At 37.5% G+C, this 72,089-nt stretch overlaps 1 protein-coding gene and 1 long non-coding RNA gene across 4 annotated transcripts; one reads left to right on the top strand and one right to left on the bottom strand.

Moving 5' to 3' along the window:
* Positions 1-45,806: 45,806 nt before the first annotated feature.
* On the bottom strand, positions 45,807-48,668 carry PPDPFL (pancreatic progenitor cell differentiation and proliferation factor like). The gene is made up of 4 exons (XM_054639301.2): positions 48,469-48,668; positions 47,389-47,478; positions 47,204-47,303; positions 45,807-46,764 (listed from the first exon to the last, which is right to left on the bottom strand). The coding sequence occupies exons 1-4, from the start codon at positions 48,521-48,523 to the stop codon at positions 46,752-46,754; spliced, it is 258 nt and encodes an 85-aa protein (XP_054495276.1). The 5' UTR covers positions 48,524-48,668; the 3' UTR covers positions 45,807-46,751.
* LOC143695156 (uncharacterized) lies at positions 48,665-66,339 on the top strand. Of its 3 annotated transcripts, none has more exons than XR_013184118.1 (4): positions 48,665-49,551; positions 53,766-55,924; positions 57,693-57,779; positions 61,349-66,339. It is a non-coding gene; the product is annotated as an uncharacterized LOC143695156 (long non-coding RNA). The 3 variants fall into 3 exon arrangements; XR_013184119.1 differs by adding an exon at positions 50,287-50,323 and having other exon boundaries at positions 57,693-66,339; XR_013184117.1 differs by lacking the exon at positions 57,693-57,779.
* Positions 66,340-72,089: the final 5,750 nt, after the last annotated feature.

Genomic DNA, 72,089 nt, shown 5'->3' with positions numbered 1-72,089 from the left:
CCTTCCCTGAACGTGTTCCCCAGGGATCCTGCAAGTATTGGTTTAGAAGAAACCAACACATTTCCACAGAGAGACTGACAATTGTGAAGACAGTCAGTGTCTGCAGAACGAGCCCTAGTACTAATTAAAAAAAAAACAAAAAGAAGAAAAAAGCAAGCCACCAAATAAAAACAACAAAACAACCAGAAAGAAGGTTTCAGAGATCAGACACAGACATCATCAGTGAATACAGCAATATGTGAACCACTACTGCCATATAAATATCTGCATTGCTATGTGACTTGCATTAACCTACTAAAATTAATTTTAAAATAAGAATCAAAGGTCAGTAAGATTAAACATATTACATAGGAATATTTTTGAAAGGATAAAATAGCAGAAATATGCTACAATTATAGTGGTAGAGACAGCTTGTTAGTCTTTGGATCCCAGATTTATTACGCAGAAATAATGAATTTTAAAATACTGAAAATGCTTTCTCATGGGGTGAAAAATAATCGCTCAAAATCTCATAATGGATCTATGAATATGGCTGAGAAAGATATATACTTAAGTTTTTAATATAGGCCTAGCAATCAGCAAATACTTCTAGGCTGAGAATTAGCAACTTGCTAGATAAGGAAGTTTCATGTTCACATTAAAAGAAATTTTATCATATATCTGCAGCAAGAAAATGTTTTACATTCCAAGTATTTCCTTTCTTTTAATTTTTGTTATGAATAAGCAATCTGAAGGTTGTGAAAGAGAATAGCAGTCTTTTAAACACATTTACCACTTATTGTGAGAAAGTGCAAATAGTGACACCAGAGGAGGTTTCATGTTGAACTGATTGCCCATAAATCCTGTCTGCAGGTTTGCAGGGGCAGGGGGAAGAGGAAGAAAGAGACTACCAAGTATAGCAAGTTCTGTTTTCTCCTTTCTATATAATTGTGCTTTGCCATTTTACAGAGATAAAAACCTCGTCTGTTAGTGTAGATAGATTAACTGTAAGACATTTTGTGGATTATTTTATCAGCAGAGCAAAGACAGCAAGAGTCAGTATTTCACTACTATATTTAAACCTAGAAATGTGACACAGTGTATTCTTTACCAACATAAGAGGAAAGGAAGCAATAAATATTTGAAGACAAAACGTCTGTTTTGGGCTACTGAAGTGATAATACTGGCTACATCTTCACCCAGACATCCTCATGCAGTTGAGGAGTGATGTAAGAAAAATCTGTGTCCAGATGTTACATTGCATTTTGTCCCTGTCCAGACATCTCATGATATTTTTGTGTTAAGAACACCTATGCCATCTCTCTTCTTTTCTATCTCAGCATAAACTGCTGATAAATCCAAGTAGATGCTTTTTACAAGTAGATGAGATTGAACCCAGTAAAATATTCAATAAAAATAAACAGGAAAACATTAGATGAAAGAAATATTTGCAAGGACTTTCACAGGCTTTCATAGACCGTGACATAACTCAGAACTCCTCAGAAGATATGCAGCAGGGGAATTCTGGTTTTTTGGAGCACATGAGCAGACTAAGCTGCCTGTAAAAAATGTTGGGAGTGAACTAATCAGTGGCATTGGTGAATGGCAGCTGAAACACTGCCCCTATTTTGTACTGTTTGATTTCATATAGATAATTTTCAAAAATATCTTCCTTGTTTTCATTCAAGAAAAAAGGAAATTTGTTTGCACAGCAGTGTGCATCCAAATAATATTCTGTGGCTCTTAGAGACTTTTGGCCCCATTTTTTACTTCATGAAGTTTATCCACTTGCATTCTCATAAAAAGAAAGGTTCCACTGAGCATAAAAAAACCCCACAAACCCGAATCCCACCACAGGCAACATAGGATGCACAGAAAATAGAAGTTTAGCTTTCTGGGAAAAAAAATACAATTTAGAGTTTTTTTGAGGTTATTAAGTAATATTTTTTATTTACCTACTGATGCAGAAATCACTGGAATAATATATAAAGCTATATGGCTCAGCTCTATAAAAGATGACAGAGATCCAAGTAGATAAAAATAACAGGGAAACTGACAGAAGTTTAAAAAAGCCTGGGTTTCCCTGAGAAATTGCAGTAGTTTTCCACAGAAAGGTCTACTAAGCCATGAAATGGGAAGACAGAAAAGAAGCAGCATTAGGAGAGATATTTCTGGCTGCTTTAGTCATCCTTCAGTGCTTGCAACAAGTTTAGAAGAGTAAATTTTATCAATAACAATTTGTAGTGATCTCTGCATCATCAAAAACATAACTTTTAAAATTTGTTTTAAATTAAAGCTAGTTTGGAATTCACTATCAGCTCTTGTGATTAAAATTTTCTAAAAAGTGTTATAATTTTATTTTGTAAAGTGGAAGAACATAACTTTGAGCCCAGGATACAATTGTTATGAAAAAAATTTCTCAAAGATCTTATGATGTATAATTACTGTCCTTTAAGAACTACATCATAAAAATCTAGCACAAAATTACTATAGTCATCAGTATCCCATTACAAGAAGTGGCAAGAACATTTGAATCTGCATGGAATAAAATTAAAATCTTAAGGCAGCAAGCTTGACAAATTGTTTAAGCATAAAAATGTCATAGTCTTAAAATTGAATTTGATACCGAAACATTGTAGGAATGTCTTGCGTAAAACAGAGATTTCAGTTCTCCTTGGCATTCCTGCTGACATGGTAACAAAGGCCCAGAGACCAAAAGAATTCTGCTGGAAAAGGAATATTCTTACTTGCTATATCACTACTATCCCTATTCCTGTGAACACAAAAGCATGCTGAGAGAAAGCTTTAAATTGCCCACTGCATGCACAAAATCAGGATTTAATTTCATTCTCCAAAACTGTAATTAATCTGATATGGACTTGAACAATACCTGTACAGCATATGAAACTTGGAATGCCAAACATCTCATAAAACCACAATGCTGTCAGCTCTTGCCTTACAAATTATACTCTATGTAGGATGGGAAAACTAAACAAGTTCCTGCTGTCTCTTTCACTGAAGGCATGAGCAGTTTTGCACAAGATTCCTTTTGCTGAGGTCCAAGTCTAACCCATTTTCAAACTACAGAGCCCTTTCTCTCACTGGACATCTGAGCTTTTTGGGGCAGGACCCTGAAAACCCTGCAGTTTTGGAGTGGCTATGGCTAGAATTATTTCTCTCTGTGATGTCCCCAAAAAGGTTCTTAAAGAGTGAAAAAAAAAGAGAGAAAAAAAAAAAAGAAAAAAAAAAAGAAAAAGAAAAAGCAAGCCTAATAGTGTTGAACAAAGGAACAAATCCTGGAAATTCTCAAAGAAAACCGGCTCAGAAAAAAACAAGACTTGTACTCAACTGCTCTTGTCACTGTGTGTTCAAAGGTGAGTTGCTGCTTCCAGGCATCTCAGCAATTTTTTGAGTCACAGTGAACTGCAGCAGCCTCTGGCCCCTGGGAAGATCTGAGTCACTGCTGAAAGCTCTCTCTCTGCTCCTGACTGCACTATTTGTTTAAGCCTGAGCTGCAGACTCCCAGGTCAGTACAGTGCTTCTTGCCTCTCTCACCTCTCTTTCCACCTCAGCCATCTTCTCCTCACAGGTCTTGATGCCTAAAAAAACCACTGAACACAAATTCAGAAAAGCAAGTAAAAGAGATGAAAATTCTATCACAAATCTTTATAAAAACTTCCATTATGGTCCTCCATGTATACAGGTGTTAAGAACAACATTGACCTGCATGCAAATTCCTGTCCAGAAGAAAAACAAGTCTCCTTGCAAAACCAAGATCTTGCCCAAATACCTTCCTAGAGCCCTTCTCTTAGGTCATGTTCAGACCTACAAACTATTCCAAATTGTGCAACAGAAGGAAACAGGGCAGCCTCAGGGAGTGCCCAGCTCTGTTGACCACAGCTCTACTGAAAGGACTGACAAGATCTCAGGCTTCTGGTAAGCAGTTGGACTGAAATAAGAGGAGCAGCTTTCTAGCTGCAGGCCACTTAGAAAAGCTATAGGAAAACAAAAAAGTGAATTTTTTAGAAAGCCATTTGTAGACCGGCTGTTTACTGCTCTTCTCTGCCTGGATGGAAAATCCTTTTTTGGAGTAGCTTAGAAAAAAAGATCAGTACAAGTGTAAAACTTCTTGTCAGAGTTATTGCAGCAAATTATAACTTCCCCATTTCATTCCTCACTTTTCATTTCAGGCTTTATTGATTTTTTTTCTTCTGGTTTTGTTGTTTCAAAATGTTCAGCAGCTACTGGTATCTCCTTAGCCAGCCTTCAGTCTCAAAGCACCTGAGTTATCTTTTGAGATACTGAACTCTTTTCTGAATATGACATAAATTGTTCTCCAGGGCCCAAATTCATGACCTGAGTAACTTTATTAATGCCAGTGTTATTATCCAAACAAAATCTTGTCATATGCATTTTTCTTCTATTTCCATTTAAAGGGAAGTACAGTATTCATCTGTTTGCACCATCTGTCCTTGGTACTCAATGAATCTAATTTTTCTAATGTCATACTCTGTGATGCAACTATTTGATGTATATGACAGTTCCTTGATGATCTTGATTTCAGCATTTTCTGTTCTACAATCTGCTCCATACCAATCCAAATGTTTAATTTGCCAAATAAGCTATTTGTCTAAGACTCTTTTTTTCCTCTCTGCCCTCTAGTCTTTCTTTTTCTCCTTTGTTGTCTTTCATTCTCTTTTCTTCTTTTTAAAAGGAGGCAACTAAAAATAAATTTAACTAGGTCCCTTTTCTTATGTGACAACAAACACTTGTGGTCAAGAGACAGTCAGTTATAATTGTCTTTTAATTTGCATTAAATTTATTGAAGAAGACTTTGTCTTATCAACCTGCTCTAAAATTACTATACTTAAAATATGTGTGAATTCACTCTTTATAAAACAAAGGATTAATACTGGAGCATAGGACCACATTGTCACTGAAGGCAGAGGGTGATTTATGACTAGTTTTCAAGAAAAAGTACCCCAACAGATCAAGAAGAGTTAATTCTTCAGGCATTAGGGAATAATTTAAACAAGTCACACAGATAAACAAGATGCAGGGAAAAGCCTTTGGATAATTGTCAGTGATTACACGTACACATTCACTTTATTTTTTATTTTTAACCTGATCCTTCCTTAAAAGACAGTGTTCTGCTAGATGTGCTAGATTGGACAAGAGGGAATGATTTTAAACAGAAAGAGTGTGGATTAAGATTCTATACTAGGAAAATATTCCTTATTGGCGAGGCACTGGAATTGGTTCTCCTGTGGAGCTGTGGATGCCATGTACCTGGAAGTGTTCAAGGCAGACTGGATGGGGCTTTGAGCAACCTGGTCTAGTGGAAGGTGTCCCTTCCCATGACAGGAGGCTGGAACTAGATGATATTTAGGGTCCCTCCCAATCCAAACCATTCTATGATTCTATAACACAGTTCACTTTGTTTTTCCTTATGGCATCAACCATTAGAACATAACTTCAAAACCCAAGCAAATATCCATTAAAAAAACTGTAGTAACCTTGCTCAGGAATGTTGTAGTGCTGTGCACTAAGGAGCCATAATGTCCGAGTCTGCCTTTTGCTTCACACACTAGCCAGTTTTATGATCTGAATCTACAAATGGTTTTCAGTACAAGTATATGAAGATATGTACAGGTACATAATGAATGATTTCTATGTACTTTGCACCATGTGAGAGACAAGCTATCCTCAATAAAAAACTCCATTTGTACTAATGACTGATCTAATGACATTTAAATCTTTTCAGTATTTTGACAGAGAAGTGAATGCTTCTTTTGTGGCTGCTGTTGTGAAGGAGCACAAAGGAAGCCTATAGGAAACTGAGCTTGAGCATTCTTTAGCCAAAAGTCAGGAGCAAGTTGACCTATAAAGCTATTTAGTCTTTATTTAGTCTTTCTTGGCACCCTACATATTGGGTTGTTTGAATCATAATATCTGAATGGTGTTTAAAACTGCTTGGCAGTAAGAAATTAGTCTTCTCAGACGACAGTACTTCATGATTTAAGCCAAATACGACCACAGAAGAATGAACAAGGATAAAGACGAAAAAAGGAACTCTACAAATACCACTTTACTGAAAAGTTGGCAATTTATTCACTGATTAGTAATCCTTCATTGTAATTCTGAGACCTTAAGAAAGTGACAGACCTGTTTTGAAAGATTTTTCCAGTTCTTTCCTTCCTGTGGTGTCTTCTGGCAGTTTTTAACTACTGCCTTTGCAACTTTCCTGGGTATACTGTTTGAAAAATAGGAAGCAAAAGATGCTGCACTGGGGAAATTAAAAATGAATGAGTTTTTATACTTCTCAAACCACCAGAATTTTGAACGTCTACTACTTAAACAGTTAAATGACTCAAAAGATTATACTGGTGTTTTTCACCAAGGGAGCATCATGACGTTTAAAACCACAAACCCTGCAAAGAAAAATGCAACAATTGTATATCTTGATTTTTTTTCAAATTCCTTGTATTTCATTGCATATGGTGATGTTTATGTTGATGTTTATATCAAACTCTTCATATTCAGAAAAGGAATCATGAGCTTATATGCCCCTTTTGTAGCTTGATGTCATTACTGCCATTCCTTAGTATTTTCATGGAACTCCATACTGCTAAAGTTGAATTAATGGTATTATATGCATACATAGTTGCATACAGAGTAGTGCACTAAGCAGATGACCTTGTAAAATCAAGATGATCCCCTAGAACACACAGAATTGCTATTTCCAATTGTGATGCCTTTCTTTCAAATTTAGATGTTTAAATCCATTGAAATTTATCAGAATAGTCATCAATGTCATACTGAATTATTTCTTGTTACCATCTAAATTTTAAAACTAAACCCAATTATTATAAACTTTACAAAATCTTTCCCTTAATAGGAAAGGCATTTGGAATTTAGATGGCCATTTATGCCTGTTCTTTTTTCTTTGCCATCTGTGCAGCCTCCATTTCTATTGACATATAGGGAAATTGTGTAAAATGACACCTTCTACCTTCAGTCTGTTAATTTGGCTAACACTAATAATACTGCTAAAGTTATGAGAGTGTCCTTCTGTACATTAAGTTTGGATCATTTGGTTGCACAAACAATGTAAAACATGTTAGAACTTTGCTGAAACATAGAACTATTTTCTTCAGGTCTATGGAACTGGATTTACTTTGTCTTCTTAGTAGAGTGATCATATGTAGTATTTCCTCGTTAAAGGTAATCTATTTCTGAACAGCTCTTGAAATCCTGAAATATCATTGATATGGAAAGGAGGATTCTAAGTTCAAAACAGAAGAAAGACTAGAAGGAAAGTCTCACTGCTGGGGAATTTTTGCTTCCTGAGTATTTACTAAAAAGTCCCTGTAGAGACGAGACTTCTTAGAACATGACCAGCAATAGCCTTTGATTTACAAACTGTTTCTGCTCAGGAAAACCAAGGACAGATGTTGGTGCTGGGTACCTCCATTGCATCTCAGGCACTATAACACATTGTTATAGTAGTGCCTTTGTAAAGAGGAGGAATTATCTGGCTGCTTAGAGAGGACAGAGAAAACTTTGATGCAGTAGGTAACCATTTAACTTGAAAATACTCCCCAACCTCCAGACTTGGAAATAAGCGCCAGATGAATCAAATTAAATTTTGGGATGAGACCCAGGAGGGTATTAGCTCTCCTCTGAGGTCCATTCACCTTTCTCCTGCTTTTCCATTGCCCTGTTCTCTTTTGGATGAAAACACAAGCATCCAGCAGCAAGTGTCCTCTGACAGGTCTTCCATCCTGAACAAGAGCATGGAACCAGAAGTCCAGGGAACAACCCAAAACTATCCTGTCCAACAGTTTGGATGCAGCACTTCTGTCAGCTACCAGTTCAGGAGCCAGGACCAATCATATAAAGTTTATCCAGAGCCCTTCTGCAGCGCAGATCTAGTTCTGAAATTTTACTGGTGGTGATTAATAGAAGATTATTGAATAACTCTGGCTCAAATCAGGAAAAACCCTTATGTGGAGTACTTTCAGACATCTCCTTATCACCTGTATATAACTGATCAATTCCTCAATTGTGGCTGAAAGTTTGACTAATGTTTTGTAAATGTGAGAAAATGGATGAGAGCAGAAAGAGTCCATTTGAGGAGGTTTGGGGTGATTTTTACACACCCATGCATTGCTGATTCCTTCTGTACTATGAGAATAGGAATTATGTGATTTTTTTGTTGTTGTCTCCTTGCAGTTTCTGTTTGCTTCTGCAAATATCTCTACCTACAAACAGTTGTGTTTTAGCAAGAGCTTTCTAATAAATGAATCCAATGTTCAGAGCAACTGCAGAAGTTTCCTCGAAAAAAAATTAGAATAATATCTCTGGAAAACATACAGCACAACATTAGTGATACTCAGGCAGAATTACAGCGATGAAAATGAAATGCTTTTGGTTTCAAACACAGTCATGTGGCTGTTCTCCAGTTCCAAAACCAATCCAATGTGTCCCCTTAGAGTGCAGTGGAGTCATCTGGGAATTATTCAGACAGTGAAACAGAGAGTATTGAGGAACAAAGTGTTCCTGTGTTTGTTTTACACTTCAGAAATGCCTATCACTGACAACAGCAGTACCCAGGGAGTAGGAAAGATAGTGAAATATAGCTCTCTGTAGGCATTAGAGAAGCATAATTTTTCTTATGCTGACAAGCTATAGGTTTTAATTTCAATTAAAAATATGGAATAATGTGCCCTTAATGGTGCATAGAAGGACTGTAATTCCATCAATGTCCTACATATAAACTGAAATATTTGAGTTAAACTTGGTTAATATTACTCTAATTCCAAAAGTAACATCTTCAACGCGCATTTTCATTACACACCACTTTTTTTGGTCAGATGGATCCAGCAAACACACAAATATTAAACACCCTCCAGAAATTAATATGATTTTATGCAAATGTTCCTTTATTGAAGATAATTCAGCAAATGCATTTTTTTCTGCCAGAAACATTACTCATCTCATAGGAGGTATTTTCCTCCTGTCATGAACACTTGACATTCTGCTGCTGCTTCTCATTGAGACTTCATAAATGGGATTTATTTCTATTATGTCCTTGGGAAAAATTAACTGAAAGACAGTCAGACTTCTCATTTTACCTGGCTAGGCTTTCTTCATTATTTTTGATTAATTTATTTACAGCCATTGACTAAGAGTAACATTTTGGAGTCTGGACAATCTAATAGGTTTTTGCAAATAGAAATGTCCACCTTCGTTTCCTCTTGCACAAACAAAGGTGAGCCATTGGTGAGTTTGACACATTACTCATTTAAAAAGAAATTACAGCTATTCACATTAGTTAGGTCAGACTCTCTAAAAAGAGCTCTCCCTTGATTATAGCACTTATAAATTATGCAAGAGGTTCAACAAATAGAATTTTTAAAATAATGTAATTTCAGTTGACTATTCGGTTTTAACTTGGAATCACATAGATACATATAAACTTTTAAGAAAATGTAGCTACAATGAATCTGAATCAAATACATGTTACAAAAATTTTGAAATAATGATTTTATTTGTTCTCAGATTGAATTTGTATTCCTATACCTAATGTCCAGATAACAGCAGAACAGGTTTAAACTGAAAGGGGAGGGACCTTTTTGTCGTGACCATTTTCAGAAATGTCTGAAAATGTCTACAGTTCTGCCACAGTCGCGAAAAACTCTTATTTTTTCCTTTCAGAGGGAGGGATGGGATTCTTACAGCTACTGAGCACAGCCCTGTGCAGTTTTCAATGCATGAACTGTAGTATTTTCTGTAAAGCCATCCTGATTTTTGCAGTGTATCTTAGTCCTATTATGGTGGATTGACCCTGGCTGAGCACCAGGTGCCCACCAAAGCACCCCCCTTCTTAGCTGGGCAGGGAAGAGAAAATAGAATGAAAAGTTCATGGATGGAGATAAGGGCAAGGAGAGATCACTGACTAATTACCACCATGGATAAAGCAGACGTGACTCACAGAAATTAGTTTGATTTTTTGCCAATCAAATTAGAATAGGGTAATGAGAAATAAAACCAAACCTTAAAACACATTCTCCCACCCCTACCTTCTTTCCAGGCTTAACTTCACAACTGATCTTCTTTACCTCCTCCCTTCTAGGGGTACAGGGGGATGGGAAATGGAGGCTGAGGTCAATTACTCACACAGTTAATTTCTACTGCTTCTTCTTTCCTCAGGGAAGGACTGTTCACACTCTTCCCTTGCTCCAGCATGGGATCTCTCCCACAGGAGACAATTCTCATGAGCTTCTCTAATGTGAGTCCTTCCCATGAGCTGTGGTTCCACATTAACTAGTCCAAGGTGGGTCCTTTCCATGAAGCGCTGTCCTTCAGGAACAAACTGCTCCAGTGTGGGTCCCCCTGGGGTCACAAGTCTGGCCATCAAAGCTGTCCAGCATGGGCTCTGCCAGAGCAGCTACTGCCAGAACTCTGTTCCAGTGTAGGCTTCCCATGGAGTCACAATTTCCTTCAGGCATTTACCTGCTCCAGCGTGGGGTCCTCCATGGACTGCCATGGGATCTCTGCTACCCCATGTCTGTCCATGAACTGCTGGGGGACAGCTGCCCTCAGAATGTTCTTCACCATGGGCTGCAGGGGAAGCTCAGCTCCAGAGTCTGGAGGACCTCCTCCCACTTCTCCTTGCTGTCTGTAGGGCTGTTTCTCACATGTTCTCACTCCTCTCCTGCTGTGGGTTTGGAGGCTTTTGCCCCTCCTTAAATCTGATATCCCAGGTAAGAACTGTTGCTGCTGGGTTTGTCCTTGGCCAGTGGCAAGTCTGTCCTGAAGTCTGTCCTGACTGGCATTGGCTCTGTCAGACATGGGGGAAGTTTCTGGCATCCCCCCACTACCAAAATCTGGCCAGGGAAACCCAATACACAGTGCAATATTGTACTCAACTCTGAATCCTGTAAAATAATCTCAATCTCATTAGAATAATACCAGGCTACTGACTTCACTGCCACTAGTCTTACCCAACAACAAAGTGTGACTCCAAATCTTTACCATTAATGTCCCCTCTCCAGATACTTCCTGTCTACACTAATACAAAATATAATTAGCTTCATTGCATTCTTTTCTCAAGTATTCCCCCTTCTCTATTAGAACCTCAAGCAGATATATTATGCTGATCAACTCATATGTAATTGTTTTCATAGCCTTGAATCACTGAAGCACACGACATGGAGGGAATACTAAGATAATTCTTGGTAGATAGAGCTCCACCCTGTCTTACACATTAACAAAATGCTAAGTATCTGCTGAGCATCCAGGACAATCACTGAACTGAGGCATATCTCAAAGAGACAGGTTTCTTACTTGTATATTTTTTTACCTTTTGTGTTACAATGCCTTTTATTTTTGTCCAATACAAGTCTTCGCTCATTTTGGTATTTCACATTCTTTTGCAAATTCATGAGCAAGTTTATATTTTGCTGCTTTTATATTTTGCAGAGTATTCTGCTTCTCTAGTTAGTTTTCCTTTGTCAGTTGTCATTGTTACAGACGTACTTTAATTTTTAAATTTTTTGTTTCATTATAAACATAAAGCCTCTGATGCCATCTTCTTTTCCAATTTCTATTTTATTCCACTTGTGCCTACTCTCATATAGAAATATTTTTCTTCTGGTTCATCCTCTGTAATTCTGAGAAATATGAGAAATTCTATACATATGAAAGTTCAATTTGTGTTTGTATTCCTTTCTTTCAGCCTGTTCCAGTGCCAATTCATACTGTAAATTCTCATGAGGTGTTTCTTTTTCTATGATTTAGGATTTACTTGCCAGATTGTAATGAAGCACCATTATAAAAGTTATTCAGTATCATCTGAAAATCTGTAGTATGCCATCTACACAGAGTAGGTGTCTAAAAAAAATCAAAATCTTTTTTTTCCTTACATTGGAATTTTCTATTACCCTCTGTAGAAACTAGGAAAATTGTGGTAGCCATGAAATCATGTAGGACTCCATCATAACCTGTTTTTCATTCAGTCTAACAGGAATTTGTCTTTTCTGACTTCAGTTATCTGCAGTGTAGTCATCCTTACCTGAGCTAGCCATCTGAACATCTATAGTTCATTGGGAAAATTGCCAAACCTCAGTTCATCTCTGCATGTCACTGCAATAACATGACATGAACTTCAGGTTTGAAGTATCTTTGTTGTGACTGGACAGGGGATCCCCTAGCCTACATTGTGGAGGTCTGCATTATGTCTGCAGAATTTCTTCTTTCTCACATCTGAGATATTCCACTGCTGTTCTTTTCATCTAGTTGAGCCTTGTGGCAGACTGCAGAATCCCACTTTGTGTTTCCTTTCACAGTGTGGAAATTACTGTTTGTGACACACGCCCCCATTTCAGTGGCATCTGCCCCTCAGGAAGTGAGATAGCTCCAGTCTTCTCCAGACTGCTCCCTCCTGCAGAGACCACACTGACCCTCAGTTGCTCTTGAGGAACAATGCATGGAAGCAACACAGATAAGGTTTTTTATATCTCCTCTCTATTCTATCCTCTCACTGCCTCTGCCCATTCTGGGAAGTAATCAAGTCCACAATAACAGTGGTAGCCTACTGAGGGATATGTAAAACAAGCCATTATACTTTTCTCATTTAAAACTAAGCAGACTTGCTAAACTAATTTCCATCTTGACTTCATTTCAGACAGAAAAGCAAGGATGGGTGAAATGTTTCAATTATCAGGCCCACTACGGATGCTGCAGTACCAGGTAACAGATGTAACTTCAGCTGATCAGTATGCTGTTCTGTGGTTTTCTTTACATTAGCATCCCAGCCTCCAACTACAATATAGACTGTCATCTTGAATGAACAGTTCAAATGATTCTCCAGGGACTCTTTTCAGAGGCAGAATAGAGTAGACAACAGCACAAAACACTGGTCTTTTTCAGATATTTTACCCTTTCTTTACATAATGCATTCAGTGAGGTCCAATAGTTATTGGCCAGGACCATTTATCTAGGAATATATTCCATAGCATTGATCTTTAGAGGATATAGAGCTAGTGGGTTAATTACACAGTTAAATCATGTACTAATTAAAGTGACTCTGAAGCACTGACCTACTACTGGAAAACAAACTAACAAACAAAAAATATAGAAGGCAGAGATTTAATATCAGACTGGTGGGAGAAGTAAATCGTCAAATGTTCTAGGAAGCCTCTCAGGCTGCAATAAAGGGAAAATTATTAGCATTTTTATATTTAAGTAGAGGGGGAAACTGAAATCAATAGATGTTTTGGCTTTTGAAAGCTAAGCCTAGTGAAATACATTTTGAAGAGGAACTGGTATACAAGTATAGAAGAGACAAAAAAATGCCCACAGTGTGAAGGAAGCTTGAGAATTCTTTGAAGCTTAAAATGGATCTTTTATGAAAGAGGAATAAAGCTAACAACAGATGTCTATCTTATAAAACTAATCTAAACAGAATAGAGATCCAAAATGAAAAGGAACATATCAGATCCTTCTCCTACAGAAAGGGTTTACATTTTCAGTAGATCATTCTAGAGCAGGGATCATACGCATCTGTAGGGACAGGTGACTGAGCTTGCGTTGCCTTTTTTGCATGCAGAAGTTCTGGGTAGTATTTATAGTAAAACACTATTTTGTTGGTATTTGAACCAATCATAGACCTTTACAGCTTGTGTTGACAGTTATTGCCATGTACAAGTGCACACTAAATAATCTGTAATTAGTAATTAACCTTTTCTTTCAAATTACAGTACTGCTCTGAAAAAATCATATCTAGAGGGTACAAATAACATTTCAGCCATCAACTCTATGTGCTGCATGCTGGACAGCTTTCTACAGCAACACTGACTTTCAGATGCAAAACAAAAACACTGGGTGGAGGAGAATCATGAATACAAGTAGTGTGGCAACTTCTGAGAAAGTGGCAGCAGGGAGTACAGCTTGACAGGTCACATTTAAGAACCAGTTTAATAGCCAGGAATCATAAGATTTTTAATATTATCTAAACCAGGCAAAACTGCCTCCAGCATAGTCCTGGAATAAACATGAGCTTAATTTCTGATATGTTGCAATACCATTTTCCTTCCAGACGTTCCTGTTGCAAGCTGGTAAATCTGACTGGCAACAAAACAGCATTTCTGATCCTGAAGGTATGCACAGTGCATGCAGATTTTTTTCCATATTACCCACAAAAGCAACCATTCTTTTAAAGTTCAGCATTAGATCTCCCATTTCGTGTGGGCTGCTTTGCAATTCATGCTATATTAGTTTTTGTGAAATCATTAAGGCTCTCATTAGTTAGAGAACAGTAATGGAAAGCAGTAATTATATTAATGGTAAAATAAGCGGAAATATCTTTTTTCAAAACAGCAATTGCAAGTTCCAGCATGTTTTAGCTCTTGGTGAGAACATGCTTTAAACCACCATGTCAAAGATGAGGACTTTAAGGAACTACCATCTTATATATTCCCTTCTACCACAAGTAAATAACTGCTCAAAACAAAACAAAATTTTTAATTTCTTCAAATTTTAGAGTGCCTGTTTTCTCATCCGGAAATATAGGACTAATATAAGTACTAATTTGAGACTTACTGCTTTATAATATATATTTTTTTATAAGACTAGAAGATAAAGGCAGTCTTCTTAGAAGTGCATGGGAATAGGACAATTCCCACAAGCTAGAGCATGGGAAATTCTAATCAAATATTAGGTTTGCTTGCTTTCTACTATAAATGTGGGATGGTCTTGATTTAATGAGACCTGTTTTGAGCAGGGAATTCAACTGGATGAACTCTGGAGTACTAACCTAAATTATGTTTCTGTAGTTCTAGCTCTGATTTAGGAAAAATTTAACCCTATATTTCCATCTGTCTCATAAGATAAAGATCTTTATCTTGAGATAAATATTAGCTGTTAATAAGGGTGGACTGAAATCAGTGGGAGGATGGGCATATATTTTAGTATTGTGAACAGGGACAGCTTCCTCCATCAAGGCTCAGATACACAGCAAATTAAACTACATTGTGATAAATTTTGCTTATAAAAACTGAGGAGTCAGCACAAGTTCTGTTGCTCTGTCTCCTTTTTCACACTTTTACAAAAAAAGCACAAATAAAATTTCTTTATGTGGATCCTCATGAAGTCTTACAATTGGAACAGTCCTATAGAAGGATACTTAAGTATATTCCCATATGGCTGCATTTCTTTCTTTCTTTTACTTATTTTTTCTCTTAACTTGTTGCCACTATTCAGATGTAACACCAAAATGCCTAATTAACCTTTTGCATAATTAATAATTTTCAATTATGTTACAACATCCTTGATGTCTTTCAGGCTTGCTTTTATTTTTTCCCTTTAAATTATTAAAACTGTTGTTCAGTTTCCTTATTCCTCTGCATTCCATCTCTCTTCTGATGGAGCCAACCCAGCAGAAAAAATGTTTCATTTCATAAATATGAAAATTTCTACATTCTAACAGAATAATAGGATTTGTTTTAGAGAAAAAGCACACCTTTTTCACAATGAAGCACATATTACCTTCATTGACATATTGAAATATATTTTTCCAGTTTTCCAGTTTCCATGTGTGTGTGTGCGTGTGTGTGTGTGTGTGTGTAGAGTGAGATAAACAGTGGTGGAAAGAAAGATAGAGAATCTGGTATAAGATACATAAAATTTATATTTTTATGTCTTCTTTTTTTTAACTATCATGTTTCCTCTGTAATATTTCTGTTACAGATGCCAAATGAACCCAAATATGGAAATGTCATTTATGGCACTAAACATCCGCTTGTAGACCTATTCTAATTTCCGTGTGTTCAAATTATTTCAAAATTACTAAGGAAAAACAAGCATGAGCTTATACTCACAGAGAATCAGTATTGTTTACTGTTACCCTGAAATGGGGAGTGTGAGTGACCAGAGAGGGGATGGAAACAAATCCCAGGAGGGGAGGGTCTTCACCCTCCAGGACCAGAAACCCTGAGGCAGAGCCAGATATGAAAGAGTCAAACATCATCCAGGAGACAGCAGGATCACAAAGGAGCTATGAAATCACATCATCTGCTTCCTAGATCGGGCCAGACTCTGCATCAAAGTCACAGCAGAACAAAGGGGTCATGCACAGATTCCTCTGATTTCCCTGGTAAAGTGAGTAGCTAAAGCAGCCATGCGGGTGGGCTAGTGGGGGAGGCAGGGGACGGCAGTGGGGGGGACTCCACCTAGCTAATAGTAGTGTTAAACAATGCTGAGGATAGTACTGCAGAATTATATACTTCCATTTGAAAGGAGTTTGCTCCTGCACTGATTTCCTACACGGTTGCTACTGAGTCATGAGTAAATTTTCAAATATTTTTAAATGTGAAAATTACTCAGCACAATTGCTAATGACTCCAAACTGAGACATGCAGTTGACACAACAGAAGGAAAGGAAGGCATCTAGGCATTTTCTTGGGAAACTATAAGTGCCATTTACAGTTGTTTAATGTTTTACACAATTTTGTGTGCTTGTAGTTATTCAACAGAACACACTTTTAGCAAATTATATTTTCTCAGTGGCACAATGAAAATAGTGCTATGTTGTGCTACAACAATGTTAACTTTTAGTGCATCTTCACCTCAGCAGGCATACTACCAACTCTTTCTCCAATTATTAAAACTACCAATTATTAAAAGCAGTGGCTGGTATTTTTGTGTATTTTCTATACCTTTGCACACAGGATTCAATTTTAAATCCAAAACACATAGCCACAAGACTCACTTATTTTCTCCCTGTAATTATATAGCAGGAATGTCTAGACTGTGATGTCTGCCTACTTAGATACCAGAGATTAGATCCTGGCCTGGAGATTCCAGAATCCATGGAGATACCGATAAAATGTCTTATTATTTCTGGAGGTAGTGAGCAGAGTACTGAATGTCAGGAGATTAGTCTAATTAGTACCAAGGATGGTAGGAAAGGATCATGGAACAAGCTGACAGCACACAGCTCAACCTTTAAGCCAGTCCAAGCAAGAGATTGGCTGTATCAGGGAAAACACACATGGGTGCACACACCTGCACCATCACCCAAGGACTTCTACATCCTGCTGTCAGTGCCAGGCACCTGTGAGAGGAGCCCCTAGACATAAGGAGGTGTATCTTTCCAGCAGTTTCTGGTATCACTCTCCATCCACTGCCAGTCAATGTTCTGTCTCTCCAGTGGTCAGAGAGCTGGCCAGAGAATGCTACTTAGCACCAGGACAAGGCAGACCATGCACTGATGTATCTCAGGTCCCCTGTGTTACAAAGATCTGAGGAACTGGGATTTCACTTTCTGCCCTTGGTGTTGTTTCTCCAACCCAGCTTTAAAGCTTCCAAGATTTATGATAAAAGGCTAAGAGTCCTCTCTCAATCCGTTGTTCTTTGCAGGTACCAAAGCCCCACAACATTGTGTTGAATGAAGGCCTAATTTCCAGTCCATTTTAGAAATCATTCATGTTATTTACAGTGTTTATTCTTCCCTGAAAGTATAACATACTCATTTTTATTCATTTTTAGTCTGTCTTCAATCTTGTATTATTTCCATCTTTTAAAATATTTCTATTGTTCTTTTTCAAGCACAAGCCCTCCATTCATAAAGAATCATTTAAAAACTTTTGCTTGTAGCTTTTCTCCCTGTATCTTCTCTATTTTCCTTAATAGAAATTGGTTATTGTTATTGTCTGAGCTCTGATGAGCACACAGTACCATTAGAATCAGCCTCCAAGTAATCTGTAGGGGTTTTTTGTAAGATCAATAAATAATTTCTAAAGATAAGTTAAATAAATTGTACTTGCCTAGCAAGATAAAAAATCAGACTATGTGAGTAGGTGTTTGTATGTTTTATTTAAAGCAGTTTGTGTCTGCTCCTAAATTTCAGATTTAATATTCCATTTTATGCTGTAGAACTCTTAACTAGAGTATTTATGTATTTGAAGCCTGTGTTATAATCCAAATTCATCAAAATGTCAATCATTCTTTATAACAGTCTGCTCCTTTTTCTTATCAGTTTTCTGTATTATTAGGTTGTAGATGCAATCCCACTTAATGCTGCTGGAGGTGTGTATGTGATCTGCCTTCCTTCCCCACAGATCTGACAGTTTCATGGTCACTGATAAAAAGCAGATGTAAGATTTGACTCTGATCTGCTGGCAAATCTGCACTGGCAAGCACTGACAGTCCAGGCAGTATCTGACATTCTCATGCAGGAAAAAATAACAGCTGCTTATCAATGATGTATTAGAGATGGGCACAAACCAACTGGTGTTCAAAGTCACATGAGAAAGGAGAAAACGTTCATTGGCAAAAGGATTGCTTGTGTCCTACCACGTATCTGGCCTACATCTCTACCTTCTGTGGTAACATCTTCTTTTCAGCCTCAAGGTCATAGAGGTGAGTGCCCAGAGTCAGCTACAGCCATACTGTCAGTAGGGACACAACTTGAATATGAGCTGGTTTGCCTAACCTGGAGAGTCAGCTGGCTTCCTCAAAGCTGGAACTGAGCTGCCAGCCAGCAGTTTGGTGGTGTGAGGCATCAGCTGGGCTCAGCTAAAGTGGTGGTATCATCTGGGTGGTTTTGTTATCTCCGTCCTCTTTGTTATATTGTACTGATTTCTAGGTTCTGCAAGCAGAACACCTGGATTTCTTACCAGATGTCATTCCTGTTTATTCACAGAATTCACAGAATTCATAGAATGACTAGATTGGAAGAGACCTTCAAGATCATCAAGTCCAACCCATGCGCTAACACCTCAACTAAACCATGGCATCAAGTGCCACATCCAGTCTTTTTTTAAACACACCCAGGGATGGTGACTCCACCACCTCCCTGGGCAGACCATTCCAGTACTTTATCAATCTTTCCATAAAGTACTTTTTCCTAATATCCAACCTGTATTTCCTTTGGCACAGCTTAAGACTGTGTCCTCTGGTTCTATCAGTTGCTGCTTGGAGAAAGAGACCAACCCCCCCTGAATACAACCACCTCTCAGGAAGTTGTAGGGAGCGATAAGGTCATCCCTGAGTCTCCTTTTCTCCAGGCTAAACAACTCTAGTTCCTTCAGTCGTTCTTCTTATGCCATGGCAACCTGGAAGATGAGAAATAAAATGTCCCCCCATGGAGCTAAATACTACCAAACACAACCCAAAATGCTGTCATAGCAAGGGGAGTGTTGAAATTCAAGACTGTGTCTGCTAAGTGCTTGCTAATTCAATAGTGGGTTAAAAACCTCTTGAAAATTAAATATCTGGCCAGATGCATTAAATTTACACATTTCTTAATCCCTGCTTTTCAGATTTGAAGAAATGTTAATTTATTTGGGATAAATATAGTCAGAGTAGCTCCATTTTTCTTAAAGAACAGGTGACAAGCTAACATCTGTCTCATCCTTCCCTTATCAACACCAAGATATAGAAAACCAGACTATTGGTTACTGTGGTTAGAGTACTGTACACAAACATATGTTAGGAAAATAAAAGAAAGATGTTCCATGTTTTGAGGGGATGTCTGCATAGAGGGGAACCAGAGGACCTGGCAGGGCATGAGGCTTTGTGGAAATGAACATTGCACAGGGCACTGCAGGGTGTACACAAGTACAGGTCAGATATCCTCAGGCAGGGTGCCCCAGCCAGCCTCCAGTGATGCTGGAGGGTGAGGTCAAAGATCAGGTCTTCCCTTGGGTTGCCAGCTAGATCACAGAGATGCATCTGAACATCAGCCCTATCTTAAAACACCTGAAACATTTTGCTACTCTTTTTCCATGTATAAACTATAAAAAGAGTGAGATACTCCATACAATAAGTAATGGAATACTTCAAGTAAAGTACTGCCTAAGTTAAATGTCTTATAAATATCATTGCTACATTCACCAGTTTCATTGGCCCTCCATCTTACCCTGCAAACTTGAAGAGAATAAATTATTTTATGCAGAAATGTAGATCACAATGCAGCACAATTAATTACTCCTCTGACCATCTTCCTCAGATGAAACCGAAGAAGCTTCTGTTTGTAAGATTTTGAGATTCATCTCAGCATTTCTGTGGTGTCATGCTTAGACTGTAATGGTAATCTAGTAGCACACTAGATATTTTCCAAGCAGAAGTCCATACTCCTGGGACATTTTAGTCATAATGTTTTAAATTTTTTCTGTTACAAACAAATGTGCAGTTACTGAGATTATTAGGCTCTGTCTGCTTCTTGAATGTTCATATTTGCTCAGTATTTGAGGCACTGCCGTAGAGCACAAGTGAAATGCTCAGTGCCAGTGTCAGTGTAGAGGTGTGTGCATCTCTTCAAAATGGGTAGATCAGAGGACATCATCTTGAAGAGCTCTCCTGCAAGAGTCCTAACTTAGCAGAGACACAGAGGTGGCAAAAGTGCTGAGAGCTCTCTAGGGGATCAAGATTTCCAGTATTTACCTGTGAATTCCAAGTTAGAAAATAGCTTTCAAGTTTGCAGAAGCCTGTGTATATTTGTAAGTGACTTTGTACATGTGTTTGTGTGTGGGAGTGTGGGTGAGAATGTGTGTGAAAGGGCCCACAAGCACTGAAGCAGTGAAAGGAACCATTTGTGATTAGGAAAACAGAAAAATGCTATGCTCTGCTCTGCTGCACGTTTCAGATATGCCAGAGATTCAAAAAGGTCATTGCCAAGAACAGTTTCCTCTGTTGCAGACACACAGGAAATGTGTGAAGCGGCCCCAAGGGCAAAGCTGATAGGACTTAGTACAAACATGTTTGATCTGGGGGGTTTCTTTCTTTTTTTCCCTATTTTTTGTTCAGTCCTGTAATAAAGCTGTTAGTCACAGCCATTCGCAGGCAAAACTGTGTTTTTAAAGGAGAAGATATGAGATCTTAAAACGAGGATAAGACCAGTGGAGGAAAGTTGCTTAAGGAAATGGATCTGTCAGCTGACACAGGGAAAAATCATGCAATAAGAGTTGAAGCTGAGCATTTCTGCTTTCTCAGGGAAAGGCAAGGGAAAAGTTGTGAACATCTGCAGGCAAAGCTTTATCCTTAATCTTTCTGTTGGGTGCTGGCAGGATCACAGAAAACATAAGCAGCATTAATAAATGGACATAAAACATAAAAGTGTTACAGTTTGATCACCATTTTAAACTTCCTTTAACCCCAGGTTCATTGCACATTTCTTTGTTTGTTTGTCTTGCTAGTTCACACAGAGAAAAAATGTTTCTGTGGTTTTGAACACCAAACCTGTATTTCAAAAATGAAAATCTGCACTTATAAGGAAAAACATAGCAAACCTTTCTATTTGAATGAGATAAAGATGTTGTGACATGCTATGTCATATCCCTGTACCATTCAAAAGATTGATCCTCACTATAGGTTTGCTCTCAGTATCCACATTTAAATTCTTCTGGTTAATTTTTTGAGATTTTGCTTTGTTTTGTTTTTTTTTTTTTAATCATTAATACTTCTCCAATGTCCAGAGATTGCCCGGTGGTCCTTTCATCTTTTCCTGGGGATTTTTTTTTATACTCGTCTCCAGGTAATCCAGTTACAGCTACCTAGGCAAAAAAATTGACCTCACTAAAAGTCACAATGATTCAGCTGCCCCCCCTTCCAACTATATTTTCAGCAAATAAAGTATGGGTTTTTCCTGATTTTTCTTCTGGATTTTTCCATTATTCCATTCAAGAAACTTAATGCATCATGCTATACCAAAGTCTTCAGAGAAGGTCAAATGATCTGGTAGGCGGGAAGTTGATAGTGGCTCCTTAAAGCCATATTTCTACCACTGGGTTAATTTCTCCTGACCAGCTGTCTGAGTGACTCTGTCTAGTTTCTGACTAGCTCTTCTGTGTCTCCCAAAGCTTGCTCTAGAAACTGTCCAAGTAGTGAGCTACTACATAGTTTCTTTCTTCCTGGGCTGGGCAGTTAATATATTATTCTGGTTGATAACACCTCAGTAGAACTGGCTGAAATTTATTGCAGATGCTGAGTTACACAGCAGACCTTTTTGGTTATCACCTTCTCAAGCATCAGCAGCTTCACTTTATCACAGAAGCACCACTTTTACTGGGATAAATATGCTTGCACAGCTACTCTGACCAGTAAGTGCTGGGGATATGGATAAAGCTCCTGGGAGTCATATACCTAAACCCAAATTTGACTAAAACAGCTCACAGACATGAAGGACAATTTTATTTCTTATCTGAGTAACGTTCTAGCCATCAGGTTCTGAAATTTCCAGCTTCTTAAAATGTGTTCTGCATGTCTCCTATGTTAGTTTTCAGAGAGTAACCTGTTGTGGTTCTTAAACCAGAGCTAGGTTAAGACCCCAAAGGAAAATTGCATGTAGGAGTGCAGTTCTTGTCAATGGAATTGTTGTGTACATATCTCTGCATGCAACACTTAACAACTTAGACAAGTATTTTAACAAACAATTCTCACACATTAGATTATAGTAAATCATATATTCAAAGGCAAGTGTAATTCTGTCATGATGATTTTGAACAATGAATGCTTTTAAGCAATCAAACATGTTAATAGCATTTTGCTTTTATTCATTTTACATCTGCTTATGGGATATATGCTATCATACTTCACAGAAGCTGTTATATTAATGTGCATTTAATGAATGTTTACTGCTGCACACAGCAGCTTTGAATTTTAGTTCCCATTATTTCTGGTAAGTGTTTGAAATAATTTTATACTATTGGGGAAGGCCTTGATCAGCAGACTTGTCCTTGAGAGGAAGCATGGAGGAACTTCAGGTGATGATACAAACCTACTAGGGTGAATCAAATCTTAGATTGTTTTTTTCTAGAGGACTTTAAAAGTAGCTTACAACAAGGCATTGTCAGGCAGTGTCTAGTTTAAAAACGTCCAGGAAAGCATCTTGCATAATCTCCTGAGAAGGGGTAGCCTATAGATTAGAAATAGAAATGTCTTCTAGATAGAGCACTTGAAGTTTTAGTTTCTTACAATCTGGAATATACTCCACCTAGAGCAGAGCTTTGCTTTCTTATACATTTGCATCTGAAAGGTAAGATTTTGCCCAAAGGTGTTAAATAAAAATATCCAATTTCCACTAAAAACCGAATTACAAGATGTAATAGAGAAGGCACATGTGAACAGACAGGTGTTGAAGGATAAATAAGAAAATATCTTCTTATGAACTGCTAATCACCCATACTTGACAAAAATCAGACTTAATATGGGAGGAAAATAAAGACACACATGTACTTATAAAAGACTGACTTTTCCATATCCAGATACCATGTGGGGCCAGGAGTTATGAATTATGAGATATATGCCCAAGCCTGCTCTCAGCATAATAAAACAAAATGGAAGAGGATGTGGGTTGGAGAGAAGAAGACAAAGGGACAGTAAGCCTGCACTGATGGCACCAGGCAGAGGCAGAGTTAACATCAGCAATTTCCAGTGAGTTACAGCAACCTCAACATGGAGTTCTTTGTGTAAAGGAAATAGCAGTACTAACAAAGGTGGTCCCCCTATGTCTGTATTACTATTTGGTGGAGCAAGCAGTAATGCAGACATAGGGGAGTAGATATGTGCATATTTATTGATGATCTGCATTAGTAGCCAATGGTCTCACACTTTGATTTTCAGCGTAGGTGAGTTCTATTATTCTAAAGAAAGTTTAGAAATAAATGGTTTATGAGATTTGTTTTAACACATTTTGTTATTCTAATGTGGTTTGACATTACTACTAGAAAGCAGCACCCTTAGCCTGTTGGTTTATGATCTCAGTATTTTGAAAGAGTCATTAAGCTCACATAATTATCTTTTTCAAGCAAGCTAAGGTAAAAAGTAAGTATCTGCAGCTGAAAGCAGTCACTTTTTATTTCAATCAAACTTTTTACTGCGCTTACTTAACTTAAGCATTTGCAATCCTTCCACAGTCCTCTGAGAGCCTGATTGATTGTGATGTGGCTCCTGGATCAATACCTCTGTAGCATACCAAAGAGTTGCCAGAGCAAGCTGTGCAAGTTCTTTATGGAAAGCAATCTGTCACTTCTCTCTGTCATGCAGATATGCTAATTCAGCTGTTTATCTGGATGCAAAGCATTTCCTCTAAGAGTGATATCTGTGTGTATGCAAAGTGCTTTCATTGACATATGTTTTCTGAATACCTGAATATTTACTGGACAAAGTGTATTCAATACCAAAATGGGAACCACAAGTAGTGTATTTTAATATAGCCTCCAGCTGATATAAAGAAGTTCCCCAGATTCAGGATACTATATTGCATTTTAGCTTGCACCTCAGATGCAGAATAACTATTTCAGCTATTAACCATATTAACCATTGCTTGAAGAAGTAGCCTTGCAGAACCACTCCTTGTGGTCTCCTGCTTTGTGTAAGAGAGGGTTTTGTCTTGTTACCTCATGATAAAACATGTTTTTAAAAGTTTCAGTAAATAATAGTATTTTGTTCTCAGAAAAAGGAGAGAGCTGAAGTTTTCCTTATTACCTGTGGGAATCCATTAGTCTTTTAGAAGCTTTACAAGGCATTGTAAGAAGAGCTAAGAGCAGAGAAAAAGTCTGAAGCCATCTTCTTCCCAGAGTAACTTACTATTACTAAGAAATGTTCTATTTCTATTTCTCTTAAGGCTTGATCTTTCACATCCACCTGAACCATCTCATAATCAAACCCAAGAAGGAGCAAATTAATGCAAATATTAGAGATTTGATCTGCATTGTGCAGGGTGGAATGTACCTCCTGCTAATCCTAAAGAAAACAGAATGATTTATTAAAGGTCAACACCACATGCAAGTTAAAAAATGTTTACTGTGGGGTAACTTAGCAATGGGACTTCACAACAGAAGGTAAAGCTGAACAGGGAAGATGTGTTGCAACAGCAGCCATGCCTACCAATTTTGTCTCAGTTTTTAACTACAATGCAATGCAAGGTTGTTATGTTACTGGCATTTTTAAAGCCTTTCTCTTTTGGGCCACTGTGTATACTGAAGCAGAAATCTGAAACACATTTTTAAATAAAAGTATATATGGCTATGGCAATTTTTTTTTGGTACCCATTTCTTTGGTGTGGTAAAGCAAAAAATTAAAAGTGCTAGTTTTAAATTCTGATGGACTAAATGTCTCTTTTGCAATGATGCCTACATGTTATAATTATGTGTATTCAAGACAAAAATTTTTTTTTGGCTCATCAGTATTATTACAGAACAAACTAATCATCTTTTTTTCTTGCAAGACACAGTTTCAGAGAAAAGCTTCTAGTTGCCTAATGGCTAACAGGTGTTTAAATCAGATATTAAAGCTTCCTACATAAAACTGGAACATAAAATTTCTTTATGAAAGCAATACTGTAGCATAAATCAAATTTAAGTTTAGACACACAAGAATAAAGACCTTTTTAGAGCACCCACATACAATATTCAGGTCAACATATTAAAATGTGTTTTACACATTTTGTGGTTACAGCAAGAGTAAATTTAAATCATTCCTGTAGCAGCATCAGCAATAGCAGCAGCAAATGCTTTCAACCAGAGGAAAAGCAAATACTCTCAACTGATGTTCAAATAGTGAATACAAGATCAAGATAATTCTCAGGAATATACAAACCTGTTTGAGCACCTGCATAAACACTTGTAAGGTTCAATTCAATTATAGTTTCTTTCGGAACTGGGGGCAAGGTTTTGTGCTTGTATCGCTAACTGCACTTAACAGTCATGCAAAATAACTTGAAAATTAGATTATTTAGAAAAACTCCATTCCAGTAACTGCTTAAAAAGGGTTCTATATAAAATGAACACATGCAAAAACAGCAGTTCATAGGGTTTTAATTTAATGAGACTTATAAGAGCACTTGTATTTTATTGTCTCTGTATCATCAGTTCAACAGTTCAAACAGAAGGCAAAGGTAGAGCTTAAAATTAGAATATAAAGCTTGGTAATAAAAAAACCTTGATACAGTATGTTTATTTCTTTAAACACTGACCCCTCAAATAATATAGTAGCCTTTTACCAGTCCAGATCTACACTGGCAAAGCTAAATTTAGGCTCTTAGAGTTTGATCATGACATGATTGTTTAGAGCTACCTTGTTACTGAATCCTTCCTTTTTTTTTGCCCTTAGTAAATGTTTCATTTAGAGAACACTTTCTTTTTTGACAGTATTTATCTTTCTAACTCTCATAAGGGGAAAAAAATGAAGTATCTTCCCTGCTTTGGGTAATAATAGATTCAAGAAGATTGCTGCTGCCAAGGATAGTTTTGGAATTAAAATCAATAACTTAATAATTAAGATTGGGTTATTTGTAAGCAGACACTATAACGGAACATGAGCATGTGAAAATATGTATAAAGCAGAAACCACTTTCATTAACTGTATCCTACATCACATCAAGTCCTGCTTACCAGTGAAAAGAGAGACATAGGCAGATAATGAGAAAGAGAAGTGTCCATTTTCCACCTGAAGGTCTAGGGGTTTTGGCTTTCATGACAGAAAACTACATTGATGGGTTAAGATAAATTTAAGGCAAATTCAGTTCCTAATAGCTGATACTCCAGTGCTCCCAAAGCTCATTTAAGGAGCTAAGCATTTCTTCTCTACACTTCATTACAATGCCTGAGTACTCTGCAGAAACAATTTCTCATTCATTTATAGAATTAGATGTTATTGACATTACTTTTATTTAATCTTCAATAGTACTTTAATTGTGCTTTTCAGTTGCAAAGGTAGACTGCAAGAAAGAAGGAACAGAACACTAGAAAATCTTCAGGAGACCTCCAATTTGGCAAATCAGTGACCAGCATGTATTTTTAGATGTGTAGTTTTATGTATTCAGGACTGAAAATGTGGACCTATGATTTATGGCTCTCTCAGAAGAGGTCTATCTGAAATTAGGGTAAATAATGTCCTGGAAAAAATGTGAAATACTTTGTGAAAGGACCTAAATTCAGCCAAAGCCTTGAGATGAACGTGCCTGCTATTTTTCTTAAGGAGAATATGTCAAAAGGAACACAAGATAGAAAAGCTTTCTGAGCACAGCAAGTTTCTGATCAATTGGCAGATCAAAATAAAATGCTTTGGGAACACATACATCCCTCACAGCCAGTGTGACCTTGCAGGTTGCTCCAAACTTAATCTCTGTCCAGCAAATACCAGTGGCATTTGGTGTTGCAGGAGGAAATAACATCCCCACAGTGTCCATAGGAAGCATCTGTCTTTTCTAATCCTTGAATCATGATGGAGTGTTCTCCACTCCCATCTACAGTTTCCTTTCCTTGTCCTCTCTTGCTTCTTCCTACCCAGCAACCTAGATTTTCTGGCATGCACTTTGCCATGGCTAATTCATTCACCTGTGGAGGAATTATGCTGAATATAAACCCAATAATACTGGTTGCTTCTTCTGGAGAGATTTCTAATAAAGGCTGCTGATCATCACACACATGATTGGCTAGATGAATAAAGACATACATAGTCATCACAGTATATTTAAATTTCCTTTAATTCAGTAATTTCATAGCTCAGTAATGAGGCTGCTGAGTTAAAAAAGCCAACAGTTCTATTTAATCCTCTAAAGCTTTTACTTGTGTGTGGCAGTGAGATGTTTCTTTTCAGAAAGCCTGAAGAATATTGTGCAGTGATTGTGTATATACAGGGTGTGATAGAGCAAAATTATACCTTAATTAAGAGATGATTATTGTCTCAGATGTTTCCAAAGTTTCCAAAAAAGAGTAACAAGCATACACAGTTGATAACCAATAGTTTAAATACTTGCTTGGTGCTTTAATTTAAGAGTTCACTGAGGGGAAGAGGGATTTTAAAGCATCTATGGAACAGCCTCAAACCCCAAAAGCTTCAAAGGAGATGGTCTTCACAGCTTACAAGAGTCAGTTAATTTCTTTACATATTTCTAATATATGTGTCTGTAATTTTAGGTTCTGCATGAATTACAAAGCTTTGGCTGGATCTGAGAATGTGATTTTCTGTTCTTTTTTTTTTTTTTAATTCCCATGCAGTGCTCTACAAGCAATTTTTTTTATATTCTAATAAATGTTGTGAAATTAAAGCCTGTGGAAAATCAACTTCTTTCAGTTCATTTATGTATAATAATTACTTTTAGCTTCATCTGATTGTAGCAGCCTCTGACAAAGAATAGATGGTGGAGACATTCCGATTTAGAGATTTCATTCAGGACTTGATAGCATACTGAAGCCTGGAGTCTGGGTTAGAAGTCTGAAGCAAAATTTAAAAGTTAGTCAGATTTGTTTTTAAAATAGGTTTCATTATCTCTAATGTGAGTACCTACAGCTTCTTACCTGAGATGGCAAATTGTGGTGATAAAAAACCAGTCATTTAATTAAAAACTTAGTTTGAAGCTAGCTTAAAATAAATCAGTTTTTTTTTTCTTTTTCTATCAGTAAAGACTCTAATTCCAATTAACTTTAGAAAGACAACCCAACACAATAGCAACTTATGAATAAATCATAATGTCTGATCCTGCATATCTTGCTCTGGTGAAATTGTCAGGAGTAGCTGTGTGAGTCCTAATAATTTGTGGGACTGGGGTTCCTTATACATGGGAGAAAAAAAATCAAAACCTATTTCTAGGAGCAGAAGTGCAGCACCTTTCTTTAGGAAAGAAACCCCCACATTTTATCAACCTTCAGATTTTCAAATTTCCATTAAATGATGAGCTATTTCTGGCTTCACATCCTGAACACAAGAAAGCCACTGATCAAGGATGCACCCATTTGGTTTCTTCTTAAACCAGATTTTTGTCTAAGTACTAAAAGGAAGAGGTGTTTAGAAAGGCATTTGTTTCTCATTAGGAACAACACAACACTTTTGGAAGTTTCTAAAACCAGAAAATTAATGAAAGGGAAAGAAGGAAGGCTGGAACAAAGTTAACTTCTGTTATTGAAGTGATTCTATATTTTTAAATCTTTTGAGTAGTCAGTTGAAAGAGAAATTGGAGAAAGGATGAAAGAGAAGTCAAGTTACGTTTGTCTAGTCTAAAGTATAATTTTTTGTCAGAACAAGATGAGTTAAGTAATGATAGAAAATGTTAATATTACAGATGAAAATCCTAAACAGTAAAAACTTGAGGAGAATGAATTTTCACAAAAAGAAAATGAAAAAAAAATATTTCATCCAAAATTTTACTAAAATAAATGTTTTAGCATCTTTTGGACATATAGGGATAGCATGAATTCCATGTTACTTCATGTAGTTTTTTGTACGAGAGCTTTCATACAATTTTCAGGTAGTCCTAAAAAATACAGTTAAGGAAAATCTCTACTATCAATTATAAAAAATATCAGTTTTATCATAACCTGAGCTTAATCAGAATTACTCTTAGCACCTTCAGACAGTTTAAAAATACACTGATTCCAAGTATTTGGCATCAGCATGTTTAATGCTCTTCAGTCTCTTCAACAATGAGAACAAAGGCTGAGAATGTTACTTTCCATAGACAAAGCACAGGTCTGCACAACTTCAAAGGTTTTGGGGTACAGCTTCTCTCTCTTTTTTAGAGGCAAAAGTAGCTTCAGATCTAAAACAAGTTACCATGGCCAAGTATCAGTCAAATTCACAATCACTGGAAGTTTAGTCAAGTCAAAACAGAATTTTTAAGGTAAATGGTAATTTTGAGATAGTCAAGAATTTAATCTCAGGATGCACGATAGAACTACACACTCTGAAAATTACAGTATTGAAATAAAACACTACCATATTCATGAAAACTATAAATATTTCAAATAAAACAATACAACATTTTTGCTGCTTAAAGAAATGGAACCAGGAGGCAACAGCAGTAGTCTAGCCTACATAAACCAGTTAATGTGATTTGTACTTTGGATCTGGTACAGACAAGATCCATGCCTACACTAACATCAAGCCACATCCTGGAAGCCAGCTGTTCTACTTCTGCAACTTTTGTAATTCTTTCATTCTTGAGTAAATGATGATGTAGCCCTGAGGAGCTGCTTCACAGTTTAAGAGCAGTTGATATGCTTTCATATTCACTGAGTTTAAACAATTTTTGTTTTCTCATCTTAAAAAGAAAACTATGCAAATAACAATCATTATTGTTACTGTCCACAGTTAATCCCTTTTTCCTGGAGTCTCCTCAATTTCCTCCCTGTCAGGGCTGTTTCCCCCACTTTATTCCAAATGTCACCTCTAATTATTTCATAGGCAAGCAAGCCATTAATTTCCAGCAGAAATGTGTGAATTAGTAAAAAGGTTTGTATTTCTTTTGTCTCATTAAATAAATTATTTTCTTTTGTTGCCCATTTTAATTGAACTAACTTCACTTCCTAGTCTTGAAATCTTCCAAATACATCAATATTGCTGTCTTTTTTTTACCATTTATTGAAATAAGAACTATTATCCCATATTTATTTGTCTTTTTCAATTAACAGCCTTTCTACCTATCAAGTCTTTCAAGACACACTGTCCTTTTAGCTCTCTTTCCTTAGTCAAACTTGTATAAACATGTCTAAAAAAAGAGAATAATTTTTTCCTCAAGTGTATGCAGAATATTTATCATTAATTTTGAAAATATGACCTCTCCGAATACTCAAACTATAGCCATGGGATTTTAGTTGAAAGTGAGTTCAAAGTACAAAAATTAAGTTTCCTCTTATTTTATAATTGTGGTGTAGGTGGGTTCTGGTGCTGTGCCCATATGTGTCCATATGTGCCCAGTGCACACTTAATTCCTTGAGGGGTTTGGGACTTCCCCAGTCAGTCACATGCACAAGTGAGATAATAAACCAGTTCTAGGCAATGGACCAACCTGAAAACTGACTGACCCATCATCATTAAAGATTTGATTGATATTTACAGCAGCCCTACAGTTGGTAGTTTTGGATGTTTGCATCTAGTGCCTCACAGCACCTTCCCCTGTGTCTGGTGCAATTTGTTCTCCTAGATGTGCCCATTAACATCCATGGTGGAGTGTCCGAAAGTGTTGAAGTGTCGGACTGTGCATGGATAAGACATTTGTAAAAGTCAACAGAAACTGCTCCAGCAGAAATGGCCACAGTCCTTAAGAGGAGCTTTGTGGGTAAGCTATGATTATCCATAGCAATGAGTTGTACATGCACTGGGATGGTCACATAGCATCATGGTCAGCTGACTCGTAAGAACAGAACAAAATGTCAATTTGAGAAGTCTCTCCAGATTCACCTGAATGCTGCATTATGAGGACCCCCTTGACTGAACCACTTATCACCACTGGACAGACATCAGTCATTCTGATTTAGAGATCTAGAACTCCATGCAAGTTTTACCTTATTCCAAGATTCCAATAAATTATTATTTTTTCCTTTTTAAAAAACACTTCGTCCAAATGTCTCTGCAACAAGGCCAGATTTGAAAGGCAATACAGTATAGAAATAAATAGAATTGCATTTCCTACTTTTGCCAGGTGTTTTTTCAGTTCTATTGCCTCCTAATGGCAGATTTCTCTGCTAGGAGGCAGCTTTCTCCCCTTTCCCAGTGAATCTTTTTAATTCCTCTTGCAGGTGAAGTTTCATGAAAAGTAATATTTTCAGGCTGCAGCAGAACACGCATGGGGTATGGAAATAGTTCTGCAGCAATTATAGTTAATTGCAATTAATTCTTAACTATTTTTTGATGGATTTTCCCTTCAGAAGGTTTTATCACTGCTCTCCTAAGACTGGAGACAGTTGATTCTCGTGAAACAGCATGACCTAACCCTCATGAGCAGTAGCAACATGGAGTGAACTCCTGGTTTCATTGTGTCAAGACAGTGCAGAATTGCTTCAAATGCAGTTGGCTCCTTTGCCCTGTAAAAGAGCAAGATCTTCCTTCATAACATTAAGAGATGAATTTCCTAAACAGGCGTGGATTTGTGACACTGATTACCTTTCTCCCTTGGACAGGTGAAGTGTTTGCTCCCATGTCATGTCTTTGTGTCCCCATGGCACAATTAATTCCCTTTTCTCCCTTGATGCTGGACCATCACCTCTTTAGAAAGTTAATAGGAACACTGCTCTTTACTGTTTTCAACCCTTCTCTGAAGCTTCCAGGATACTCTGTGGCTCTTGTTTCACAAATCTCAATATCAGCAGCTCTGAGTTAGTACTTCTTAAATTTAAGTGCTGGAGCATGTGGTGACCTGCCTGTTTCAGGCCTCCTTAGATAAAATGCTTCACCAATTTTCCTTTGTTCAGTGATTAGAGAGACTAATGTTTTTCTCTAGAGAAGAAAGGTACATGGCAGGATATCTACTTACTCCTCTTTCAGTTGTTAATTAGAAAGGGGGGAATGCTTCCAGGGAAAACAAAGGTATCAATGCTAGGTGTTCAGGGCTTCTTTATCCTTGGAAAAAGTCTCAAATGATTTCTCAGAGGATTTAGTTCAGTGTTGCTCCAAGTTCTCTAGATATGTCCCCTTTTAAACAAAAAAATGGGCATTTTCTCTCCAAACATTTTCCCTTTTATATTTCCTGTTTAATGAGGCCTCACAGGTATGTAATATATTTTCAGAATTACACTTCTCCTTTTTGTGTAGCTGTGAAGTCCATATCTACTTCAAAGGGTTTTCCGAAAAAGCTGCCTATGATTTTCTAATTTTTTATGACAACTGTTTCTTGCAAATATCAAATGAATAGAGATTGCTTAATCCTTCTTCATTTGTTTTGTTACACTGCCATGACATTTTAGTTTACTTGAAGCTGTTTTGCTAACTTCTTAGTTTCTTGTAATGTCATCTGGCACTCACTGACAACCACTGAGGTCCAGAGAAGTCTGTTGCATTTAATGTCCCTTAAAACAAATCCTCTTTGTTTAACATGAGTCTATGGTCTGACACATCACCACTGATGCAAGTCTGGTAAAATGCATTTCCCTAAAAATGCTTTAGTTTAAAAAATATTATTTCCAAATAATTCTTGCTTTATGTCCACCATCAGCTCTGCTCACTAAGCCCTGCAGGAGAGACCTGTGTCTCACTCAGCACAACTCTGGGCAAAACAGTGGAACCAACAGTAAGGGTACCACATTCCTTCTGCTTATGTATAAATACAATGGAAGTAAGAAGACAGGGCATCTAAACCTATTCAAGACAGTGTTTGGCAGAAGGTAATTCTTTGAACAAAGTTCTTCAGTCTAAGTTTTAAAGTATGTTTTCCTATCTGGATTACTATTTAATAAAGTGACGGAGAAATTATGATACAAACAAAATCTTCCTCTATGCTGAAAGAGGTTTCCATCCTCTTGCACCTGATTTGGAATTGTCAAAAATGAAGAAATAAAGGAGTCACTCTATAACTGTGTGAGCTGAACTGACTTTTAAGAAAAGGGAGAACATTTTGCTTTTCTTGTACTAATAATTCATGACTAGCTTTCTCCTTCAGATGTGCCTTTACTAATCTAATGTTTTATTCTTCACATTTTTCAGAAATGTGATTTTTTATCGTTCTTTTGAATTTATTTTATACTTTAAAAAGTGACTTTTACAAAATTGACTATTGAGTTCTTAAAGACAACCCAGACATTGCATGTTAATTTTATGGAACTATGTGTGGTTAGTATGCTGAAAAAAGTCTGGGGTAAAATTATCTCTCATCAAAGCAGAGGACTTTGCTGTCTCAAAAGTCATTTGATTTGCATAAAGAGTTCTCACCTAAACTCTGAGGAAAACTCAGAATTATTTCTCACCTAAACCTGTTCATGAGCTCTTGGTTGAGATTTCAGTGAGAGCAGATTTCATTCCCATGTCTTCAAAAAGTTTAAGAAAGTGGTAGATGAAAAAATTAACTGTGATAAATTCTGATATAAAGTTGGCATAAATATCCCAGGAAAAAAACCCACAGGAGCTCTAGAAAAATAGTGAAATATTGCCTCAAACCAGAACTGTGGACATCAGGTACATTGTTTATTTAGCCATGATTCCTATGCCATGGACCATGGTTGGGTTCAGTGCTCTTTCAGGTTGGAGTTCAGAACTTTGACATGCAAATCACACTCATTGAAAAGAATGAGTCCATAAATAATTAGGAAATATGGACTTAGACATTTGTGTGCATATTTTCATCTGTTAAAGGGCAATTAGAAATATAATTGATTTATATTATCACTGATAAATTATTTGTAAGCCATCTATTCAGTGGAAATTTGAATATATTGGACAGCTATCATCTCATCCGGGAAAATTTAGATGGCTGTCTGAAAATCACATTATCCAGCTCATCAAGACAAATGAGGGCATGACATTACAAGAAGTGACAACCTTCTGCAAAGGTTATAAAACATTTTTTGTCTTTAAAAAGCTATGTGGCATTTTCCACTGAAAACATACAGAAATAAGCAATTAAAACAAAATAATTCCAATTATTTGTTTTCCTCTAGGCATATCACAAATGTACTCCCTCCTTACTATCTATGCTGTCTGACTCCTGGCCTTAAGGAGCAGGCAGCAACTGTATTGTGCATAGCTCTGAGCACATTACTGGTACCTAGTGTATAGTAGAAAATGTGAATGAGTGAGAGTGACCATAATCAGCTGTTGACAGAACATTTCTTATCTGTTTATTTACTAAAATCGTGTCTGGGTATCAATATCCCACATATCTACTTTTCTCCCTACTGGTCTATGCTGAAGAAGTAATTTGTAATTCAGCTGCACAGAAAAATAGCAAACAACATCCTTTTTTCTAGGACAAAATGTGCTTTAGAATCCTCTTAGGGTGAGAAATAGCTTGGCAATGGGAAGTTATTTAAATTGGTTGATGTTCTCACTTTCATTTATAACACCTGCAGAATTTAAAATTGGCATGTTGGCTCCTCAGTGATGTATTTTCATAAAAACTGGTCATGCCTGCAGCTTTTGTTAGCACACACACTCAGAAATCCATGTATGGAATTACAAGGGCTCAATAAACAAAATGGCCACTTCCACACTGCATTAATTCCAAAAGGAAAAGGAGAAGGCCTACATATACAAAAAAGATAAGAGTAATTATTGGTATTATGTCACTAACAATAAATGCACATGAGTACACTATGTCAAATAGTGAATCCCAGGGACTGCTATTCTACATATTCATTTTACCTGTTGATTCTTTTTCCTATATGGAACACCATTTAAACCTAGCAGAAGAAACCCTTGGCTCCTAGACCCACCAATAAAAGCAACTCCCATTATAAAAGCCTTCTAGACAAATTCACCACCTTTGCAACTTGATTGATTTTTTATTTTTGCTGAATTGTCCTAAATATGAGAACTGGACAAGAAGGAAGGGTACATCTGTCCCTGGTAAATGTAAGGGGAAATATATGCTCAAGAATAAACATATCTTTAAGAACAAAAATGTAAAGTTCAAAACCTGCTTTAAAGGCATAATTGCACCAAGATGATTTGTCTTTCCTGAAATATATTTTGTTACAGGGACAGCCTCTTCAGGGGGCCTAGAACTGAGGTCTCTATTATGGTTATTACTGTGATCATAATCACAGTGTTTAATGGAAATAAGATTAAATCTTGAGGAAAGCAGAGAGGCTTTAGACACAGGCTATTACCATCAGGAAAGAGAACTAGAAAACATCTTGGGCCAACAGAGCTGATGTTAATTACTCTGGCACAGATAGCAGTTTTCCAAATTATGATCTTACGACTTAAAATCATTGCTGCTTCTGGAGATAGCAGTGCAGATTTTACTACAATGTTTGATGCATGTCTTAGCAGTCATGCATAATACTGGGAACATCTCTGGACTCACTGATTAATTTGAGTTACTGAGAGGTCATTTAATTTGTTGATGGATCCCTCAGCCACAAGGGATTAGATAGATATGAAAGGAGGATGACATATGCGTGGGCCTGCCTAATCAATCATTAAAAACCCAAAGCAATATGCCTCTAGTAAAAGAGCAGCCTCAACTGAGTTTGGATTCATGATTCTGAATCCAGTGGGTATGTGAGGACCATAATACAGGTTAGGAAACTTCACCTTCACAATTATTTTTTTATACCACCTTATCAGTAAAAGAAAAGATAAATTTTGTATATTTTCAGCTGGCTTCGTAGAAGTTGTTGTGAAAGTTGTCATTAACTATGGTGCTTAAAAGATAAACCACGTGGGAAATTGTACAATGTAAAATTTTGTTTCAGTCTGAAGCTCAGCTCCAATTAAATAATATTTTAATGATTGCATGAGCATTATAATGAATATAAAATTACTGGGTCTAATATTACTGTTGAATTTCAAAAAATAAAAATAATTTTAAAATATACAATGTATGAAAAATTCTAGACATAAGTTTATGTGTACACACAAAAACATGCATGAAAGTGATTTTTCTGCAAAAATGCAGCAATCTGCTGGGAAAAAGAAGGCTGCTGTATAAGAATATAGTATGTGCAAAATCAATTTTCCCTGCAGAAATGCAAACACCAATACACAGTGTCCTTGATGATAAACTTTTCTGGTACAGGCCCTGACAAAGGCATCATTAATGGTACTTTGGTGGTTTGATATCCAGCCCCGGCCTGGCAAAGTTCAAGAAGCATTTGGACAATATTGTCGGGAACATGGTGCAGCTCTTGGGGAGGGTGCTGCGTGGGGCAGGGAGTTGGAGTCAATGATCCTTGTCAATGAACCTTCCAACTCAGCTTATTCTGGAATTCTGTGATATGAGACTGAAGAAGGGGAACTACAAAATTAAATAGATTACTCTACGAATCACCCATTTTATATGAAAGAAAAAATGTTAATGCAGTTTGAAGATTACACAGCTGAAAAAGGTAGTATATGCTAATAAGAATTTCTATGGAAATGCTGAACACTGTATTGATAATTTTAGAGGGAGATACTGTATTTCAATAAATACAATCTGTACTCTTTAAGGAGCAGTATAGAGTATTGTGTTGGTTTTGGCTGAGGTAGAGTTAACTTTCTTCACAGTGGCTGGTATGGGGCTTTATTTTGGATTTGTGCTCAAAATTGGCTTGATAAAACAGAGATGCTTTTGTTATTGCTGAGCAAGGCGTGCACAGAGCCAAGGCCTTTCCTGCTTCTCGTGCTGCCAGGCTGGTGAGGGAAGTGGGTGTGCATGGGAAGTGGGAAAGATATAGAAAGGACAAGTAACCCAAACCTAGCAAAGAGATATTCCAGACCATATGGCATCATGCCCAGTACATAATGTGGAGGGAAGAACAAGGAAGGGGTGGATGTTTGGAGTGAAGGCTTTTGTCTTCTCAAGTCACCATTACATGAAATGGGGTCCTGGTCTCCTGGAGATGGCTGAACACCTGCCTGCCCATGGAAAGCAGTGAGTTAATTCCTTGTATCACTTTGCTTGTGCATGGCCTTAGTTTTCCCTATTAAACTGCCTTAATCTCATGAGTTTTCTACCTTTTACCCTTCCCATTCTTTGCCCAATCCTGCTGGTTGGGAGAGTTAGCAAGCAGCTGCATGGGGCCTGGTTGCTGGCTGGGGTTAATCCATGACATGTGTCTCTGTATAAAACTTCTAAATCATTTCCAGAAAAACTGGGGTTTGCATTTAGTAAGATATAGCAATGATGCTTTATTTTATATTTATCTATGAATAAATAGATAGACAGATATGGATAAATATCTAGGTTTTTCAACAGCATCTTAGCTGATATTGAAAGAAAAAAGCTTGTACCTTCTGGTATTAGGTTTAAAATCCAACTTTTAGACCCCATATGTTAGAAATCACTGATGTTATTCACTGCTTTTCCCACTCCTGCCCAGACAGTTTTAACTGGCAAGAGTATAATAGTTATAATGTGGGAAACAATCAATTGATAACAGTCACTTGAGTTTGCAGAGAACTGTGAAAAGAAGAAACCTGAAGGAAGAGTGTTTTTCTACCACCTTCTCTGTTCCTGTTTCTCCCTTCTCAAACATTTCTGACTTTCCATATCTTTAAATACTGATTGTAAGCCTGTCATTCTGTTGACTTTTTTAATGTACAATTCATGAAACAGCCCCTCGTTGCCCCACAAATTGAGAACTCTTTGTGTCCTCATTTCATGTTTTGTAAGAAAGCAGGAATAATTAGACAATAACAAAGGAAATCTTGGCAAGTCTGCAGAGAAAATTCTCAGAAGAGAGATTTTGCTTATGTTTTTACTGCTCAAATTGTGCCTGCTCTTTGAGATGACCCAAAAACTGTGGTTCAATAAACACTGAAAGTACAAAGAATTCTCTCTCTCCTTCACTCCCATGCGCCTTCACACACATTAATGTAGGAGGCTCATAAAAGTCAAGCACCAGGGATGAGGGCCTTTATTTAGCCAAGGCATAATAATTTAATACAAGTGTAATGCACATAATGTGTTGACTTGCAAATGGAATAATCTAGGATCTTCAAACGCACACTTTCAATAAAACAGTAATTTAAGAACACTTTTTTAAACTAATGCATTCAGACAATGTATGCCTTCTCTATTACCTATTCATGAAGTTGCTTCTCCCTCATACACTTGAAATAAATGTTGAATTGACTTTCTAACTAATTATAGAACAGTGTTAAGCAAGTCACAGCACAATAACTTCAGCTGTAGTGTCCTAAATGACTTATGTAAGACTAGAGGCACTTGGATTTCTTGGAAATAAGGATCTATTACTAAGACAAACTCCTCATCCTGTATTTGTAGAACACTCTTTCAGCAGACAAGCAGTGTTCTTTCTAGGTCACTCCTCCACATCAGGGAAATGGAAGTGAGGTTTATTAACTGAAATTTATTTTCAGCTGTACAGTCTTTTCAATCCTGAAAAGACACCATAAAATTGTCCTTTATCTCTTCAGACTGAAAGTGCACCCCTCTCATCAACTAAATGGATACCAAAATAGCTGAAACCTTAGTAAAAAGATGCTCTTACCTACATTTCTCCATACACTGTATAGTCATTCTTCAGACTGCAAATTATATAAATAAAAATAAACTTCAGTTAATAAATTTGATTATTACTAACTAAAGCATATCAAAATAATGATATTATATATAGTTGTGTTTCAGATATAAATTCTCAGGAGATAAAAGCTAACCCCCCCCAACATCAATCTCTCAGCATTCATTTGCCCAAGCATTTTCAGCCCATTAGAGGTTCCAGTCCCTACAGCTAAAATGTTCATCAGACAAAATAAATAAATAAATAAATAAATAAATACTGATTGTTTTACTGTAAAATTATGAACAACCTCCACTGGTTCTGTGCCAAGATATTTGTCATGCTCTGTCAGGACCCCAGATAAATCTTCAGATTTTCTTTCTGATAATTTGCTGCAGCCAGTCAGGGTTTGGTGTATTCATCCTGCCTATTTGATAGCTCTGGTCTATTTAGAGACATCACTGTTAGTGCTCTCTTTAGTGGAAGGAAGAGAGAATTTAGCCCCCATAGACAATTTACTGCAGCATTTAATGTTGCTTTCTCAGAGATTAGTAAAATTTTTGCTCTCTCTGATTTGCAGATAAATGTTAAATTCAGGTTATTCCTCACTCTACATCTTATAGAAGTCATTGTTATGAGCAGTCAAAATGTTTTGACATCTATTTTCTGTTCTTTCACTGAAATACTGCATATTTTTTTAAAGTTATGTTTTCCCTGAAATTCACAACATTTTGAATTAAATGCACACATGGGGCATATCTCAAGGAGCTTTTGCTTGGCTACAGCCCATCACCATGAGCCCCATAAAGGCTTCATCCACTTCAATGTAACTTGTGCATAAAACTGAGGGGGCAAGGGTGAGGGAGGGACAGAACAACGTTGCAACAAGGGAAGCAATTTCTGAGAAGATTAGCCCATAAAAGAGGTCTTGAACAAAACTCCCGTTAGCCACTGCAGGAACATATCCTGTCAACACATTCCAGGGATGCTATTTTTCAGCCTAAAAGTCAAGGTTTTATTGAGGTAAAAGATTGTGCTGCAGTCCTGCCCCCTGTTTTACAGCCACATTGTGGTTTCTTTCAATCCATTTTCCTTCTTTAGCGCTCACTCAGTATAAATGATACAAGGGTCTGCTCTTTCTGAGCTTCTAATATGGCCTGGATTATTTCTTGGACACAGCAAAATACTTTTGCATTGGTGGGGGGGGGGCAAGAGGTGGGCAGGGGGGTGTTGACTTTTTTTTTTCTTTAACCAGAGGCAGAAAATGTGTCCTAAAGATAGGCTGATCCATTCTAGGCTTAAAGGGACTGCTGACTGCTAACTGACCTTTCTCTCTCATTTTCCTCTTTCTATGTGGGTGCTGAAATGAAGTTTGTTCCTGTATTGTTTGTTTATTTGTTTGCTTTTTAATTAGTACAGAGAAAACCAAGGATAGAGGAGAGAAGAGTAAATGAGCATTGATAAAAACTCTATGAGTCTTTGAGTCATAATGATCCCTACATATAATTAGGGTTTTGGGTAGGTGTGAATGACTATTGCAGCCATCCACCTTGTGATCCTTTTTGTTGTTTTGGTCTTTTTTTACTTCAAATCCATCAACAATGAGTTTACATTTATTTATTACAAAAAGCACTTTTGCTTTCTGTGTATTTTTAAATGCCGCAGATCCTTTAATGTCCAAAGGGAAGTGAAGGGACATCCATTTTCAGAATTAGTCATAAAGGCCTTATATAATTTTATAATGCCAAGCAGTTGATGCCTTTCAAGATTAATAGCCAATGCTATGTTGTAAAAATGCAGAATAAAAGTCAATCCTTACATGAGAGAGTTACAGCCTAAGCACATTTATCTCAGAAGGTCTGAGCTGACTGGTTTAGTTACTGGAGGTCTATTTTAGTGGTGAGTAGGTGTTTAAAAAGTATTTATATTATAAAGGTGCCCCCTCCAGACAAAAAAGGAGTTAAATTCACAGTACGGTGACAGACACACAGAAAAACAACTTCCCCACTAGATACATTAAACAGTAATAGCAAAAAATTAATTTAGGACAAAAATTATAACACCAAGTAGTACTAGCAGTGGAAGTAACAATTTATTTGCAAAATGTATTTCTATTTGTCAGTCTTTTGCAGCCACATCAGAAAGAAATACAAAGGAAGTAATACTTCATCAAGAAAAATATGCCTCTGGAAAGCACAAAATGTGAAGGAGGAGGAAATTTTTGTTGCAGTGTTTTGTTTTGGTTTGGTTTTTTCACAAATTAATTTTGTATTTTGCAGGCAGGCGTTTCATTGTAACAGAATGTGAAGGTATTAATACATAAAACATACAGTTACCTTGCCTTTTACATGCAATACTCCACTCAATTGGTTACTGCCATGGAGATATTGTGCAGCCACCTAACACATCCCATCAGTGTGATGCTATGGTGGTTCCAGATTTCATCTGAACTTAAGTATATGGTGAGTCAGAGCTGGAATCATGGCAGCATTTAATTAACCTGCTTAAAATATGTTGGGAAAATACCTATTTAAAGATACTTATTTCATTGTGTATTTTACCCCTAATATCATCCTTTCACTTCTGAACTATTATGAAACAGTGAAACATGACTTTATTTATAGATTCTTAGAATGATATTTTATATCCAAACTAGGTTTAGTGTAAGACTCTTCCATAGGTTCCAAAATTCTATTCAAAGTGTAAGATGGCTATTTTTCAAGACGAAGAAGCTAGTCTCTATGTAATGTAATAATAGGTAATAATGGAATTAAAACAAAAAAAAATGTACAATACATTTTCTCAAAGAGAGGATTAAAAGCTATTTTAAAATTAAATTTTAAAAATGTGGGGTTTTAGTTGGACAAGTATTTAGTTGTGATAAGTAGAACTCTTTAAACACATTCTTTTCTGAGATATTAAGGAATTTACTCATTAAATTTCATTTCAAAGTGAATTGAGTGGCAGTTCAGGATCCAAGATTTCAAACTGGCTAACATTTTGATGCCATGCCAATACTGCACCAAAGGCCAGGAAATACTGCACTTTTTCCTTCTCATTTGGCTCACTTAGCAATGGTCTGTAAACTAGAGTCCAAAACATACTCTGAGAACCTGGCTTTTAGCTTTGACTCACAGAAGCAAAAAGCACATCTCCAGCTGCTTCCACCTATTGATCCACTTCTACAGTGCTGAAATACTTCTTGAAGTTGGTGTAGCTGGATATTAAACAAAATCATGCAACCTCATCAGAGAGATCCTTGAAGAGAAGCTGGAATCAGCACTTTAAAACTTTACATATTATTTAGGTTGTGCATTTCTGACTAGCACCTGACCTGCTGTTCACAGAGAAATTCAAGTTGGTACCAGGGGGAAAAATCTTTAAAGATGAAGGTGATCAAGCACAAAAAATAATTATTTTACTTTATTTTACTTTTAGGCTGTTTTACAGACTCTCCATCCCTGACTACTTCAAAGTCAGGATGAAGTGATTTTTTCATTTTGTGCCAAAGAGCAACAGAAAACAAAACAAAACAAAAGGAAAGGAAAGGGAGACAAAATCAGAATACCTTTCTGAAAAGCTACTTCCAGTCCTGCTGGATTTCTCCTGAACATCCAGGCTTCAGTCTGTCCTGGAGATGATCCCCACAGGGTGGCTAGCATCAATCTGTACCTTGCTTCTCTATAAACTGAAAAAAGAGTTTTATCTTGCACCCAGTGGTGTTACCTCAACTAAACAAGTGAAGTGAGAGTGTCTTCTGTATTGCAGGTAAAAATGGAAATTAATTTTGTTGATGCTAAAGACGGTTGAGTTTGAAGGAAACACAGTGGTTGACTTAGCTAAGAAAAGCAACTTTTTGAGTGCAGAGGCCCCTTTTTATTCCTTTTATGAGCTGCTCTAACATTATATCTCTGTACAGATCATGCTCTGTCATTTTGACTAAAAGCACTTTTATAATTTTATTTTTAAGAAAAAGTCAATAGAGTGTCTCTGAACATACCATCAAGTACTGTAAGTGGGACCTGAATCTTCTCTTTTTTCATAGGGATAGGAAACAGCAAATTCTTTCCCCACAGTTTCTGAGTGGGATGGAAGTGGAAAAAAAAGAAAAAAAAATGTTTTCCATAACTCCCTCCCAAAACAGTGATTTGATTCTCTTTTTTAGTAGTGACAGCTTCTTCCTATTACAAAAACCTATCTTCTAGTGATTACAAAAAGTGTATTTCACATCTGCTACTGCCAGAACAGCTTAAAATGGCATATGACAGAGTGCATGACAAAAGAAATCTGACAGAATCCCTCCATCAATGAAGAGTCAGCCAGGGCAATGAACATGGTCATGGTCAAAGTTTTCAGTCAGCAACTGTATGTGCAATAACCCGAGAAATGTTTTGCAAACAATATTAATCCTGGTACAAATGTCTGTGTAAACCCTGCCTGGGTTTTCCTTCATAAAAGATTTGAGAAGTGACAATAACAGAGAGCCTTCTTTCAAGAAGAAATAATGAACTATTATTTAAGATCATGAAAAAAAATGAAGAGGGATTTACAATTATTTTCAAGTATCAGGATGCTGTAATACCACAAAGAGAAGTAACCCTAACCAAAAAATTACAAGGATATTACTTACTCCTAAGAACTCAAAATTAGTTTGATTTGCTGTTAGATTTTCTATTCGTTCTTATATTGAAAATCTGTTGTATTTACCTCGGTCCATTTATCATTCTTGCTTCTGCAGAAAAAGCAAGTTTATTTTTAAAAAATCCCATTTTACTGCAATAGCTACAGTCTTTAGAGTTAATCCTCACTATTGTCCATCCACAATATACAGTATTGCTTACCTCACATACAGGCAAGAAAACTCTAGGAAAGAAATGTAACTTTACAGTAGTTTGTCCAAATAACAACAACTAGGGAAAAAATTCATTATTATGAATTTCTCTCTCTAAATGTGCAGAGCAGGCAGATTTCATCCTTCTTGAACCAAAACAAATGGTACAAGAATTTTCTTCTATTTTAACTTTTAAATAGGATACTACTAGGACCAGGACATTATGACTTAAATTTCCTTTTAGGAAAGAAATGGAAATCTATTATTAAGTATCATTGCTATACTTGGGCTTAAGGTAAAGAAAAAGAAAATCTTTCTCAAGGCCAGCTCTCCACTCCTACTTTGGTTATGATAGTTGGATCTAACTTGGTATTTACATGCTGGCATAGATATTGTGTCTAACATTTTCTTCCAGATGGATAACAATATACAGATTAACTTAAAATAGACATCTACATATAGACCTTATAACAGCAAAAAGCAAAAAAGTGTTTCTTTTCTATTACAATTAATCATTGATCAAACATTTGTACGTGTCTTGCCCAGACTGGCACATGAAATCACAGTTTTCCTGTTTTCCTTACTCTAAGTGACATTTAAACTATTCAATACAGCTTCCCCTTCTTATTTATCTCAGCTCCTCTTTAAATCAATTAAATTTTGGCTTTCCCCTCCTCTCAAAGGTGCATTGAATTGGTATTTAAATCAAGAAAACATTTCCTTATTACTGACACATAAAAAACCGCAGCCCTTTGTTTGCAAGCACTTTCATGTTCTATTTACCCATACCCTCTCAGGAGTTTGTTATAGCAACATTAGGTATTAATTAGTGGAGCTGGCCCATTGTATACTTTGAAGAACTGGCACAAGTCACTGTGAGTTGGCAGGGATGCTGCCCAAATGCTGAGCTGATCACAGTAGAAGAGGATGTGGATGGCATGAGGACACCTCTCTAGAGCAGAGATTTCTATCACATTGTTGCCATTACAAAAACAAGTTGTTCATAGGGCCCAAGCAGATAAGAGCAAACAACATGCAGCCTTCCTCCCCTCATCACTCCCTGAAAAATAACTGTGTTTTAGTTCAGGAGAGTTTTTGTGGGTTTTAACAGCTTATCAGCTCTTTGAGCCTGCTCTGCACCCCAAGTTTTGGCTCTGTAAGGACAAAGCTTAAGCTCAATGACTAATATGGAAACTTGTCACTTCTTTTCCACAGTTTCCTGAATCTGGTATTTCATATGTGTAATAATAATAAGGCTACAGCATCTCTTTCTTCTGTAATTTCAAGAGAAATCTTCAAAGAGAATCTCAGTCACCTTCTTGTAACTATGGTGTTGTCTTCCTTTACAACATGGTTTTATAGAAAAAGGTGTAGGGGCTTTTCCTTAGCTTACACTCTTTTTCCAAGTCACATCAGACCTTAAAGTGACTAAAGGGAGAATGTGATGCACATGCAAAATAGACTTTTGAGGGGGTTTTAAATTTTTCAAATACTTAGTTTTAAAAAAGAAAAATAAATACACATTCAAAAGAGAAGACCCAAACCCACACAGCATCTCTACCACAGGCAACATGGAACACCAGTTTGTTTTTGGAGGCCAAAAATAAGTCAGACAAAATATTGATTAAATCTTTATTAATAAAAAAATCTTAGTATAAAAAAAGGTCATTCTGTATACTTAGAGAACAGACCAGGATGAAACTATACAATAGCAGTAAAGTAAGACACAAGTCAATTTAAAGACCCTTGCAATCAAGTTTTCAGAATTGTGCTCTTTTCTGTTATCTGCCATGCCTTTATTGCCTCCACCAAGACTGCAAACTCCCTGAAGCAACCACTTGATACACCTTGGAGTTATGCATACCATTAAACCATTAGCCTGTAATAAAAAGATGTTGCCTACATTAATGTTTGCTACTGTTAGTTCATCCAGTGATGAACAAATATCCAGCAGGTTTAATGACAGTACATCAAAAAGTTGCATAGATACTTGTCACAAATGTTATCATCCAGCCAAATACTTGTTATTTTCCATAATCCTTGAAGCATTTCAGTCATGCCCAGTAGAATAAACAACTGTTATACTAATTAGCTTCATTTAGTCTCCATGTTATAGAGCCTTTCAAGAGCATGACAAAAGTACACTTGGATAACAATAATGTGATTACTTTGAGTGGAATCCTTTGCCAGACCTAGCTCTCATAACTAATCTGGCAGAGAGCACAATATTGATAGAATTTTTCACTTAGGAACAAGTAGATCTTTAAGCCACAACAAAGTAGGCAGAGAAATCTAAAACAAACTAGAAGTATCAACTCTGATTAAGGTTGTTCTTCTCCTTGGAAAAGGTTTGTTTCCATTAGGATTACTGGTTTTGTGCATCTCCTCTATTCTGTCCTCAAATACCAGCATACATAGGTAGGAATGAAAGTGGTACCTGGGTATTTGAAGTTGGGATCTATGCACTCTGCTCGATCAAAGAAACCAAACTGATTATTGCTTCTACATATAATTGGGTTTCTAAAAGCAAAGCTATTAACAAGCATTCTTGTAAACTTACACCCTGTAACTGGCACACAAATACTGGAAAAAAGACATGTGCCACACAGCAGTCCTACTCAGGATTATATATCTGAATTTTGTTTACATCAGTGTGACTGCCTCTAGAGCTGGTATCTTAAAGGCAACTTAACTGAATCACCTATTGCAAAGCCATTCAATACACATCTTCCTCCTAAATCTATGATGTCTTATTTTTTTCTGTCACTTTTCTCTAATTATTCAAGTCATCAGGATGTTTATTCCTGGAAACTTTCATTAGAGAGACATCACAAATTATGGCAAATCTGGAAAGAACACAGTAGGCCATGGATATGTCCATTAAGCAATATCATTTTAGCTACTGAAAAAATATTTGGAAAATACATTTTTCCACTCTCCTAAAGGTTTTGTTTTCCTCTTGCAGCTGAACCCAGACGTTAGGAAGATCCCAAGCCTCTTGAAAAAACAAGTCTGTATGTAGCATCTCAGTCAGAAAAGCCATCATGCTGTCCTTTTCAACTGTTGGTACTGCAGAAATACATATATAAAGGTTAAAAACATAATTTTCACTGTATTTACCTCAAAAATATTTATTTATCTGCCGAAGTATTTTTAATGCTTATTAAAATTCATATCAGCTTTTTAACATAAAGTAAAATGGCCAAACTGTATAAATGGTTGTGGAAGTTGTATAGGTAGATGATTAAATAAACATCACCATAAGTGTGAAACAGTAATAGGCACTGCCACCTGCATAATGTGAAGTAGCATATGAGTTCATTTGTTAAAATGAAAACATAGAAAGGTTGCATAGCATTACACTTGATGTATATTCTACTTAAATCATCAAAACAGCATTTCACCTCACCAGATGGTTTTCGCTGATTATGACTTGTTTACTAACACTGTTACCAAAAGGAATGTAGATCAAGTAAGTTATCCCCACTGTTTTAAAAGCAGGACTCACCTGCTTGCTGAGAGTGTTTTTCTGCCAACAGTTGGTGGAGAGGGTTCACTGTGGAAGAAGCTTTTTATCCACCAATGTTTATCAATTAACTCTGGTAACCCTGCCAAAGGAGAAAAGCCCACAACATTAGACACTGGATGAATAACAGGAAAAACTGAAAAGTGTTTCAAAGAAGGGAACAATACCATTCAATGCTTTGTCCTGGTCTGTGATGTTCACAGCATCCAAACAGCAGGAGGAGCTGGAAGAAACGCTGGATTCCGAGTTCAGTCTTGCTGTTCGTGGAAAACAGAGACACACGCAATAAAAAAAAAGTGCTTTGAGAGAGTGCACTCTTTATATGTCAGGAGCTTTTCAGACATGCTGCTATCTCAGAGGAAACAATTTCACTGAGCCACAGAGTGTAACCGTTCTACTACAGTTTTCATAAGAACTTTGATATCAGTTTCTCTCTCACTCTACTCACACTTCCCTGAAAAGCATACTGAGATCTGTCTGCATAACTTTCACTGAAATCACTGACAAAGTCTAACATCATGGCCACACTGCTGTCAAGACAAGCAAGTAAAGCAACTACATCCTTGAACATTTATGTCCACAACAACCCAATTGCCATGATTTCCCTTGTGACACAACTAAATACTACACTCCCATTAGTGTCTAGCGTGGACCTAAGAATACTAACACACCACGTGTACTCTCAAAGCTGTGATTATTCACATATTTAGAAACAAAAATGTGAATTGATTTGTATTGTGTCTAAATTTGCAAAGTAAATAGTAAGTTAAGTAAATAGGAAGCACAGGTAGAAACCATGACTTGCTAAGCTAGAACTTTTTCTAGGTCATGTTTTATAATTAGATACATGTGCATATATATATATATATATATATATATATATATATATATGATAACCCTAATAAATAATTCTAAAAAGAGTAGTTTTTTTTAAAAGGTAGATTAATAGCCAGAAGAAGATAGTCATTAAAACTAAAGTTCTGTGATATGAAAAAGTCTCCAAGAAATTAAAAGCTATTTAGGCAAAGACAACTCTGCCTCCAGCTCCTCCAGAAATTACCCGAAACACTTTCTAACACTTTTCCTGAGTGCCAACAAGCCGGCCACTTTCTCGGGAGAGGCTCGGGAGGCTCAGCAGCCTCCCCCCTCCAGAGGCGCTCCCCAGGCAGAGAGAAAGGAAGAAGGGAGAGAAGGGCGGGGGGCGTGTTTGGGGACAAGGCGCAGCTCCAGCCCCGCCGAGCACTCACTCCTGTAGTACTGGTTCTTGGCCAGGAGGCAGCCGGCGGACGGGACGGAGGCCATGGCAGCGACTCGACGGGGAATCCGATTTTCTCCGGGAGGAGCCTGCGAAGGAAAGGATGGACGCTCTGCGCCGGGGGAAAGGACGCGCTGTGCCGGGGGAAAGGACGCGCTGCCCTGTCGCTGCGGCTTAGCTGCGTGAGGGCCAGCGGCCGTGCAGAGGCAGAACCCAGGCCTCGCTCCGCACCGAGCCCTGCCGCGGCCGCGGCCGCCCTTTATGGGACGGGCAGGCGGCTCCCCCCGCCCGGGGGCGGTGGCACAGGCGGGACGGGAGCGAGGGGATGGGAGGGGACGGAGCCCGGGGCTGCAGCCGCCCTGCACCGCCGGGGTCGGCCCGGGACAGGCCCTCGGCGGCTTCCGCGTCCCCGCGGCGGCCCCTCGGTGCCCGCTCCTGCTTGTCGTGCCGAGCACATCGCTGGAGTGGGGACTGGGAGCTGCTAGTTAAATATTCTCTTCCCTATGGAGAATGGGAAGAGCAGACAGGTGCCGGTTTGGGTAAAGATTTTTGTTCAGAATCGCGAACGTGGCTATGCATATACACTAATTTCTTTAGTGAAGCCAAAGGAATTATCTCCACTCTCACGGTAATGATTAAAGCCTGTGATCGTGTAGTCTTGGTAAAATTAGAATGAAGTCCAAGATAAATCACAAAACTACTTTTACTTTCCCAAGATAAATGCACAGCTCCTTTTCATTGTTGTAATCATATTGTATGGCAAAACTAGTACAACAGTGTGTGACCTCATCTTTCACAATTGTCAACAGAAAAAGTAGCAAACAGCTATTTGGTTTGCTCCCGCTCCACAACAAAGCTTTTTGTCCTTTTTTTTTTTCCTAGCAGGGGCTGTGAGTAAGAACACAGAGGTGAAGTGTGTGTGATATGATGTTGCTGTCACATCTGCTTGAATAGTGAATTCGATCTCAAATGATAAGGACATAGCTCATAATAGCTCCTGGCATATTTATCATGGTGTAAACCACACTTCAGGGAAACCACCTCTAAAACAATACCCACACAGCATTTGTAGCAGGTAAGCAGAGTGTGTTTTCATAGGCCTTTTTACTGATGTGCTGTCAGAGTCTTGACGATGTGGTGGTCTCTCCTGAGCAAAGACTGAAGGCTCATCACTGAGAAATCTGCAAGATAGACACAGGATATTCCTTGCAGATGACTTCATACCAAGCACTAACACCAGTTACCCCATACATTTATCCTGTCATGTAAAAAAGTGAGTAGTAGTACTCACTGTTGCAGGTTCTTGTTTATGGATATCTAAATATATTACCTTGTTAATATATTCATTAATATTCATTAATTCAGTGTATCAGTCACCTCGTTTCCTGCCTTAGTAATCAATTTCCATTTTCAGTCTTGTTCTATTTGAAGGCAATAAATTTCTGCAAGACCTCATTTGTTTTTGTCACCATAAATGCCTTCACACTGAGCACTCTGTTGAATTGTCAGATCCATTCCTGAAAGAGAAGTGTCTTCCCAAAGAGCCATAAGAAATGGTCTTCTTGGGCTGTGAGGGTGGGCATTTGTGTCCTAGACAGAGCTGGTAACATTATCATTTATTGTATCTGGTTTTGTCTTTCAGTTTTAAAGTCCTGTTTTAATGTTTTGGTAATGTTCATTGGTTTGTCAAGGACATTATCAGAAAAGCTGTTTAGGCTCTAACATGCCCAAGGTATAGGCTTTGTACTTTACAAGGAAATAGACATAATTTTCTCTCTTGCAAGTCTCACAAACAATCCATCCATTTCAGAGCCATGCCAAAATACTCAGGAGCTGGGGAACACCAGGTCTGTAAAATTTTCAATTGCTTCACTGCTGCATGTGTATAATTTGGCTTTATCATTTAGTATACATGGTCATTTACCACTTTTGGTTTGAGCCTTTTTTAATGCACTGGAATAGAAAGGGCTTATTTAATGAGACATTTTCCACAATTTTTCTCACTTAATCTGTCATTATGTCCTATCTATTGTATTTTCTTTTAGTAAAAATACAGCACCCTCTGAATGTAGAACTGCAGGTTTCCCCAGTGTTTTTTCTTGCATGGTCATTCTGGCAGACTGTTTCTAAAATACTGGCACAATTATTTTAAAGTATAGCTGCAAAACCAAGCCATGCTATTATCTTCAGCTAACAAGAGAGAATTCTGAGATCCATAGGAGCTGAGATAAAATTTACCAAAAATCTTACATGTCTCATATGAGAGCTGTTTAGGACTTTATTTTTTTATAACTGCTTCATGCCATACTTCATTTACCCACTTATAGCTGTCATTTATTTCAGATCCAGATTTAAGTACTCAGTGTGTTGATAAATCAGATTCTCAATCTTTGAAACATTGAAAAACTTGGTTAGTGGCCACCTACTATTAAGTAACTCACATAGCATCAATTACAAACTCAGGGGCACAGTTGCAATTTAACTTTCAAGACAGCATTCAATTGCCTTAACCACTGACCCATTATTTTCTCCCTGAAAGCCTTGGCTTCTCAAATTCTGTCATGAATATGGAAGTAGTCCTATTAAATACATGCTGTAGTCTCTTGAATATAACAAACTCAGTTCATATCCATGCTTTATGCAAAAAGAGGCAGGGGTCCTATGAAATAAATAATATATAAATAAATACATAATCCCCAATTTTGTAAAAATTTGTTTACAAAATGTACATTTCCAACCCCTTGAATTAATAATACTATGACCTTAAAAATAGCGTTAATATAACATTTGTGTATGCATAACTATTAAATAGAGGCTGTTTTGTTTGTGATCCCATGAAACATGGATACTTCTTAGAAAGTAACTTGAAATGAAAAATTATATCAATATGACTGATTAAATGGATCAATCTCCCACCATATTGTGCCAGGATTACCTGATATAACCCTTTATTGTACATTAAAAGCAAAACGTCACTGTCACAAAAAGAAAAACAAACAGTCTATATTGAGTTACACTTTGAAGCTGACCTGTTAATTATTCACCAAAAAAAGTTTTTCTGATAAACTTAACTACTCTTTCACTTCTTGGAACATCTGTGAGCCTGGTGCTTTCTGGGGACTTGTTTTGGGTATTTATTTCCATGCACTTTTATGACTTTTTTTTTACTTTTCCTTACCATTTAACCTTCTCTAAGAGTACTGTGGCATTAGAAATTCTACAGTGTTGCTTCAGAGCTGTGTCCTGTGTATGACTATATGGGTGCCCTGACAATATTTAGAGACATGTGAACAGTTTTAGTGAAAGTAGCTTTCTGAATGCATATGCAGAAAGGTACTGTTTTGGCACATTAGGGTTGAATATTCTCTCCCCACAAGCCTCTGGAAAATCAGATTTTGCACCTATTCATAAATCACAGAATCACAGAATAGTCTGAGTCTAAAGCACCTAGAAGAATCATCAGGTCCAGCTGTTAAGTGAATGGCACATACAGGGATCGAGCCCAGACCTTGGCATTATTAGCACCCTTCTCTAACCAGCTGAGCCAATCTCAAAATTAATCTTATTACCCATTCACAGCTAACATTTCATTCCAGTTTTTTACAGAAAGTATAAATCACTCTTTTTTTTAAGGGAAGTGTGTACCAGTTCTCCGTGAGAAGACCAAACTTCCCTGAGTAGTATTTTGTAATGGATGTATTAACATTTTTAGAGAACTTTCAGAAATGTTTCCTTCATGGATCTGTTAGTAACTCCAATTATTCACTATTTATCTCAACAAATTGTTTTGCATACCTAGTCTGTCAGATTTTGAAAAGAGTCTATAAAAGAGGCTTGCATTAAAGAAACTTCATAGTTCCACTATGTGAAGTAAAAGAACTTTGCCATGCAGAATTTACTTATCAAAACCTGTTTAGTTTGTTAGCTGCTTCCAAGGACCAGTGCCATCACTTACTTTTTTCATTCATTTATTTTACTTTTCAAATATTCCTGCAAGCCAAACAGCTCAGCAGGAATGCAGGGCTCATCTATCAAAAACAAGAGGAGTTGAGGTATTGATGGCAGTGTGAGACTTATATAAATGGCAGAGTGAGAGGTGGCAGGGGAATGGAAATTCATATTGTATGTAGCCTGCAAAAGATACATGGAGCCATAGAGCTGCTGGGGACAGCCTGAGCACAGAAGGGACAAGAAAAATTTTTCTTCACCACTGCAGTGTGTGACACCACTGCAAATCATCAGCTCTGTAATAATGACCACTCCCAGTAATGAGCTGATTGTTTACTGAGCTGTGACACTTTCTTTCATTGTTTTTATTTTTAATCTTTACTACAAATATGAATATAAATTTGGCAAAAAACAAAATGAAGCAAAACCTTTGATGAAGAGAAAAAGATTTCTTTTTCCTGACCATTTAAGATATTGGATGAGAGAATACTAAAAGCAAAGGGTAACTACTGATCTCTAGAGCTCATGGAGTACACCTCTGAATGATGCACATTGCCAAAAATGTCAGCAAAAGCAGGGAAAACACATACTTTTACATACAAATTGCATGGCAAAAATACTGAGAAAGACTGTACGTTTCTAAATTGTTAGTACGTCTTTGTGCATTTACTGTGAAATGACAGTTTTCAAAGGCTAAAAGTTACAAATTTCTCTATATTCAGTCCAATTCATGTCCAATGCAACACTACACTCACACAAAAAGAAGGACATTTTAGCATTTGTCACTTTAGTTTTGTCTTAGCTCTTAACTGAAGCCATTTTTCTTTGGATCCCTATGCAACAAGCTGCACAAACTTCTTCCATCAAGCTATATCTTTTATATCTTTCTCAGAAGGATTATTAATACTTGGAACTTTTTGTTACTTATGTTTCTCAAATATTCTGAAGAAGATATAAGCTCCCAGTATCACCAAATGTAAGGATTAAAAATTGTATTCCTACAAAACAGAATATGTAATTGATTGAAATGTAACTGAATAAAGCAAGATTGAAACATGTTTATATTATATTTATATTATATCTGTTTATTATGTCCCTGGAAATTTATTGATCTATAGAGATGAGAAATGTTGGCCGGTTATTCAATTTCACACCCATTATTGAGATGCAGGGCCGAATTGCATATTTTTAATACTCTTGTCCATTTTGGTTAAAATAAACATTTTATTGAATACCATCCACTTTTTCAAATTGCTGTAAAGAGTACTGTGCATTTTTGATATACACCCACAGACTGTTTTCTCATTCACTTCTGTACCTACTCTCTCTCTGTCCTTGCAGGAAGAATGGACTCAGGCTCACCAGTTTGAGCACAACCTGTCACCTCTGCAAAGGCATCCTAGAAGGCTATAGTGGCCCATCATGCCCATCATATTCCTCAGCACTGAGACATGCTGGCATCCTCACTTCTTTACTAGTTGTTCTGTCACCAGGCCAGATGCTCAGAATAGAGCAGCATGAGGTGCAAAAAGAATCAGGGAACTTGTGAATAAGAAGAACATATTCATAATTTTGCAGCTGGAAAATTTCCCATTAACCTAGCAACAGAGCTGGCCCAGGACATCACAGAGCTGAACTGTTCCAAAATTAAGAAGCCAAAGTCTACTTTTACAGCTTTCTTAGAGCAAACTGTACATCCTGAAGGTGTGGCAGACTTACATCTATATGGTGAGGTTGTGACAGCAACACCTGAAGAAACATTAAAGCCTTAATTCACTCACAAATCCCTCCAGCATGCAGAGGAGGAAGGCTGGCTGTGTCAGACTTATCACACCAGGATGTCAGGTCAGATTCTCAGTTCATTATGCTTGTTGTTTCCTTCTTCTCTCAAAATTTAACCAGTTGACCTCAGAAGTGCAAACTTATTAGGACTGATTAGGGACTCTGCCATTTTTTCTAGACTCCCACACACTTAATTTCACCTGAAATCAGAGTTTAAATATGCTTAGTACCATGCTTTCGCCCTGAGGACAACTGTTATGAAATGGCCAACAGGCACACTGTTTTATACTGCAAAATAAGATGTTTACAACCAAAATGATGAAGAATTCTCTCTTGCTTGTGTTAAAACCCAAGCTGCTTGGCAGTTTTTTGGGAAAAAGCCAGGGAAAGCCCTAAGCCATTCCAGGACATTTCTAATTATCTTAATAGAATGGACAATCATGTTCTGTCTCCTGTCAAGGTTCCCTGGCATTAATTCAAGGGTTAGTTAATTTAATGTGACGTCACCGGTGCCTAGTGTAAGATCCAGTCCAATAAGCTGGCAGACAAATGACTCTGCTAAGCATCCATTTGAAAACCTACCATGTTTAACATTTGGGTGTAGATGGCTAATTAGGGTCCAGTTATTGCATTTCTTTAGATCTAGGTGGATCTAATGCAGTGGCAGTTTCCATCTCCACAGATGCTGCTGGCAGGAAGTCCTTCTCTGAGGCTTCTGCAAAGCTGCCTCCACACACACAGTGCCAAGTCTTTTAGCACAGCAAAGGCTAGAGCACAGTCCCATTCACACAACCAGGGAGGGCCTTCTGCTTTAAATATGCAACAAAAAAAAGAGGAGAACAGGCAATGCCAATCTCTCTTTCTGTGACCATTTAGGAGCCAAAAAAAAAAACAACCAAAAAGCAGGAGAGAAAACCAGGCATGCAACTTCTTTGGGAGACCATTCTTCCCAGTCTCAATCCTAGCTGACACCATTGCTGATCCCCTAAGCATGACATACTGACACTGCACTTCAATTTGCCTTATGAGAAAGAAAAGGTAGCCAAGCTGAGCCCTTCACAAGGTAAAATTGCCCAGCATCCCAGTAGAATTTTCTCCAAATATGAACTCATCTCACTGGCAATGAAGGCATAGTTGGCAGCATTTCCTGGAGCTGAGGAAAGACAGTAAGAGCTTCTTCATCCCATCAAACTATAAGGTGGATGCAAGTGGTTACTCTGTGTCAGGATACACTGTTTACATTCCTACATGGGAATCTGAGGCCACATTCACTGCTACTGAACCACTAGAATTACAGGCTTGAAACAGTACTGTCCAAGAAACACAGAAGAGGATGAAATGAAATGAAATGAAATGAAATGAAATGAAATGAAATGAAATGAAATGAAATGAAATGAAATGAAATGAAATATGGCAAGGGGTCCTTTAATCCAGAGTTTCTTAATCTGTGGGATGTATTTTGCCAAGGCACTAGCAAGAAGACATAAACAAACCATTCTCACCACAGAGTTACATTGAGTGCATCAAAGAGACAATAATTTACTCTAAATAAGACCAACCCAGTTGAGATGTGTTGCTCCAATCTTCTGCCTCTTATGACACAATCTGCACTGACAAGTGTTTGTCTACTTCCAGTGATGCTGAATCATATCAAAATTGATGAAGAATTAGAGGACTGGTCACTGATCTTCTGCTGATGGGAGGGGAATCTCCTCCAGGTAAATGAGAGTCTGATCACATTGGTGATGCTACAGGTAGGTACCTCTCCTCAGAGAGACTAGGCTTGACTCTCAATACTGCTGCTAGACATAAAACACCTAGTTCCCTGACTTTCACTTTTCTTATAGTTTAAATAATTCCCATATTTGCAGAAGTTTAGTCAATTTTTTTTCTAACAAATGAGAAGTGAGGCCCACATGCAGCCTTGCAATTTCAGGAACACAAGTATTCTTGTAGTATTATTTTATTGGCTAGGTTCATAGTAGGTTTTCCTAGCAAATGCCAATATTGAAAAACCAAACTTTGACAAGAATCTAAAGATTCAAGTTGATAATGCAGTCAAGTTTGATACACTTTAATGAAGTTTTCACATTATTTTCATTTGGTCAGTGTTCTGTCTGCATCTTATCACTGGATCTCTTGTCAAGGGTTGAGTTTATCTACTTTCTGATTTACCAGTGAAAATAGTGATAGGCAGTTTTTCATTTATCTTCATCCTACTGAAGTACAACAATTTTAAAATAGTTTTACAAGGATCAGTCTCAGGCATGAGGAGTCTGATCAGACAGAAAGTGCATAGCCCATTTTCCTCACCCTGCTTAAATTCGGTTTTTTTCCTCTCTTTTGCTTGCACTGTAGTTAACTACAATTTCCTCAGGTGAATTCAAGTCCAACAGATCCTTTATACATTTTGAATGGCAAGTATTTCACACTCTCATTGCAAGTTGACTTTTGGCAGAATACTGGAATTAGCTGTAATCAAAAGGTACACTAAATAATTATGTATGTGATCAGAGGTTATGATTACTGTTAATTTTTCCCTCCATTCCTCCTCCTGTTTCCTATCGTGCATCTGTGACAATGCAACCTAGTGTCTTTGAAGAATTTTGTTGAGAAAAGCAAGTTATAGCAGACTACGAAATTAGAGATCACCAAAACTGCTTATGCATCAAAGCTACAGAAGGTATTGTAGAACACATCGAGCTTTATAATGAAACAGAGCAAGAAGGTGAAACAGTTACTCCAATAAAACTGTAAACAATTAGTTGATGGTTAATAATTGAAAATGTTTTAGAGGATATGATACAGGATATGTGTCTGTCTTTTGCAAGAGTAAAAGGAGCTGTGAAAAGTGCTGGATTGATTTCACATATCACTGCAGAATAAATGCAGAGAATAGATTGTTTGAACTGAGCAGGAGAATCTTGAAACATCTAGGACTGTTTTATGCATATCTGAAAATGTCACTTCCATTTGGTTCATCTCATTTACCTTCAATTATACTTTCCAGCAGCTTAGAACCTCCATATCAGTCAAGAGAGAAGAGTTTATAACTGGCTACAAGTGTTCATATTCACTCCTTTGCCCTGGAGAAAATAAACTGCTGTCAGCAATTTAGGGTGGATATCAATCCTGCAACCATGGTCTTAGGCTGTCCTGACTTGTTAATGCAGCAGCTGCTGCGACCCTGAGACAGAACTGCTGCCACATGATATTTGACCAACCCACTTTAGGCCCTTTCAGGACTGCCAAAAAGGTACTGGCCTGCAGTCTGAGAAATATTTGTTGAAAAGAACAGTTTTCCATTCTGCCTCGAGTTTTCTTATAAGTCACCTTTGGGAAAAAGTAGTTCTGTGTCGCTGAAAGAGCTTTGGTATTGGAGCTGGGTCATGCACAGCAAGGTTAAAGTCAGGCAAGCTGCCAGAACAAAGTCATTTTGCTCAGCATTGGCTTCAACTCTCACACATCTGCTCTGTCATTCACCAGCTTGGTGCTGTCAGCCTTTGGAAGGATCAGTGCCTGAACAGAATACAAGACAACTATTTCTAAATACTTCTGAGGATCTGGGTTCAGGTACTGTTTGGTTTAACAGCAGAGCTCCATCCATGTAATTTCATCTGGGTGACCCAGGGATGCCAAATACCTGAAGTTATCTTTATGAATATTGTTGGAGAGATTCATTCTCAAAACCCCACCCTTTTAAAAAATTTATTACATGAAATTTTGAAACTTTTTTTATAATGGATTTTTTTCTCCAAACTAGCTTGTTAAAAAAATATTCACAAATAAGTGCATCTGAGATTCAATAATTTAAATCTTTAGGCATATTCTTTTATGCACAATTTGCAATATTCAGAATTTCAAGCACATGTGGACAAGATGGTTCTGCATTAATCAAAACAGGCACATAGAGCAGGGGCAGTTAGTCAGCAATAAATTCAAAGCCAACAAGAACAAGTCCTGTCCTCAAACATTCATATTTTGCATATAATTACTGTGATTTTATGTTTATATCACAGATAGAGCTTTCTATTTTTTTATTTGTCTGAAAGTGTAGTACATATAGTAGAGGCATAAAGTAGTATCTGAACCAAACAACATTTCTGAATATAAAAGCAGTGTTTCAGATACAATTAATTAATTTCATTCATTTTAATTGTTAGCCAGTCCAAAAATATTTCCTTTTCTATTATGCCATAATGACTTCTTTAATTTGCTAGAAGTACAAAAAATGAGAAAAAAAAGATCAGAAAATCTTACTGCAGAATTTCAGTTTTCTCACAAAATATAGTTGCGAAATATTTTTCTAATAGAAATTTGTATTAAAGTGGGAGAGATTTTATGGTTTTGAAATTGATGGGAAATTTGATAGTTTTGTAATGGATAGTGCTTCATATATTTTAAAGGACTCTGTCATTTTCCTTGACTCATTTATTTAGAGTTCCTTAAAAAAATTATTTAAACTCAAGCACTTAATCCACATCAACACTTTCATTTATGTCATAGTTAAGTAAGCTCAGAAATTAGGAGTAAATATTGCAGTTTGGCCCTGTCAGCCCCTCACTAGAAATGCTGGAGCTCAAAACCAGGAGATTGAAATGGTGCAGGTGTCTGCCCAATGAGCAGGGCCCACAAGAATCACCGGGGTGGCCCTGGCAGCACCTGAGAAGCACAGGAGTGCCTGTGAAGCAGCTGTGTTACCAGTGAGTGAACACCTCTCCCTGTGGTTTTCCTGCTGTACTATTCCAGGTAGTAAATGAAATCTGGCTCACCTTGTTCTTTGCACTGGCAGCAGGCTCAGCTTGGAAAGGAGCATCTCTTGGCTGCCTTAGGGCTCCAAATTCCCCCTTCTGTAAATTTGCATCTTGCCAAATGATCATTAAAATAAATTTTTTCATGTTTGGTTTTTAAGAGGAAAAAAGCACATTCTTAATACGTGCCTAAAAGAACTCACTTTTTAACTTTTTTTAATTATTATTTTTTACTAAATGGAAGATCTGAAAGCAAGTATTTGAACCTTATGAATTCTTTTATATCATTTGGAAATGCACCATTAGCACCGGCCTTTTATATATGCACATATCTGAGCTAGGTGGAAATCAGACAAAGGCAGCTATTTACCTGTTCAGCTGTTTCTTCTATGGATCTGCAGTGCTGCAAGACAAGCAGGCAGAATTAACCCCTGTCAGCACCGTTCCCAGGAGCACAGGAAGGAGGCTCAGGCTGCAGTGCCTTGTCTGTGTCTGCAGTTCCCTTAGTCTGCCACAGGCATGTTGTGCTTTGCTAAGGATGAAGTCCTTGAGGCTGTGACTGCAACCATGCAAGCTCTTCTATCTCCTTTGAAAGTTGTCTTGCTCCTGCACAGACTTACAGGACTGTAAGATCACTGCTGGGTGCTGCCTTACAGCATCTACCCTGTGATCACTCTATTACAGCAAGCTACAGCTTGTGACATTGTCAAAGGTCAACAGAGGTGGCAAAAAGCTTCAGGTATCCTCCAGATTCAAGAACAGTAAAACCCATCTTCTCAGATGGTTTCTGGAGGCCATTTGGCTTCTGGATCTCCTTCACTATGCTCTTCAAAAGTTGTGCCAATACCAAATGAATGTCTGATTTTCTGATGCACTAAAAGCATGCCAGATGCACCATCAAACTCAGTTTTGCCAAGTCTTAATAGCTCTGGATATGCATCATGAGCCCCTCCTGGTGCTGATTTTTGGTTCCATCTCAGAAACTGCTCAGTGCTGGAGAGGTATCACACCTGCTTCTCTTTCCACTTTCCAAGTCTAGAAGTGTATGGGCATTTTTTCTTGAAAGCTGTTTCTGCCAGACTCCTTTAGATCCATGGCACAGCAGTCTGGTGTTAGTAAAGCTGTTGTGGCTGTGGATGCAGTGAAAGCCTGCAGGCCACCACCAACTGCTGTTTTCCTGTCTGGTGAAAATCTACACCATCCTGGACATCTTTGCTGTTTTCAGAGGGCATAGCACACTCAGCTGTGCTATGTGGGATGTGATGATGACATTTTTGCCTGCTCAGTGTTCCCTGGGCAAGGCCAGTGCTTAACACACTCTCGTGGGCCGAGAACCCAGAGGCAATGCATGCACACAAGACTGAGCCATGCAGACATCTGCTACAGGTAGAAAATCTTAAAATGAGTATGACATACTCTATTATCTTTATTTTTCTTGTTTTCAGGTGTGGATACATAAAATAAAGAAGCCAGTGTACCCATTTAGTATAATCTATTAAAATTTTTTTACCAAATCAACAGCTATAGCGGGTGAAAATATCATTTTTTCACGTTTTTTAGTACAGTTTGACAGGTAAGACTATGAAAGCAGTAGCTCATTATTTTATATTTATGAACCAAGCTGAGATTCTATAATATCCTGTCCTGATGTGATCTATTGTTGTACTCTTATTTCCAGCCACTTTTATCTGACTGCTGCTGGAAATTCTACCCATAGGTACTGATGCGTTGCCTTTGAATACAATCACATATTGTTGCCTGTTCTCTCAGTTTGATTTATTTTGGGTGATAAATGAACATCTTGAGGCAGTCATCAGACTTTAATTTGACTGAACAGATCGTAACTGAAAATCACAATTTTCCTAGAGCACTGTTGAAGAGCAGCCAGTCATTTCACATTACCCATACATTGTTGGCTGTTTACTGGTTCTCTGCAGCATGCACTAGAATCCTGTATGCAGTATTTACAGCACTATTCACATATTTTACTATCAATGTTTTATAAGCTACCAGCAGCAGGAAAAAAAATTTACTCACAGATCATGTGATACTGGGAAGACTATAGAAATGCAGCACAGTTACGTAGACACATCCAAAAATATACTAAGTTGCCTGACATACTATGAAAGCTAAAAAATCCTTTATATCTGCACATTATAATTTTTGACCTTTTTTTTACTTCCTGAAAGTCTCTTCAGAGCCTCGGGTGAGAAACTCTATACTTTCCCTTGCAAGGCTTTTTTAGCACAGCTTTCTGTAGGTCATGTTCTGCTGTTACATTGATGTAAAACTGTTCCTGACAAAAGATTCATTTCTGATTTATAAGACTGGAAATGTTCTATCTCTTTCCTCCCCTCATTTCTGTCTTTGCTTTCCCTTGCCTTTTTTCAGCTTTACATGGAGTTTAAGGGCTAGTAAATAAACTCATTCAAGCCTCTGTACAACATCCGCCACAGGATATTATCCTCTGCTGAGCCCAAAGACTTCTCTCTGGCTGAATAATATCTTCCAGGAAACACCTGATCCCATTTTGAAGGCAGCAAAAGAGGGAGACCCTGCCACTTCTTTGCCAGCCTGCCTGCATTTTCCTGTAATCTCAGTTTTCCTATTTGCACAATGGCATCCAAAATGGTATCTTTTGTTACTTTTGGTCTCTGTTGATTGTTAAGCCCATGTAGAGTTCTAGTAAAGCTGATACACAAGAAAGAAGCCTTTCTTATTCTAGCAATCACATCAACTAGAGCAGCAGCTGATTTTAACAGAATTTATTTACTTTAAAAGAGCAAAATTTTCTGTCTGAGTTCTGATACAACAGAATAAACATGGTCAGCTTCCATGAGAAAAACTTTCCAAAATTTTCCTATTTTCATAGGAATGCCACCAGAGTGCTCTTCCTCCACTGTAAGCCCAGTACCGCTGCAGGCTCTGCACTCTGAGAATTATGGGCTGCACCATTGACTTCTCTGCTGGGACAGGGCTGTGGGGCTCCATGGGGACAGGAAGGAGCTTAGGTTGTACATTTGTTCTGTACCCCTAATGCTCAGCACAGCAAGGCATCTTTTGTGCCATTTGATTTAGCTCATAAAGGACTCCTGTGAACTTAGCACTTCTGTGTGGCAATCCCTCTGTACCACTGTAACTCCAAGTTAGCCCCTGTATCAGAAGTTTAAAACTTACACTGTCCTCACAAAGGTTTTGAACCCTCAAAACTACATATTTTGAAATTTGATCCTTTGTACCTACTTGGTACTGGTTTAACTACTATGAGATAAAAAGCAAGACTTTGTTGTAGTCCTCAAAAGTTGAAATCCCTTGATAGGTCCACCCTATCACCCAGCTGATGCTTTAGATAATTTTCTGTTGAACGATTTATGCACCATTTTTTCTGACAAGTATATTTATTTTTGCTACAGATACAAAGGAAAGGCTGGCCATTTCTACCACTTTTGATGGGAAAAATGTTTTTTATACCAACATTGGATTGTTGGTATAAAAAAGTTTGGATTTCTTTAGTTATTGTATTTGCACCTCATTCAGAAGAAAATCCTGGAACAGAGTTTCACCTGTCAAAATCCATATATTTCCTGCTAAATTGATTTAAAATTATACAAAGGATAGAAAAAACAATTGTATGTGTATGACCTGCTGCCACAAGCAGATAGATCTTCAGGGGAAACCATTTGTTGCCATGCCTTGCTTTGAAACCATCCTGGGTTGCTGTTGAGAAGTATTTTTCACTGCTCATGTTTCCTTAAGTCAGGAAACAAGGTGAAGAACATGGTGAAGATAAAATTTGGTATGGACTCTGTGCTGAGCCTCTTTAATGAAGTAACTTTCAAAGACACCTGTGGAAGAATGTGAAGAACCTGCTGAATTCTTGCTGTAGCATATATATTTTTTGTAGTTTGACCTATAGATCATATTTCTTCAGAGTCTGCACTTGCTCTATGTTTTATGGAGTGGCTGAAAATTATATGATTGTAATTATGAGAAAATCTGTTTAGAAGGTGAAAGGACTTACGTTTTAAATAGCTTATAACTTCTTGTGTAAAATACTTTTATTTTATTTTGAGCCAAACCTTCAATGATGGTTCTCTTGCATCAAGGACTGCTGCTGTTTGTCCCTGGCATCAATTTGGTTGGAGAGAGACTAAACTGGTGAGGAAGTTCAGAATATTGCTCCATCTTTCAAAAATGTGTTCAAAACAACATCATGTACTTTTCAGCTGCAACCTCTCCTGCCTCTCTTCCCAGCATCAGGTGAATGAGATACAGGGGATTGCTGGAAGAACCAGAGCAAATATGTATTAGAGTGTCTGGAAGCACAGCATGCCAAGTTACATACTGCACTGCTCAAAGTCCACTGGAATTCTGAGAAACAGGAAACAGCCCTAACATTACCCCAAAATTCCCAGTTCTTCAGACATAAACAATGTTCTACTATCTGCCCAGCCTTCTGTGTCATCTCTACATAGTGCTCTTTAAGAAAAACTTGACTAAAACACAGTATCCAGTGAGTATCAAACTAATAATGAATACATGTTCCATGAGCTATTGTAAATTCTTACGTAATTCACTGGCAGTGAAATGCTCCGCCCCATAAATGAAGCATGAGGTGGGCTGACAGGCTTACAGGTGCCTCAAGGCCTTGCAAGGCAGGCAGGATGGCCTTCCCATTCTGTGGAACACGCTCAGGACTAAAGTCCTGCCTAGGCAGGAGTGCCAGCCCAGAGTACAAGGCCAGGTCAAAGCCTATCTGAATACTCGTCCACACTGGCAAAGCTTTGCACTCTGAGAATTGTGTATGACTTCAGACTGAGTCATACACAAGGTTGTACTTAGGCTGGCAGATTAGGGGAAAGTTTTCAACTTTCTGGTGATGCTCATCTGGAGAAAGGAGTTCGTGTGGTCCCTCTGCTAAAACTGCCATTTTCTGTACTCCAAACCATCTCTGCCCATGTCTCAGCTTTTTTTTTATTTATGCTCCATAGAATTAAACCCTATCAGTATTATTCAAGTAGGGTAATTTAAGACAACCAGTCAGTAAAGTCAAGCCCTAAAAGAATATTATCCTGTTTCTGCTGAACCACATGTAGGAAGAGTAACAGGAATAAATTGGTTCATCCTATTTTATATTTCCAGCCAAGGTATTCAGCTGCCTTGATATGAAATAGCTCAAAAGAAAATTTTGTCCATTTAAGATATGTAGCAGTGGAGTTGCATTCAAAAGATCTGTGTCAGCAGCTCCTTGTTTCAAGCCTTCATATTAAAAAACATGATGAATGTTATTTTATGCCTGTATGTTCAAGCCAAGCAATTTATGGTGTTTAAAAAAGAATACAGATTGAAAAGCCTTTGATAATGCAAAGCTCAGCACTCTGGATTTCCTTTTGCTCCTTTATATGCGCTGCCAAAATATTTGCTAACCAGCTGTAACCTTTACCCCAGTTTCACTGGGTACTAAAATAGACTGTTGTGCTGTAGATGTGTCCCTCTGCTTTTAATTTGCTGTTCACGTATACTACAGCATGTAGTAACCAAGAGCCTTTTGTAGGGCAAAGGTAACCCAAAGGAATACAGTGAAAACAGCAAGAGGAAAACATCGAAAGTTGAATCCTATGTGCAACAACATCCTCTGACATTTAGTGAAACCCAGGTTCAGTTTTCTGAACAGAACACTCATGATCATGAATCATATCTAAAGTATTTTCTATCCAATCTCTTTTTTTTTCTTTTCTACAAACTCTCTATATTCTGATTTAATTTATAAGCAAGGAATTTGAATGTGTATTAAGCTAACATGCTTCAGGACCTCACCACCACTATGAGGAAAATGAATTATCCTGATTTTGCATTCTTTAATGCAGCTTAGAACAGTTTAAGCCCTCATGAAAATAGGCAAAACAAGCTAGGATATTTTTCTTGGTATATATTAATAATAATAATATACAGACCAAATGCTAATTCAACTAAAATCCTCTTGGTCGAGTTAAGTGAAAAAAAAAAAGGCTTCAGGGAAAAGTCTTATAACTTTAATTTGCAATATGCAGTACCTTTTGTCTAAGGGTTCTATAAATATTAAAAGCCAGAATGCAATACATCATTGTAGTCTCAACTAAAAGGTGTATTTACCCTCAAACAAAGAGTCGAGATCACAGTCACAATTTCAGAATTCAGGACTATTTCCTGACTCAACAACCATGCCCCGAAAGACCAGTAAGAAAAGGAGCCATTGCAGACTGGACAAGGTTGCCCAAAGGTAGCAATTATAGGCTGCATCAGGCTGCAGAATAAATGATCTGCAGCATCCTGGTTAGCCTGCAGATTGGGAAGGCATTAAGCATCATTGTATTGCAAATTCCTAATTACATTCTGCCTCATGCAAGGCTCTTTGTGGCTGGAAGCCACAGTTTAGGCTTTTTTCTCTATTTTAGGCTTCTTAACATGTTTTTCACAGGAAGCCAATGGGATATGTCTCAAAAATATATTGTTTTAAGAATGTGTACATTATGGGATTCCTAGCAACATGAAGAATACCAAACCCCTGTGGATTTTATGGCTTAACCAAGTTTGTTGATATTGGATTTAAAGCTCAGAAAGAGCACATATCTGCTGCTGGAAACACTGGGAGAGTTCTGTCCTTAAATTATTTTCTATGGTTCAAAAATTCTTACATTTTGATTTTCCCTAGGTGCCTGTGTAAGTCTTTTTAAAATACCATGTTGTAGCAACAAAATTTTCTCTTAGTCTCTCTGTATTTAGGTATTCTAACACATACACTCCACCTTAAAACAAAATGCTGAAAAGTCACACATACATATATATAATTTAATTATTCATAAATACAAGTGACATTTAAGAAACTTACCATAAGACTGAAATCAGCAAGTTGCCAGAGGAAAGCAATGTACTTTACAGAAAACAAAAAGAAAACCTCACTCTTCTTCCTCAGCCTTCTGCCCAGATGTCTAAGAGAAGATGCCAAACTTTCATAAGGAATGGTTTTCTTACATATAGAGTTGCCAATCTTCTACATTCATAAAATATACGTGTTCTGAGGGGAAAAAAATCTATTCATTGACTTATAGAATAGTATAATTTGCAAATGTTTGAATGGTTATATTTAAAGCACTGAGATGGACTCTTCTGTGTACAGCAGGTTTTTTTTGTTATCTGTTACATGTCTATCAATACAGAGTTGTTTTTAGACTTGTTCAAGAACAAAAGAACAGAATCCAAAGGCTAAAGACGTTATACATTTAAGTGTTATCTCAAATTTCTTCAATATCTTTAAGAAGCTTTAGAATCCTACTGCAAACCATGAGTCTTGTTTTCATTATCATGTCATGTATTCAAAATATTGATGTATAAATAGAAATAAAAGAGATACTGTAAGGGTTCTGAAAGAAATGTGTATGCCTGTGCATGTCTCAGAGTTCTACCTAGCTCATTACTTGATTTTTATTTTATTCAGTTGGTGGAGATGGGGATTCTTTGGCAGAACAATGTGTTCACTGTTTTAATGTGGATGCAAGCATAAAAGCTGGAAAATTAATTGTTAGGACAAAACCTGCTGACTCAACCACTCAGCAGTATTTCTTGTTCTTAAAATTCTCTTGTATCAGCACATAGTTTTATGACTCATATAAACTATAAAGGATGAAGATTAAGATTAGATTAGAGAAGGTATTAAACCTAAATTTGTGTACTTTTCTAATTTTTTAGTTTGCCTTTAATATTAAGGAAGGGTGAAGTCTCAAATTTCAAGCACATGTGAAAGATTGAACCATTACCCTCCACTGAGGAAACCGAGATTGCTTAGAAACACAGTGAAAAAAGCAGAAAAGAAGAAAGATAAAATGTCAGATGAAAGAGAAATATGTTTGAACTAAAAGTAAAAAAGTTGAAATTCAACTTTTACATATGTGGGCACATCTATATGGGGACACAAGTGTGCTAGGTCTAGCATCCACTTTCTCCATACTGTACATTAAGACTGAAATAATTTGCCCCATTCTTAATGTCAAATCTGCTGCATCACACAGCAGTACTTTTGGGGCTAAGATATGAAATCAGATTTTTGAGAAGTGATGTAATGTATGAAATTAGAGGGCGTTACCTTTCATGGACAGAGACCCTCACTCATTCTTCTCCTGGAGGCCTTGTTCCTTTATGAACCCACTTGTGCATGGACTCACCAACTAAAGGAACCTCATATCCAAGATCTAGAGCTTCTTCTTAGGAGTCAGGGTGATTGGCCTTACCTCTGTGCAAGGCTCTGCAGCTAACAGGCCCCTCTAGGCACCAGGCTGTCTCCATCTACAGCCTTGTGCTGGTGCTGTGTCTCTTCTGCATCATATTGCATCTGAGCTCCTGCCAGGTCACCCAAGGCACATGGTGGTCTGATTTCCATGCTGTTACCCACAGAAGTCCATAACTTGGGCAGGAAAACAGGGAGACATATTTTAATTAGTCAGCCTGCTATTCCTTCATCCCTGGTGTTCTGCACATGCCTCCTGCACAGTTTTTATGGAGCAGCTCATCACTGCCATGCCTGTCTCCTGACTTGGCTCACACTAAGCTCCCCATACAAGCATGTGATGGTGTTCACAGGGGTTTTCAGGATGAGGGAAGAGACGTAGATCTGACTCCATATTTCAGAAGGCTTGATTTAATATTTTATGATATATATATTACATTATAACTATACTAAAAAGAATAGAAGGAAAGGCTTCATCTCAGAAGGCTAGCTAAGCTAATAGAATGGAATGAATAACAAAGGTCTGTGGCTCGGACAGAGAGTCCAAGCTAACTAGGCTGTGGTTGGCCATTAATTGTAAACATCCAAGATGGGCCAATCACAGATGCACCTGTTGCATTCCACAGCAGCAGATAACTATTGTTTACATTTTGTTCCTGGAGCCTCTCAGCTTCTCAGGAAGAAAAATCCTAAGAAAAGGATTTTCATAAAAAGATGTCTGCGATACAAGCAGTCCTTTAGTACTAAAAAAGGCAGCTTTGGAAGGGTGTGAGCTTGCTCTGGTTGTGTTTGTTATGAGCTAACACACAGACCAGCAGGCTCAATGACCCTGTCCTGCTAATGTAATCCATCACATGTGGCTACTGAATGCTCACTCTGTGGCCAGGGCAGAGGGAGAACAGCGTATTTGTGTGCTTGTGTTGGGGGATCATAGCTAAAAGTAACCCCAGGGAAAGGTGGTGGACATACCAGGAAGGTTTAAATGAACACTTTAGTTTTCTGTTCAGGAAATTGTAAAGAAAGATAACTCATTACACAAGTTTAACTGGACAGGCCTCCCAACGTTGCCGGATTTGGGAAAACAGTGTGGCCCATGCCACAGTCTCCATGTGTAAAGCACTCTACTAAGAGTGTTCTGCTCTTCTGCAGCACATTCTTGTTGCAAAGAGAAAGGGAATAAACCTCTTTTTCTAATCTCGATCGAACAACAACAGGAAAAGAATCAGGGTCTTGCACTGCAGCCAGAGATAAACTCTCTAATGGAAAGATCATTGAGTAATGAAGACTGCCCAGGGAGCTATAGTGTCTGCCTCACTGGGGTTTTTTTTGAGCAGGACATAACACAGCCATCTGTCAGAGATGATTTATATAGAGCTTATTCTGCCTTGGAGCAGGGCATAGTCTGACCGACCTTTTTGGATCCCTTCCGGACCAGTTTTCTGTTATTCTCCATGCTAAGATGCTTGTGTAGATATGAAGTGTGCTTTTACACATCGTATTTCTTCAGTACTCAGGGGGAACAACCCTTATCTCTTATAATTTATCTGTTTCCTGAAACCAATTCCATTTCATTAGGTGTAATTACAGTTTAATGCACATTTATTCATCCTGTATGTACAGTATTCAGATATATATATATAAATTCATCTGTAACTCTGAAGTACTGGAACATAGTCACCTTTAGCTTTCCCTTTAATCTGAAGTTCACAGCTCTGCCAGAGTCTAGGATTAGGGCTCTGCCCAGATCTGTCGAAACTGTAAATGTGAAGGATAGAGCTGATCATCTACAGAGATGATTGTTTACATGTTGTTATCTGAAGATGGCAATTAAAGCCAGACTGAAATATAAGAAAAAGCTGTGGCACAGGAAAACAAGAAAAAAGTAGTGCACAAGCAGATTTCTGTAATGGCTGGCTGATCACTGCCACATGATGGAGTGCAGCATCTTTGGTGATGACCCTGTTTTTCTTATCCACAGCCATGTAGAACCCAGTGATTCAATAGGTCATCTTAAATTATTTGCCCTAACTGCACAGTGAGATAGGCAAAGGCAGATTATTTCAAGCTAGTAATGTCTAATGTTGTCAGAGATATCTTGAAAGCAAAAATAAATTCTGTATTAATGCATAGTGCCTTAGGCACCATGTCCAATTCATTACCTTCTTCAAAGGGTTTTTTAATGGAAATTATCAGTTTCTATTGACTGATTAATAATCCAGTCTTTGCTTTTCTCTTTTGTTCACAAATTAGCTTGTATTTGACATTTAAAACATTCTCCTTTATGTTACGCAGAACATCTTTTGAAAAACTAGTTAAGAATCAGATTTTGCATGCTATGCAGGTGCTATTTTGTAAACAGAATACCCTGGCAGATTCGTCTTGTGCCATTGAAATAGTTCTAACATGCTGACAAATTAATTGACGACTCTATAGAATGTTTTCTGCTCAAAATCTTGTCACTGCCATATACATAAATTATCTTTACAGACTTTCTCTTAAGACACTTACTCAAGTAATTCTTCACCATAAGTCAGTCCCAACTGGTTTTTTTAAAGCATGCAGATGACCTGTGAGTTATTTCATAGAAGAATATGTTAGGAATTTATTTTAATTTAACTGTGACCCAGTAACACCAATGGCTAATGAGACATCTAGTGTAGACCTCCCCAGTATTTATATAATTAAAATAGTGTATATGCATGTGCATATGTATGCTTAGAGTTTAGGAAAGTCTTTTTTTATGCCTTTCCTCTTGAAAATCCCGGAAAGGGGGTAAAGCTGGGCTAATTGGTGTGTAATGATTCATAGCACTAGCTGAGCTATTAACTTCAGTCCTTACCAAAATACTATTGTTTTACCTTTTTCCCCATTATCTCATCTGACTGTAATGAGACCTTTTCATTTTCTTGTCCTTGATATAGAGCGGAGCTGCTGAGGTCAGGAACAATCTTCTCCTACTGCAGACCAAAGAAAATTACAGCATGTTCTAATACTTGTTCATTACTGTTTGCTCTTGCTCCTTCTCCTGCCCAAGTTTGTATCAGGCCCTGAGCTTCTCTTCTCAAAGGCTCATGATACTTGATGTCAGTGGGAGAAAAGAGAGAGGCTGTTTCATGTGCATGACCCATTATGGAGGGCATGTCATTTAAGGTGAGCTGGTAAACAGAGAGGGATCACAGGCTGCACAGCTATAAACATACAGAACCAGGCCAGGTTTCTGGGAAAGGTCATAGCGTGCTTTCTAACCATGGCATGCGGGTATACTTTCTGCTTTCCAGAGCAGCCTGCCTCACACTGACCTGTGTACAGAAACCCTGGTCTATGCCAGCCCTAACACCACTCTCCCACAGGAATTGTGCGGCAAAGATTACTTGGCCTGAACTGAAGTTATGCTAGGAAGCATGCTAACAAATTTTTATTTGTTTCAGCAACATGCTGCAATTATGTGATGATTCTTGAGCTAGTTTCCTTGTTCTGTGTCATCAATTTGAATTGTTACGGAGTCAGTTTCTACACAAGGTACAAATCCTAAAAGTCACAAAAAATTTCTCACAGCATGTAAAGAAGGGGCTGTATCTCAACCATAGTGACAAAAGCAACTCTGCTGCTACCATTTTCCCTCATGGAAAGCACTCCCTCTGGATCCATACCAATACCCTAGTAGGATGTGTACCTAAGGGACAGAAACAGAGTTAACAGGAGCACAAACTCTTTCAGTCTGCAAGACCTGATATGAGCTTTATCTTCCCGTTTACTTGTCCATGTACAAACACAAAGAAAGACACAGGCGTACTCCTAGGACCCACCAACCAGGCAATTTACTAAAATGTTGCCATGAATGAGTGTCTGGTCTTCAAGTACTACAGTTCCTATTCCCAGCTGGACATGTTCAAGAATGCATGGTGCATGAATTTCAGCAGATACATTCTGCTTTTATAATGTTTTAACAAAATGAAATATTGCTGGCTATTTTTATTACTGTAAATGCTTTTGGGTAATAAGCTGATTAATAAAGTTTTGTAATTAATTTACTGGTGTAAAAGAGGGAATCAATACATTTCATTAACAGAGTAATTAATGGCTTCATTTTATCTACTTCTTATATAAACCAAACAGAAAAGGTCTTTGATCCCTTACTACATCCACACAGAGGATCTGAGCCTGTGGGTGTTATAAAAGGTAACTTATTGCTCTCTTTAGCACCAACTCATGCTCATTTAAAAATTTAATTCCACATAAAGGCTTCTACGTGTGCCATAGCCTTTCCTCTTGTCCTCAGTGTGCCCCACACAGAAATTTACCAAACACTGGCATCTCTCTTCCAGGCAGAGGCAGCATCCTGTCCTGCCTCTGGAGTGGCAGGGTCATCACCAGCAGATGCACAAAATGTTAGCCCAGGGGTGTTGTTCACTGCCATCATTATTCAGTGTAAGGTCACTGTAATACTGCAGAATTTCCTTTCTGTATTTGTACTGCTTAGTATAATTTAAAACTAATAATAATCTGTGTGCTTGGTATTGTACTACTGATTCTGATTTTATAGCCTTTTCATATGAGAAATTGCAGCTGAAATTCACCAAGAGTTTGCATTTACCATTATTTGCATAATGCCAGTAATGTTAAGGTTTCTTTCATTTCAACATGTAAGAAAAAGACTGAACTACATTCCCTTCTCATTAAGGAAAAAACTGAACTACATTTCTCTCTCATCTAACCATTTTAGCTTTCCATTGTTTTTCCCTTTCAATTTCTACCCAAATTTTTAACAAGCCCAAAATAATTGGGATAAGAAAATTTAAGAAATTATTTTTTTTTATTTCAATCTGAGTCTTGTAGTGTGTCTATCAGTTTTGAAATTAAGGTTATTAGCTT

Source organism: Agelaius phoeniceus, chromosome 1, assembly GCF_051311805.1.
Source record: "Agelaius phoeniceus isolate bAgePho1 chromosome 1, bAgePho1.hap1, whole genome shotgun sequence".
Taxonomy (NCBI): Eukaryota; Metazoa; Chordata; class Aves; order Passeriformes; family Icteridae; genus Agelaius; species Agelaius phoeniceus.
This window is presented reverse-complemented; position numbering and strand designations above follow the sequence as displayed.

Excerpts from the sequence above, each read along its gene's own strand:
- PPDPFL (XM_054639301.2), bottom strand. The coding sequence starts at position 48,523 with ATGGCCTCCGTCCCGTCCGCCGGCTGCCTCCTGGCCAAGAACCAGTAC. Across the intron at positions 47,479-48,468 it reads CAAGAACCAGTACTACAGGA|CAAGACTGAACTCGGAATCC; the intron begins GTGAGTGCTCGG and ends TTCCACGAACAG. Across the intron at positions 47,304-47,388 it reads CCAGGACAAAGCATTGAATG|GGTTACCAGAGTTAATTGAT; the intron begins GTATTGTTCCCT and ends CTCCTTTGGCAG.